General features: G+C 36.8%; 1 pseudogene; it reads left to right on the top strand.

Annotated features, from left to right (window-relative positions):
- Window positions 1-18,920: 18,920 nt before the first annotated feature.
- LOC133049981 (eukaryotic translation initiation factor 3 subunit E-like) lies at window positions 18,921-53,984 on the top strand (annotated as a pseudogene).
- Window positions 53,985-72,089: the final 18,105 nt, after the last annotated feature.

Genomic DNA, 72,089 nt, shown 5'->3' with positions numbered 1-72,089 from the left:
CAGAAAAATATGTTCGTTTATCCTATTGTGGTGCCGTATTGTATTCATTTCTTCCCAGTTTCTTAGCATCCTGAAAGCAGAGACAGTCATCTTTACATACCTAGTACCTGGCCAGTGACTGCATATAGGAAATGCTCCATAAACAATCACTGAAGGAAGGAAAACAAACAAACAAAAATAATAAAAACTTATTGTGTAGTCAATGTGTGACAAATTGTTCTAAAATATCCTAGGTATTAAGTCACTCAGTTCCCCAATAGCCCTATAATTAGCTACTCCTATTATCACCCTATTGCACAGGTAAAAAACTAAGAGATGAAAAAATTACAGTAACTTTGTCATAACCAGGACTGGAACCAAGCTTATTTGGCTCCAGATTCTGTGTTTAACCTTAATGGTACATTGCTTTTCCTGAGATAGCAGAAAGACAGAGTACAGAACTGGAAGTTCTCTAAGGTCTTTCCTGTTTCATATTCTATAATCCTGGCATTTTTCTTAAAGTTCTGACTAATATATGCAGAAATAATATATAAAATACTATTTCTTCAGGAGTTTTATAAAAGGTTCTAACTATTCATATTTATTCACTGGGCATTTCTAGTCTGATAAAATGACTATGTCTCCTATCAGTTAACCACAGCATGCCTACTCATACTCTCACCTACTTATCATTTGATTCAACCTCATTTTTATTTTTTTTTGAGATAAGTGGTTCTGTTTTAAATGGCATCAATTAGACTCACCTTGAATCTGGAATTTTATAATTCCTGAAGTTTAAACTCTGTCTTCATCTTAAATAAAAGTTTTACCCAAATTCGACTATGCTAGATTCATACATTTAAAAATAAATTAGATTGAGTGCTGCTGGGAAGATAATGAGATATTGCAAGGCAAGCATTTTTTGTAGGGTTTTAATCAGCTTCCCTGAGCAGAAAGAACCTAGGGACACCATATCTGTTTATATAACTCTTGTAAAGGAATGACAGTAAAAAGACTGTATTATAGAGTAAGCTGAATAAGGCATGGAAGGACTAGATGAGTAGATTAACACTGAAGGCAACTGGGGTTCAGTCCTGCTAGGGGCCCTTAGAATTGTTTCTCTGCAGGAGAGAAAGCTGGGTCCTTCTCCATCAGGTCTGTCCATCATTGCTGAGGCTTGTGCCCTGTGGGAATTAGTTATCTCACACTACCAAGCTGCCCTATGTGCAGGGTGAGCGAGCTTCCTATAACTTCCACAAAAACTATCCAGCAGAAGAGCAGAGCAGCAGGCATATGAATGGATATGCTGCCGGAGTGCATGTAGCAGAGTCCACAATTGAAGCTGGCTTTACAGGCTTGCTTAGGGAACCTTAACACTGAACCCCTTTCCTACCCCGAAATCGTCATCTTCTACCGCATTGTTTTTTGCTGCTCAGAAATTTCACTGCCTCACTTGAAGTTCAACTTTTTAATAACTTTTCAAAAGTGTATTCAGCTGGCACCTCTTGAGAAAAAAAGGATTAAAAACAGATTGAGTATAGCAGGTTCTAGTTCCTGCTATAGCTGTGGGGCCCAAGGTTATAACTGCTCTTCATGGTCTCCCTCCCTGACCGCTAGAGTCTCCTAACACCTGGCCAGCTCTCCACTTGGCATATAAGCTGCTTGTCTGAAAGCAGAACACGGACCTTCATCCCTTAGTCATCTGAGTCTTTGCTTACTTTGCCCCTTTGCAGGCAGTCATTGCTGACAATGCCTTTTTCTGATATTATTGAGCATGGCACCGTGATCCACCTCGGTGTCCCAAAGACTCCTCCTCCATGCCTCCGTGACGTTGCACCGACCACAGAAATTGTTGATAATCACAGTCACACTGCCACCTTACCAGCTCCTTCATTTAGCTGCTGGTCCACAGGTATAAGGAGCCCAGAACAGCTAGGCACAAGTTGAGACTTTTGGACCGGAGGAATTTTTAGTATTAATATATCCTTTAGAAGAACATTTCCCTGCCAGGGTTAAAGATCTCAAATCCTGCAGAATTTAAAGTTGCAGGAATGAGAGGCACACTCCCTTGTGGCTTATTGAGAGGTATGGTGACCATGGCTCATCCTTCTTTCAACATTTGATTCCCGCACCTGTGTATTCTAGTACTAGGACAGACATCATATAATACCTGTCGATTAAATATGAACACTGCATCAGAGAAGGCAGTGTCCTAACCACAGAAGGTGTCTTTCCCATGTTGGCATTTTAACTGAGCGTTTATGAAGCCATTCTTACATTCTGTCAGATTTTCTGTGATCCTGCGATCACATGCTTTTCCAACTTGAATGTAGAGTTACAACTGATTCACTACCATGGGTGGGAGGAGTAGGATAACCTCAAGTTTGCTCTTGATATTTTACCCTTATTATCTTATTACCTCTGATTCTCTAATCAGAGATCTAATGTAAGGTTTTCAACAGCTTCTAAACATTTATGACCAGAATAAAAACTCAGGGTTTTAGAAAATAATACAGGGTAAGTCTGCAAAACAGCTGGATCCATTGCAGGACAGGTTTAGGCCAGAAATCTATTTGCTGCATCGCAATAATATATTAGGGATTAGGATCACTTTAATTTTAGTACTAAGTAAGGCTCAGTTTGCAATACCTCATGACAGAGCTTGGGTATTCTTCCTTCTCACTATGCAGTAATTTTAAGGCTATAGGTTTTTTCAAGGAGATATTGGTTAGATGTTTGTTATAGATGCTTCTGGTGATATGACAGAGTGTTTCCTCAGAGAATTTGTCTCTCTTTGGGTTATCAGGTCCTAGGTGTGAGGTTTGCTCAGATCTGGAAACTGGGCAAGAAATAGTGATGTTTCATTGCAGAGGGTAGTGGAAATCTTGGCCTACTATCTCCTGAGGGTTGTTTTTTTTTTTTTTTTTCATATAAAAGATAACCCTTTTGGCTTTTCATTTATTTCACTCCAAGATGTATCACTGTGTCTTACAATCATCACGGGACCCTGTAAATTAAGAACCCCTTATGTATCATACTGAGCTTCCCTGGTGGCTCAGCTGGTAGAGAATCCAGCTGCAATGCTGGAGACCTGGGTTTGATCCCTGGGTTGGGAAGATCCCCTGGAGAAGGAAAGGCTACCCACTCTAGTATTCTGGCCTGGAGAATTCCATGGACTGTATAGTCCATGGGGTCGCAAAGAGTCGGACATGACTGAGCAACTTTCACTTTCACTATGTATATATTAGTATTGCTGTGCTTTATAGTAGTTAAAGTGACTTTGCTCCTGACGGCTACGGACCACCATCTGGTCTTGGCTATTCTGGAACACGTCATCTTCATTGATATCAGGAGTCTTTCTCTCATGACATCATCTCTTCCTACTAATTCTGTCCTACAGAGGCCAGGCACACTGCCCTAGTGTTCTTCACTAGGGCATGTCTTCTTAAGTACTCCAAGTATCACCATTGCACACCTCAGACTCCTTCCTACTTATTCTATATCTTCTCCATAATTTTATCACAGAAGACCTACTAAGGCTGAACATTAAGTCTCTTTTGCACTTTCTCTACATTAACTATTAAATTCCAGTGTGTGACTTTCACCAAAGTTTCCCCCTGGATGTGGCAAATGAAAGTTTGGAAAAATTTTCATGAAGGCATTTGGCTTTCCCATCATCCCCTGAATTAATAAGTGGATATCTTCATAACTGTCATTCTCTTTCTTCTTGGTTTCCAATATGAATGAATAAATAAGCAAACATTAAAAAGTTGGCTAATTCCATGGTTTTAAAAATTTACCATTGTCCCTATTCAGTTCAATATCACAGTTACTCCATAAACCAGTTTTCTCTCTCTTGCTTCTCATTCCATTCTAAAACACGTGAAACTATGAGTGATCAATGAAACTAAGCCATGCCATGTCGGGCCACCCAAGACGGTCGGGTCATGGTGGAGAGTTCTGACAAAATGTGGTCCACTGGAGAAGGGAATGGCAAACCACTTCAGTATTCTTGCGTTGAGAACCCCATGAACAGTATGAAAAGACAAAAAGATAGGACACTGAAAGATGAACTCCCCGGGTCGGTAGGGGCCCAATATGCTACTGGAGATCAGTGGAGAAATAACTCCAGAAAGAATGAAGGGATGGAGCCAAAGCAAAAACAACATCCAGTTGTGGATGGGACTGGTGATAGAAGCAAGGTTTGATGCTGTAAAGAGCTATATTGCATAGGAACCTGGAATGTTAGGTCCATGAATCAAGGCAAATTGGAAGTGGTCAAACAGGAGATGACAAGAGTGAACATTGACATTCTAGGAATCAGTGACTAAAACGGACTGGAATAGGTGAATTTAACTCAGATGACCATTATATCTACTACTGTGGGCAGGAATCCCTTAGAAGAGATGAAGCCATCATAGTCACCAGAAGAGTCCGAAATGCAGTACTTGGATGCAGTCTCAAAAACGACAGAATGATCTCTGTTCATTTCCAAAGCAAACCATTCAACATCACGGTAATCCAAGTCTATGTCTCGAACAGTAATGCTGAAGCTGAAGTTGAATGGTTCTATGAATACCTACAAGAACTCCTAGAACTAACACCCCAAAAAGATGTCCTTTTCATTATAGGAGACTGGAATGCAAAAGTAGGAAGTCAAGAAACACCTGGAGTAACAGGCAAATTTGACCTTGGAGTACAGACTGAAGCAGGGCAAAGGCTAATAGAGTTCTGCCAAGAGAATGCACTGGTCATAGTAAACACCCTCTTTGAACAACACAAGAGAAGACTCTGCACATGGACATCACCAGATGGTTGACAATGAAATCAGATTGATTATATTCTTTGTAGCCAAAGATGGAGAAGCTCTATACAGTCAGCAAAAACAAGACCGGGAGCTAACTGTGGCTCAGATAATGAACTCCTTATTGCCAAATTCAGACTGGAATTGAAGAAAATGGAGAAAACCACTAGACCACTCAGATATGACCTTAAAAAATCCCTTATGACTATACAGTGGAAGTGAGAAATAGATTTAAGGGACTAGATTTAATAGACAGAGTGCCTGATGAACTATGGATGGAGGTTCATGACATTGTACAGGAGACAGTAATCAAGACCATCTCCAAGAAAAAGAAATGCAAAAAAGCACCATGGCTGTCTGAGGAGGCCTTACAAATAGCTGTGAAAAGAAGAGAAGTGAAAAGCACAGGGGAAAAGGAAAGATATACCCATTTGAAGGCAGAGTTCCAAAGAATAGCAAGGAGATATAAGAAAGACTTCTTCAGTGATCAATGCAAAGAAATAGAGGGAAACAATAGAATGGGAAAGACTAGAGATCTCTTCAAGAAAATTAGAGATACCGAGGGAACATTTCATGCAAAGATGGGCTCAATAAAGGACAGAAATGGTAGGGACCTAACAGAAGCAGAAGATATTAAGAAGAGGTGGCAAGAATACACAGAACTATACAAAAAAGATCTTCATGACCCAGATAATCACGATGGTGTGATCACTCACCTAGAGCCAGACATCCTGGAATGTAAAGTCAAGTGGGCCTTAGGAAGCATCACTATGAACAAAGCTAGTGGAGGTGATGGAATTCCAGTTGAGCTATTTCAAATCCTGAAAGATGATGCTGTCAAAGTGCTGCACTCAATGCGTCAGCAAATTTGGAAAACTCAGCAGTGGCCACAGGAATGGAAAAGGTCAGTTTTTGTTCCAATCCCAAAGAAAGGCAATGCCAAAGAGTGCTCAAACTACCGCACAATTGCACTCATCTCACAGGCTAGTAAAGTAATGCTCAAAATTCTTCAAGCCAGACTTCAGCAATACAAGAACCGTGAACTTCCAGATGTTCAAGTTAGAAAAGGAAGAAAAACCAGAGATCAAATTGTCAACATCTACTGGATCAACAAAAAAGCAAGAGAGTTCCAGAAAAAACATCTATTTCTGCTTTATTGACTATGCCAAAGCCTTTGACTATGTGGATCACAGTAAACTGTGGAAAATTCTGAAAGAGATGGGAATGCCAGACCACCTGACCTGCCTCTTGAGAAACCTGTATGCAGGTCAGGAAGCAACAGTTAGAACTGGACAGGGAACAACAGACTGGTTCCAAATAGGAAAAGAAGTACCTCAAGTCTTTATATCATCACCCTACTTACTTAACTTATATGCAGAGTACATTATGAGAAATGCTGGGCTGGAGAAAGCACAAGCTGAAATCAAGATTGCCAGGAGAGATAACAATAAGCTCAGCTATGCAGATGACACCACTCTTATGGCAGAAAGTGAAGAACTAAAGAGCCTCTTAATGAAACTGAAAGAGGAGAGTGAAAAAGTTGGCTTAAAACTCAACATTGAGAAAACTAAGATCATGGCATCTGGTCCCATCTCTTCATGGCAAGTAGATGAGGAAACAGTGGAAACAGTGGCTGGCTTTATTTTTCTTGGCTGCAAAATCACTGCAGATGGTGACTGCAGCCATGAAATTAAAAGATGCTTACTCCTTGGAAGGAAAGTTATGACCAACCTAGACAGCATATTAAAAAAAGCAGAGACATTATTTTGTCAGCAAAGTTCCCTCTCGTGAAGGCTATGGTTTTTCCAGTGGTCATGTATGGTTGTGAGAGTTGGACTATAAAGAAAGCTGAGCACCAAAGAATTGATGGTTTTGAACTGTGGTGTTGGAGAAGACTCTTGAGAGTCCCTTGGACTGCCAGGAGATCCAACCGGTACATCCTAAAGGAGATCAGTCCTGGGTGTTCATTGGAAGGACTGATGTGAAAACTGAAACTCCAAGACTTTGGCCACCTGATGCGAAGAGCTGGCTCATTTGAAAAGACCCTGATGCTGGGAAAGATTGAGGGCAGGAGGAGAAGGGGATGGCAGAGGATGAGATGGTTGGATGGTATAACTAACTCGATGGACATGGGTTTGTGTGGACTCCAGGAGTTGGTGATGGACAGGAAGGCCTGGCATACTGCGGTTCATGGGGTCGCAAAGAGTCGGACATGACTGAGTGACTGAACTGAACTGAACTGAATGAGTGATCATGGTGCCCAAAGCAAAACTTAAGATAAGGACTTATTAAAATGAAGCTTGTTTGGAGGGTGACACCTAGAAGCAGAAATGAAGAGATGAGTATCAGTGACACATGAAAGGAAACTCTTTGTTCTCACTGACAGCAATTGGCAATTGATCCCTCTATGGGCTTCAGTCTCTCTGAAAATCTGTATTGAATGCACTTGTTGAATGAAAAACCAGAGGCTGAGACCTTGTCATTACCCCCTAGCTCCACTGATTGATGGATTCACTGACTCTGCATTTCTGGACTGCTTTGAGGATAGTGCCTGAATTGCTATAACAGAAAAGCAGAGAAATATGGCTGGTGTTTCATATTGGATGTGTTAAGTGTGATGAGCTCTATGAAAAATGCAACTTAGTTTACAGTGGTCTGAGGGGATGTGTCATGGGACACAAGAAGAAGCATTTCACTTAGATTCATGATCACATTTTTACTCAATATATCCATTTTATAGATGAGAACATTTAGGTTCCTATCCCGAAATAATGTACATAAGATCACACAAAAAAATGACAGAATATGACTAAAGCTCATAAGAAATGAAGAATCTCTAGTCCCACCCCACCTACTGAATCAGAATCTGCATTTAACAGGATCTCTATTTGCTATATATGCATATGTAAGTTTGCTAGGCCTGGTTTAATTTTTTTCTCCCCCTTAAATGATTATAGCCATAAATCAAAGGAGAAAGTCATATATAGTATCAAGTGATCCAAAAGGGATATTGTTCTTTTAATTAAACCAAACAGATTTTCCTAAGCATTTTATTTTACAAACCTTAACTAATTAAAATATTTTGCTGTGAGGGACCCAGCGCAATTTTGTTTTGAAGTTTCTGTGGGTTACAGTTTGTTTGGGAATTTATATAAAAGGTGTGTTATTATCATAAGTAAGCAGTGTGCCAATCAGAGGTGGGAGCAATGGCACACATGAGTATAACTTATGGGCAACCTATTTGAGAGTGTATTCATTTTCTGTTGCTTCTATAACAAATTACAAAAACTTAGCTTAAAACCAGGCAACTCTATTATCTTACAGTCCTGTTGCTTGGCTAGTTTCTCTGCTCTGAAATAAAGATGTTGTTCAACTAGGCTCTTATTAAGAGGCCCTTGAAGAAACTGCTTCCAAACTCATTCACATTTTTGGAAGAATCTAGTTCCTTGTAGTTGTAGGACTGAGGCTCTATATTTCATTGCTAGCTGTCTGCTGGTGTCTGTCATTAGCTCCTAGTGTCTCCTAGGTCCTTCCCTATGGGTTCCTGCATCTCAGAATCAGCAAGGGCGCATCAGATTGGCTCACGTTTGGAATCTCTTTGATTTTCCATTCTGTCACATATATCTTGTTTTCCCTTCTTCCACATTTTTTTCTGCCTCCATTCAGAAAATATTCTCTGCTTGCAAGTGCTCATGTGATTATATTGAGCACACCTGGATAATCCATATTACGCTCCCTATTGTAAAGTCTGTAACCTTAATTTAAATCTACACAATTTATTTTGTTGTGTAGCATAACATATGCATATTTTCAAATGATCAAGGGATGGATATCTTTGGAGAGCCATTCTGCCTATCACAGAGGTTGGGTGCTGCAAAAACTAGTAGAGGTAGTTTGGAGATAGATTTTTGACAGCTAAAAATGAAAGGAATACTTGAATTCTTTCAACGAATATGCATTGACTAAATGTTTTCTAGTATTCTGGATTAAGATTTTAACTTTCAAGCAACAGGATCTTTTCAAAGATTATTAAGTAGAAAGGCAGTAGAATCAACAGTATCATCAAAGCAGCCCAGAAATGTAGAGGTAGTGCCCATCCCGTGTGTTGCAGCCAGCAGGCTATGGGTTCATACTTGAAGTGGAAGAGATACGGATGATTTCTTTCTTTTGGTAACTGCGGGTTAGTGATAGAGAGATAAGGGCCTCCTTTGGGAAGCTGGCAATGGAAAGAAAAAAGAAAGGGTGAGTTTGAGGAAAGGTGCAAATAAATAACTGACAAAACTCTGTGTTTGGCATAAAAGAGATAAAATTGATGAAAGCAATACATGATGCTTGGGAGAATTTGAAGAATGGCAAAATGTTCATTATAAAACCAATAATGCAAGAAAAAAGTAATGACCCCAAATCGCTGAAATGCCATGAATGCTTGAATAGAAACACCAGGTAAGAGAGCAGCAACAACAAAAATGAAAACATCATTTTTTTCATTGTTTTTGTTTAATTGTTCTTTACGCTTGTTGCAGGCCATGAAGATGGTCATTGCCTGTCATAACGCATGTTCTATAATCTTGACTTAAGTGTAAGTAAGTAAGTCGCTCAGTCGTGCCTGACTCTTTGCGACCCCATGGACTGCAGCCCAGCTGGCTCCTCTGTCCATAAGATTTTCCAGGCAAGGATACTGGAGTGGGTTGCCATTTCCTTCTCCAGGGGATCTTCCCAACCCAGGGATCGAACCCAGGTCTCCTGCACTGCAGGCAGATTCTTTACCGACTGAGCTACAAGGGAAATTATCCACCAGTAAATCTCAAAATAACCTAGCTCTTCAAGTTTCATAACAGCTCTGCCTATTTACAGGAACAAAGTGTCATCTTAGGAAGTGTCTTTCCAACAAATGTACAGGCAGTGATTGGAATAAATCATGGGCCACATTATTAAAAAATGACTCAAATTGAGAATACATTTGAGTTGTTTGAAGAGTACAAGAAAGATTCAGTTAACCCTACCACTAGGGGAAGATTGATGATTTTAAAAAACACATATTCTGATGTTGTCTCCTCTAATAATTGACCCAGAAACATCATGAAGAAATAATGGAATAAACACAGAGTATGACACATATGGTGGGCATTTGCTTGAACATCTCTGGATGGGAGATTATTAAAAGAAAACTCAGTAAAATCTTTAAGAAATTATTCATTCCTATTCATACCTTGGTGTATATTTTATGGCTTCATTTCTCCTACTGAAAAACAGTGTTTATTTTTAGGCTAATAAACAAACACAACAGTGTTGAAGGTCATACTACAATCTAAAACTATTTCAAGTGTTTTTGGTTTGGCTTTATGAAAAATGCATTTTGCCAAACAGTTTTTCTCCTTAATTTTTAAACCCTTGTGTATTTTTAAAGAAAATGTAATCCACATGTTTCTTATGCATTTACACTGAACTCATCAAATTCCTTTTGTGTAGGAGTGACTTGGAGACCAAAAGACTTTGGAAATTATTTTTTTTGCCTCTGAAGCTTTTTATTTTTATTTGGAAAGTAGCAGCATATTCTTTAGTATAGTTCATGTTAGATACCCAGGCATTCAGCTTTTCATGTATGTAGATAACATAATTTAGAATATCTGTATTTGTCCTTATATCTTATCTTCCCTAATGTACCATTATATTAATTACCATTAGTATAAGGTAATATTCATCTTCATCATTATCATCTGTTGTAGTACTATTACTTTATTAATTACTATTATTAATATTCTTATAAATTTCATAACATTAATGGTATTACAGAATATCTATATGTTCACAACATCTTCATTTACAAAATGCCTTTATCTCACCTTTTCTTAAAGACATGTGTGGAAAGAAACTCCCAAGCTTTGTAGTATACTCACCCATTTCACCTCCTGATAAAATATCAGGCAGAGAGAATTTGCCAATTGCTTTACATCCTCCAAAAATCTTCTCAGTTTATCTGTCTTATTTTTACTTTCTTGACTGAGTGTGCTGTTCATCTCTCATAGCTATTTTTAACCTCTTCAAATCCTTGCACAATTGTCTGGCTCTATAGTCTGAATTAAAAGTCATATCTGACATATCTTATTGCTGAGCTGAAAGATTCTGTCCTACTTATTCCATTTATGTATTCTTTACATCTATGGACACTGCATTGTTCTAATTTGCTTGCTCTCTGATCAAGCATTACAGATCTTTAAGTATGCTTCAATAATCTTGTGGATGTATGCTCTGAAACTCAAGAGCATCCTAAGTTACTTTAAAAGTAAGGCCGATGTCATTTTCTTTCTTTCATATCTTCTTCCCATGCCCAGTTCTGATTGCTTCAACTTTTAATCTTAGTAAATATGACTGGTGGGTTGTTAATTTTTAAAGTATTATGGCATGTACTACTTGTTTTCTCCATGAAAATAACATAGTAACTTACCAAATAAAAGTAGATTCTGACTCAGTCTCTTTTTAAAATTAGATTGCATGCTTATAATCTATTGTAAGAATTGATCCTTAAAATATATTTTTTTATTTAACTAGAATCTTGAAAACATAGTATATATGGAAAGAACAAGTAGTGAATAAGATCTTCATCAAAATTGCCAGTTCATTTGAAAAACAGATACTGATGGACCACAAGTGGTAGAGCCTTGCTTAGGCTTTGTGCTAGAGTCTGACAATGAAGAAAGACAACCTCTTCTCTCAGACAACTATTTTGGGAATCACGAATGCATATAATTTTAATACTGTGTGCAGAGAGATAGGACGGAGATCAAAGAGTAGAGGCAGGCATCTCTGTGTACTTTCAGAAAAACACTTCTGACGTAAACTCAAAGTTAAATAGGCATTGCAAGCTAAACATTGTAACAGGCAATATGAAGGCCTCAATTTAATAGACATTTTACACAAGACTTGCGTGGATTACTGGTCCAAGCGTCTTACAATTATGAACTCGTTCAATCCTCGTCACTATCCCATGGGTAAGCAATGTTACTAGACTACTTTTACAAGTGAGAAACTTGAAATATATAACAGTTAAGTGAATTGCCCAAGGTCAACAGCAGGCACAGACGGGACTTAAATATAGCTAGAGTGTGTCTCCAGAATCCTTACAAGAGGCTTTTAATAGGAAATTTACAAACTCATGGAGAGCAATACACAGTCAGGGAAGAAAAAGTGGGTTGGCATTTCCTGAGGGCAAGTTATACCTGGGACAATGTCCAGAGATGGAGGAAGCTAAAGCAGTGAAAGTGAACAGTGTTACAGTGAAAAATGAGGGTTTTATCTTAAATGGATCATTGTAATCTTTGGAATAACAGGGCTTTGTCTCAATGTTAGAATGTTCTCTAGGATCATGGAGACTGGGATACAAGATGACTGGGGTGGAGGTGAAAAAACCTGTCAAAGGGAGTACCTGCAATAACACAAGTGAGAGATGCAGTAGAAATGTGGTTGGAGGGAAGCTGAACCTCATGTGAGTTATTCTAGGGGAGGGCATGTGAGGGATTGGTGATCTGTTGATGTTGGACAAAAGAGAGAAACTTGTATCTGGACTGGTTCCTCTGAATTTTTGATTAAGGCAACAGTGTGTACAGAAGTGACTATTGAGATAGGGAAGAAAAGAAGAGAATTGAACATTGGAAAATGCTTCTGATACAATGAAAAAGAAAGTAGAGCTCAAACTTGTATATTATCTATTGTCCTTTAAAAATATGTGTAATATGCACAGAAAAGCTCTGATGAAAACAAGAACAAATATTATTGTGAATGGTAAAATTGTTCAGTAGAACTTTTGATTTTCCCCTGTATTTTCTACCTTTTCTTCAACGAACATGAACTAAGTATATTCCGTTAAACTAAAAATAAGTATTACTGGAAAGGCTTTATATGGTTATCTTATTTAAAGTTAACTTCTACGATCTTCCTGAAAAGCAAATTAAAGCACTTAGTAAAAGTAGAAGATTTATTAACTTTGGATCAAGAATTCCCTTCTTGGGAAGCTACTTTAAAGTAATACATAAATTCTCACTGTTTATTTATAAATATATTGTTATATGGAAAAATTAGCATCAACAATGGAGTTGTTGAAAACAATTATAACGCAGACATGTGAATGAATGCTACACATTCACTAGAACAGTTACTTATAAAAACACTTAACTTCAGGGAAAACACTACTGATATATGGAAATAGCAGGGTATGAGTTCTTTGATCCTACTTACATAGGATATCTCTGAGCAAAAGATTATACTTAACTTTTTTGATTTGCATTTTTAAGATCTGTAAAATATACATTTTACATATTTACTTATAAAATGTGATAATAAAACGTAGAAATAAGGACATTTAGTTCATAGTATGAGCTGTATCACTGCTGTTTAATCATTTCAAATGGGCTTACGTTGCATTGTAAGTACCCAGGCAAAGAGGAGTGGAAAAGTCACCTGTATTATGAGGCTGTCTGTGTCAGGGGAAGCAGCTAGTCAAAACCATGATTGTAGACAAGAATAAGTATGAAAGGCCAATGATTACATTGGAAGTATGTTTTTCAGGAGTATTTGAATAAGATTGGAGGGAGAATATGAGAGGAGGGATAAAATTTTAGAATTTCAGATACTAAGAAGATAAAGATATTTGAAGAGATGTTATCATATTCTTGGGATTTCTAAAAAACAATGTCCAAGGTCTGTACATAGATAGTGGATTGATTTGTGACTGCTTGCGCTATTATATGTTTGGATACACTGGCCAACTTTCAGGTATGGTAGTGCTAGGGAAATGCAGATCTTAAGGTAGCCATGTTTTTCCTTTGTCCCATGAAAAGGAATAGAATCTGGAAAATTTAATAATCTTTAATAAACTTTATCAACTTTTGAAGAAAACATAAATATTTTAGGTTAATTTGACATAGCTAATAATTCAAGGGTGTTAAAATAATTGAAATGATGGTATCCACATGTAAATATCTTTAACTGCATGTTAATAGAATGTTTGTGATATTTTTATACTAAGTATTTATTGATATTTATTAAATGACTACTATAAGCAAGTGCTTTAAATTCATGATCTCGTTTAATGCTCAGAAGAGATAAACTTATAGATAGATCAGATACTGACTGAGATTAGTTGAACTGATTTTGTTATGTGGTCACCAAGCAACAGATTCATTAAAAAGTATAATATACATTTGGTAGATGTATATTCAGTTCAGTTCAATTTAGTTCAGTTCAGTCACTCAGTCCTGTCTGACTCTTTGTAACCCTATGAACCACAGCACGCCAGGCCTCCCTGTCCATCACCAACTCCCAGAGTCCACCCAAACCCACGTCCATCGAGTCAGTGATTCCATCCAACCATCTCATCCTCTGTTGTCCCCTTCTCCTCCTGTCCTCAATCTTTCCCAGCATGAGGGTCTTTTCCAACAAGTCAGTTCTTCACATCAGGTGGCCAAAGTATTTTAGTTTCAGCTTCAGCATCAGTCTTTCCAATGAACACCCAGGACTGATCTCCTTTAGGATGGACTGGTTGGATCTCCTTGCAGTCCAAGGGACTCTCAAGAGTCTTCTCCAACAGCACAGTTCAAAAGCATCAATTCTTCGGCACTCAGCTTTTTTTTTTTTTTTTTTTAATTTTTATTATTATTATTTTTTTTTCCAGTGGGTTTTGTCATACATTGATATGAATCAGCCATGGATTTACATGTATTCCCAATCCCAATCCCCCCTCCCACCTCCCTCTCCACCCGATTCCTCTGGGTCTTCCCAGTGCACCAGGCCCGAGCACTTGTCTCATGCATCCCACCTGGGCTGGTGATCTGTTTCACCATAGATAGTATACATGCTGTTCTTTTGAAATATCCCACCCTCACATTCTCCCACAAAGTTCAAAAGTCTGTTCTGTATTTCTGTGTCTCTTTTTCTGTTCTGCATATAGGGTTATCGTTATCACCTTTCTAAATTCCATATACATGTGTCAGTATGCTGTAATGTTCTTTATCTTTCTGGCTTACTTCACTCTGTATAATGGGCTCCAGCTTCATCCATCTCATTAGGACTGGTTCAAATGAATTCTTTTTAATGGCTGAGTAATATTCCATGGTGTATATGTACCACAGCTTCCTTATCCATTCATCTGCTGATGGGCATCTAGGTTGCTTCCATGTCCTGGCTATTATAAACAGTGCTGCGATGAACATTGGGGTGCACGTGTCTCTTTCAGATCTGGTTTCCTCAGTGTGTATGCCCAGAAGTGGGATTGCTGGGTCATATGGCAGTTCTATGTCCAGTTTTTTAAGAAATCTCCACACTGTTTTCCATAGTGGCTGTACTAGTTTGCATTCCCACCAACAGTGTAAGAGGGTTCCCTTTTCTCCACACCCTCTCCAGCATTTATTGCTTGTAGACTTTTGGATAGCAGCCATCCTGACTGGCGTGTAATGGTACCTCATTGTGGTTTTGATTTGCATTTCTCTAATAATGAGTGATGTTGAGCATCTTTTCATGTGTTTGTTAGCCATCTGTATGTCTTCTAAAGCAGTGTGGACATAGCAGCTCAAACTAAATCTTATTTGAATCTTGATTCCAACATTGTGCTGCAAGAACATGACATTGGACCACAGCCTTGATATGATATAGTGTAATATACATCTTGCCAGGAGAAAAATAAATAACCTCAGATATGCAGATGACACCACCCTTATGGCAGAAAGTGAAGAGGAACTAAAGAGCCTCTTGATGAAAGTGAAAGATGAGAGTGAAAAAGTTGGCTTAAACCTCAACATTCAGAAAACTAAGATCATGGCATCCAGTCCCATCACTTCATGGCAAATAGACAGGAAAACAGTGGAAACAGTGGCTGACTTTATTTTGGGGGGCTCCAAAATCACTGAAGATGGTGATTGCAGCCATGAAATTAAAAGACACTTACTCCTTGGAAGGAAAGTTATGACCCACCTAGACAGCATATTAAAAAGCAGAGACATTACTTTGTCCACAAAGATCCATCTAGTCAAGGCTATGGTTTTTCCAGGAGTCATCTATGGATGTTAGAATTGGACTATAAAAAAAGCTGATGTTGAGCATCTTTTCATGTGTTTGTTAGCCATCTGTATGTCTTCTTTGGAGAAATGTCTGTTTAGTTCTTTGCCCCATTTTTTGATTGGGTCATTTATTTTTCTGGAATTGAGCTTCAGGAGTTGCTTGTATATTTTTGAGATTAATCCTTTGTCTGTTTCTTCATTTGCTATTATTTTCTCCCAATCTGAGGGCTGTCTTTTCACCTTACTTATAGTTTCCTTTGTAGTGCAAAAGCTTTTAAGTTTCATTAGGTCCCATTTGTTTAGTTTTGCTTTTATTTCCAATATTCTGGGAGGTGGGTCATAGAGGATCTTTTGGTGATTTATGTTGGAGAGTGTTTTGCCTATGTTCTCCTCTAGGAGTTTTATAGTTTCTGGTCTTACATTTAGATCTTTAATCCATTTTGAGTTTATTTTTGTGTATGGTGTTAGAAAGTGTTCTAGTTTCATTCTTTTACAAGTGGTTGACCAGTTTTCCCAGCACCACTTGTTAAAGAGGTTGTCTTTTTTCCATTGTATATCCTTGCCTCCTTTGTCAAAGATAAGGTGTCCATAGGTTCGTGGATTTATCTCTGGGCTTTCTATTCTGTTCCATTGATCTCTATTTCTGTCTTTGTGCCAGTACCATACTGTCTTGATGACTGTGGCTTTGTAGTAGAGTCTGAAGTCAGGCAGGTTGATTCCTCCAGTTCCATTCTTCTTTCTCAAGATTACTTTGGCTATTCGAGGTTTTTTGTATTTCCATACAAATTGTGAAATTCTTTGGTCTAGTTCTGTGAAAAATACCGTTGGTAGCTTGATAGGGATTGCATTGAATCTATAGACTGCTTTGGGTAGAATAGCCATTTTGACAATATTAATTCTTCCAATCCATGAACACGGTATGTTTCTCCATCTGTTTGTGTCCTCTTTGATTTCTTTCATCAGTGTTTTATAGTTTTCTATGTATAGGTCCTTTGTTTCTTTAGGTAGATATACTCCTAAGTATTTTATTCTTTTTGTTGCAATGGTGAATGGTATTGTTTCCTTAATTTCTCTGTCTGTTTTTTCATTGTTAGTATATAGGAATGCAAGGGATTTCTGTGTGTTAATTTTATATCCTGCAACTTTACTATATTCATTGATTAGCACTAGTAATTTTCTGGTAGAATCTTTAGGGTTTTCTATGTAGAGGATCATGTCATCTGCAAACAGTGAGAGTTTTAGTTCTTCTTTTCCTATCTGGATTCCTTTTACTTCTTTTTCTGCTCTGATTGCTGTGGCCAGGACTTCCAACACTATGTTGAATAGTAGTGGTGAGAGTGGGCACCCTTGTCTTGAATGAAAATGAAAACACAACAATAGAAATTTCTAGAAAATAATATACCACTTATCATCCTTTAGAGACACTCTTGAGAATCTATGATCTTACTGACTGTTTTTTCTTTTCTATATACCTGTTAAATACCTCTCATAGTGCTTCCATAGTTTTTTTGAAGACATTTCTTGAGGTCATACTTTTCATATAAGTTGAATGATTTATTTTATAAATATATAATCATTTTATATTTATTTTATAAATATAAAATGATTTATTTTATAAACATAAAACTGTTGATGATTTATTTTATAAATATATAACTGACATACAACATGATCTTAGTTTCAGGTATACAACATAATGATTTGATGTTTGTATATATTGAGAAATAATCACTGCAGTAATTCTGGGAAACATTTGTTACAGCTTCAGAAATTTTTCTTATGATGAGAACTTTTAAGATCTACTTTCTTAGCAACTTTCAAATATGCAATACAGTATTATTAACTATAGTCACCATGCTGTACGTTACATCCCCATCACTTCTTTCATAATGGAAGTTTGTACCTTTTTACTCCTTTCATCCATTTGCAACCACCCCTCTGTTCTCTGTATCTGCAAGCTTTTCTCTTTACTTTTTATTTTAGATTCCATGTGTAAGTGAGACCATACAGTATTTGTCTTGTTTTTGGTCTGACTTACTTCACTTAGCATAATGCACTTAAGGTGCACCTATGTTGTCACAAATGGAAGGGTTTTATTCTTTTTTGGCTAAATATTCCAGTGTATACAAATGTACACCACATCTTTATCTGTTCATTCACTGATGGACAATTAGATTTTAAATGTATCTTGGATGTTGTACATAATGCTGCAGTGAATATAGGTGTGCATATATCTTTTTAAGTTAGTATTTCTGCTTTCTTTGGGTAAATACTCAGAAGTGGAATTGCTAGACCATTTGGTAGTTATATGTATGCATGCTCAGTTGCATCTGACTCTTGGAAACCCCATGGACTGTAGCCCACCAGGCTCCTCAGTCCATGGAATTCTTCAGGTAAGAATATTGAAGTGGGTTGCCATTTCCCGCTCCAGGAGATCTTCCTGACTCAGGGACCAAACTCATGTGTCTCTTGCACTGGCAGGCAGATTCTTTACCACTATGCCACTTGGGAAGCCCCTATGGTAGTTCTAGTTTTACTTTTTTTGAGAAGCTTACATGGTCTAGAGTGGCTACACCAATTTATATTCCCACCAACAATGCACAAGCGTTCTTTTTTCTCCATATTCTCACTAGCATTTTTTACCTTATCTTTCTGATAATAGTATTCTAACACGTATGAGGTGATATTGTGGCTGAAAATCAGAGAGGTTAAATGATTCATCCAAGCAAGGTAGTATTCTGAATGTGGATTTTAGCCCAGAACTGCCTGGTGTCAATACTAATGATCTTTTTCTACTCATATACTTGCTTCCTTTATTTTAAACATAGGATTGTTAGACTTCAGAGATGAAAGAGCAATTGAGATTACTTATTTCAATTAGTTCAATTCATGTTTTAGGGAACTATTGTCTAGAAGAGTTGGACTACTTCCTTAATGTCATGTAATGAACTATTAATTCTAGAATACCACCATGAATTGTTGTTGCTTTCTTTCCATATTTCAGGAACTAACAAGTAAGCCTAAATTCTTTGGCTTACTGGGTTTAAATTTTAAAAATCGACTCCTACAATTTCCTTTTCCTCAGCAAGATGGCGGAGTATGACTTGATTACTTACATCACACACTTTTTGGATCGGCTTCTAGTTCTTTCATTGCTTGAGTTTCTCTCTGTTAAGAAAAATATATAATGAAAAAAAATTGTAATGGAAATTGGATCTTCTTAGTGATACCAACATGGTAGACTTTGCTATTGATGTATTTCCTTTATTCTGATGATATCCTCATGCTTTGAGAGAAAAAAGAACCAGCATTGTTTCACAACTAAAACAACTTCAGGCATCAGCAGAAGCAATTGTGAAGATGTTTGAAGATCCAGACACTACAAGGCAAATGCAATAAACCAGGGATGATTGGATATAGTTTTACTACATGGCATATAAGCCTGGTTTTAGGTAGGAATATTTAGATACATGCTAGGTATGCAAAATTCCAATATGAATGTGGAAATTACTCTGGAGCAACAGAATATCTTTACTTCTTTAGAGAGTTGGTTCCAGCAATGGATAGAAATGCTTTGAGTTCACGCTGGGGACAACTGACCTCAGAAATTTTAATACAGTTTTGGAATGCAGTCATGGAAGGCTGCATGGCTAAAAGATAAACAATAATTCTGTGAATTCTCCACTTTAATCTCTTCAGCAGTGAATATGGTTCATTCATTGGTCTCTGTTTTCTTCTATCACCCCAAAGCATAGTAACATTATGGACCAATTCTTTCACCAGCCACAGTATCTTAGTGCAGGTCCAATGATGTGCCCACATGTTCTCTACTATTTAACCACAGCAGTCATAACAAACAAAGATGTTCAAAAACACCAGCATGTGCTAAAAGATCTGGTCAAAGTTATTCAATAGGAGCCTTGCACATATTTATATAAAGATCCAGTTGTAGAATTTGTTGAATGCTTACATATTAACTTCCATGGGGCTCAGATAAAGCTGAAGGAATGTGGATCAATGCAAGTGAATGATTTCTTCTTGGTGGTTTATCTTGAGGATTTCATCGAAAATGCCTGTCTCCATATTTGAGACTTGTATCACATCCATCAATGTATCAGCATTAACGTGCTGGCAGTTAAACTAAGCATGACTCCAGAATAAGTTGAAAAGTAGATTATAAATTTGATTACAAATGCAAGACTGGATGTCAAGATTGATTCTAAATTAGGTCATGAGGTTATGAGTAACAATACCATCTCACAAGTGATAAAATCACACAAGTGATTGAAGAGACCAAGAGACTTTTATTTAAGAAGCCAAATGCTGACCATGAATACGGAGAAGAAATTTAATCAGAATAGTAAGTAGAGGCTCCTAACTGTAACTCGGGACTTTGCCTCCTATTGAAGAACTATATAGAAAAAAAAAATGAAAAAAAGAAAAAAAAAACTATAAAAGAAAGTGAAATATTAAAACTATCACATAAAGGTAAAACATTTTAGAACAATTAGCATAATAACTATACATTTTGGAGAATTTGAATAAAATTGATGGTTTCATTAAAAAGTAAAGTAAGAAGTAGATCCCTGAAGTGATCTCCCCTTGAAGTGGGGAGATGAATTAGAAAAAGATGTACCACTTGGACAAATGATTTTGTGCAAGTAAAACTGCACCCCTGCATCATTGTTAGGTTATCAGGGTTCAAGAATCCTAAGTGGACTTTTAAATCCCCTTATCCACTTCAGCTGGACACCCTTGAGCTATGTATCAGTTCAGGACTCTTGGTAGTCACTCTTCAAATAGAGACTTCAAAAACCTTTCTTTTGTCTCACAAAGCATCTCCCTTAACTTTTGTCACATGATGTTGCTTTGCTGCTCATCTCCATTTGGGGTGTACTGTTGATATGTTACTACAATCATGACACTGATTGTTTCTTTAATTATTGCTCTTAGGAGTGTCTTGGTCTTATGCCAATATCAACAGTGCTTTCATCTTTAGGGCTCTAAGCAAGCACTGTATTCTACAGTCATATGAACTGCAGACTCCACTGTAATAAATCTGTTCTCAATAGACACTTTAAGCTTATATTCAATTACTTTTTCACTCATAGGATTTTAACATTAGGCTGAAATTGAACATCTTGTTCTACTAATTATGAACAATAAAAGGTTTTACATTCTCTGAATTACTATAACTCAGAAATAAAATTAGCAACTCATATGCTTTTAAACTAGTAGTTCTAAAAGTATGCTTAAGTGATTCAGATGTATTAGCATCACCTGGTCACTTATTAGAAATAAAAATTCTTGGGTCCACTCAAGAATCACTACTGAGTGCTTATGACGTGCATTGATGTTTGAAGAGCAACAGATTTAAACCATGATGTTTTACTTGCTTTACTCCTCAAATATTGTATGTTACAACCAAACATGATGATCCATTAATTTCCAGGTATAGTACTAAGTTTGCCTGTGTTCCTCTTTCCCAAATGGCACGTGTAAGTTAGGGAAACTTGAAATCACACTGAAAAAAATAATAGTATGATGGCGATCACACCAAATGCCCCCATTGACTTCACAATAAACACTATTTGCCTTTTTTTTGTTTGTTTGTTATAGATGAAAATACTACAACACACCTTTTTGTATATTTCTTATATATTTCTTAAGCTATTTCATTATTCCTAATATCAGGGAAAAAACTATATACTAGTTGGCCAAAAAAATGTTCATTCAGTTTTTCTATAAGATGTTACATAAAAACCACAATTAATATTTTTGCTACTCCAATATATCAAAGATTTTAGAATATTTGTTCAGTATTCAGTTATCATTTTTTCATTGCATTGTAGTTTATTTTAAAATTAGACACTGTAAATGAAAAGCTTCTTGGGTTAAATGTGCTGATTGAAGAAAGGGTTATTAATTTACTTTTAACTACAACTCTCCAAAAGAAAGTAGCTACGCATATTTGAAACTGAACAGATTGATACTAAAAACAAATTTACATTAGTTTACAAAAAATATATGTATATATTTTGTTCTAAAAAGTTTTAGACTAAGTTGTTTTCATTTTCCAGTCTCTAATTATGCTAGTTTTGGGTATCTTGACCTCTGAGCTGTCTAACACAAATTTGTACCATTCCAACAATACTAGATAACTGATTATAATATAATTGTATTGGCTAAAGCCCAGCACAACTTAAACATTGTCATTCTTTTGTTTCTTAATAAAAAGAGTACCTATGTGGTAATCATAAATTAGTTTTCTGCCATTTGTATTGCTGAGTTTTATTTTTATATTTCAAAAGTGAATCTACTTTCGAAACAAAAGAAATAGTAGTTAGCTACTTGAGAAGCGAAGTTATTTCTTGAACATGTATTTTCTTTCTTTTTAGAAATAATAACATTCATCTAATGATATTTGCATTTTTGGTGGAGTGTTGTTACTCTAACATCAAAATAGGTTTATGGTGTGTCTGAAACTGAGATATCATATAGAGACAAAGTCAAAGTGTGTGAAATTCCCCTACACTTTCTGGGGTAATTCTCGAATTCCACAGAGTATTTTGTAATGTAACAATAGATGTGTGCTGTCCATTAGGCACTGCTGTACCTTTTTGTCTAATTGAGCTTAATATTGTAGCTATCAGATATACTTCATCTTATTGTCATCTGATACCATCTACAAGAAGTATTATTCATAATTTCTACATGATAACATAAAATGATTGTCTTTTTAATACTGGCTGTTTGTACAAACTAGTTGTTTCCTCTATATAATGTTTTCCAACTCTTCCGTCTGTGGAAAACATAAATCTATTTTCTCTGCATGAGAGGTTTCCTCTAAAACATAGAGTATTGACTTAGAATAGTTCCAACATTTGGCGAATAATTCAGAAGTTGAAATTTTTTATATTTGAAAGGATAACATATATTTATTATAAAGAAAAAATTAACACATGCACACACAAGCTCATGTACATAATGCACATGTACAGAAGACTACTGATGCTGGTTTGAGTACATGAGACCTAAGGCAATCTGAAATGATGGCTTTAGTGCAGTTATCTGATTTAATAGCAGGTGCTTACTTACTTCCGAGAAGGCAATGCAACCCACTCCAGTATTCTTGCCTGGGAAATACCATGGACGGAGGAGCCTGGTAGACTGCAGTCCATGGGGTCATGAAAAGTCAGACACAACTGGGCAACTTCACTTTCACTTTTCACTTTCATGCACTGGAGAAAGAAATGGCAACCCACTCCAGTGTTCTTGCCTGGAGAATTCCAGGGACGGGAGCCTGGTGGACTGCTGTCTATGGGGTCGTAGAGAGTTGGACACGACTGAAGTGACTTAGCAGCAGCAGCAGCAGCTTACTTACCTTGTTCATCTCTATGATCTGTAAACTTATGAAGGAAAATTTCTATTTGCTATTCTTGGGATAGACATGGAAAATTCTGAAGGTTTAAAAAGGAACAGGCTACTGGGAGTTAGGATTTACCTAAATGAGGCAAATTCCAGATAATTTTTCATTTTTATGTTAAGAGAAAAATTGTCATTAAGGCTCTTTATAGTTTTTATAATGATTTTATTTTTGTGTAGTATCTTGGTATCTTTTGATAGTCACTCCTAAAATTATGAGTCAAAGAAAGTTGTGGTAGTCTCCATGAGGAAATTGGGATATAAATGGCAACAGGTCATACAACATTGCACAGTGAAACCAACCAGCATTCAGGCCACTGATTCCTAAATCAATAGTGTTTAAATTGTTCCAACAAACATCAATAATTAAAATAAGGAAAATGTTTTCTCTGTTAGCACCTATGATATTTGAATAGGCATACATGGTCTTATCAACCACGATGATCTCATTGTCTCATTGATTTGACTTTTCTCGCATGGCACTGAAGGTGGGCTTAATCATTAATTTATTCTCTAACTTACTTCATAGATATGTAGATGAACTGAGATAGGGATTGATTATCTGAATACACAATCAGGGAAATTCTTCCATATAAATTTATTAACTTTACTGACTTATAAATGTGACATATTGATTAAAGAAGTCAATTCATTAGTACATCTAGACAATCTAAAGCAAAAATATGGATACTAAGAGTATTATAATAGAATTAGAGTTTTAGATTAAGCCTCTAAATTAGTTGTTACAATTCTACAATTAAAAAAATAGCTTTTGATTTGTACAGTTATTTCTGTTGCTTTGAATATAATAATCACCCTGATGAATGTTCAACTTTGAAAATAGAAACAACTATAAAAAATAATTAAAATGCAAACATGACAGTACTTTGTCTCCCTATTTATGGAGAATACATTATAGTGCTTCTGCTTTTGACAAGAAACAGTCTGTTCTATGGTCATGATTTGTCATGATGTGGCTCTCGGATATACAAGCAGCTAAGAGCATCCAAATGACATAATAGGAATAAAATTATGGCTCTTAAAGAGTCTGCTCCATCACAGTCATATCTGAATTGTTCCAGTTGAAGAAGTAATAAGAGCACTATTTTTGGTAATTTAAATACATGTGTTTTCTACTCATTTCTAGACCATAATGGTTTTGATTTGTTCCTTAAGTCAGTATCTCTTGTAGAATTCTTAGTTGTATGTTGACTTACATCAGTGAAAGAACAGTATGAAAGAAAAAAAAAGAGAGACCTTCCTTTGCCTGAAAAACACTAGAATATCATAAATAACTAGACCTGTATCCAGGCATGACTATATAAGCACTTTGGGGAAGCCGGGAAACAAATCAAATCAAAGCATTAACATATGAAAAATCTGTTGCTTAAAAATGAAGACTTTTAATTCTTCAAGCTTTTATATCTCTGACCATATACCCTTCATATATGGAAAAGGAAAAGAAAATACTATAGATTTTCAAATATTAAAAGCAAATTATATTATTTGCATAAAATACTTTGAAAAATGTATCATTTCCAGCCTTGTACTTTTGATTCTAATTGTTGTCATCTAGTCACTAAATCGTATCTGCCTGTTTTGCAACCCTGCAGACTGTAGCCTTCAAGGTGCCTCTGTCCATGGAATTCGCCAGGCAAGAATATTGGAGTGGGTAGCCATTTTGTTTTATAGAAGAACTTCCCAACCCAGGGATTGAGCCCACATCTCCTGAACTACAGGTGGATTCTTAACCACTGAGTCACCTGGGAAGCCTGAGACTTCATGGAATGAATTTGCTAAAGCAAGGACTCTAAATTGATGACACACAATTTAGTAAAAAATTATTTAAAAAAATATTAAAGTAATGAATGTGGTACAGACACATGCTACAATGCCAGCAAAAATAGCCTTTTCAAAGACCATAACATAGTATACCAGCAATAGTTTTGAATCTGATAAGTCTGGCCCTATTAATAGTGGTATAAACTCAAGCAGATTCTTTAACTTCTCTGGGCCTAGGTTAACAAGGATGTATTTATATTACCTACATCTTAGAGTTGTGAAATTTATGTAAAATAAAATAATGGTTAAATGGTACTTAATAGGCAGAATTGTTTTAAGAAAATAATCCTTATGACTATCAGACTGAGCACATACCCACATATCAGGCATCATGCATACAAACTGTTAATGATATTTTAAAAATGGAAATTTCAACATGTAAAATTAACATTTTCACAAAGGGAACAACTTCAAGAACAAACTTAATTTCTTTGAGATTTAACCAAAGAAATCCACGGTACTTGTATTAAATAGAGAACAGTGACTAAAGTTTTTGGCAAGCTGGGGAACTAACATAAATCCTTGGAGATTTGTGAAAGGAAAATATTGTTGGCTGTTTGCAATGAGTATATTCTTCACTTTAACAGTTTTAAAAATAACCCCTACATGCTAAGCTAGAGCAGTTTAGTACTTTCAGACATTCAGTCATTATTCCATTCAACAAGTATTTTAACTGCCTACTATGTGTCAGAGAATGTGCTAGACTCAGGATGAAAAACATATGGTTCCAGTCTCAGGGACTTTCTGATGTTCTCACAAAACACTGGCAAGATGTCTTAAAATGCCTGCTCTTTTATATCTATACTTAGCAGATGGTGACTGCAACCATGAAATTAAAAGATGCTTACTCCTTGTAAGAAAATTTATGACCAACCTGGACAGCATATTAAAAAGCAGAGACACTGCTTTGTCAACAAAGTTCCCTCTAGTCAAGGCTATGGTTTTTCCAGTAGTCATGCATGGAGGCGAGTTTTGGACTATAAAGAAAGCTGAGCACAGATGAATTGATGCTTTTGAACTGTGGTGTTGGAGAAGACTCTTGAGAGTCCTTTGGACTGCAAGGAGATCCAACCAGTCCTTCCTAAAGGAGATCAGTCTGGAGTTTTCATTGGAAGGACTGATACTGAAGCTGAAACTCCAATACTTTGGCCACCTGATGCAAAGAGCTGACTCATTTGAAAAGACCCTGATGTCAGGAAAGATTGAAGGTGGGAGGAGAAAGGGAGGACAGGGGATGAGATGGTTGAATGGCATCACCGACTTGATGGACATGGGTTTGGGTAAACTCCGGGAGTTGGTGATGGACAGGGAGGCCTGGAATGCTGCAGTCCATGCAGTTGCAAAGAGTCGGACACAACTGAGCGACTGAACTGAACTGAGCATTAAATCTTTTATGATATCTAGAGAAGCTATAATTTCTATATTTATCAATTCAGTAACCATATGCTAAAGCTAAAAATATCTGGGGGAAAAGAAACACTGTTCACTTCAGAAGAGATCATAAGGATGACCTATTTGAAGACATAGGTCCAAATCAAAATTTCTTGAATTTATATTTTAATAAGCCCAAACCTTACCCATCAGAGCAGAAAAATCACACCATGTAATAACATTTTAAGTTATCTTAAATCAAAATTTCCAAATCAAAATTTCTTGAATTTGTATTTTAATAAGTCAAACCTTACCCATCAGAGCAGAAAAATCACACCATGTAATAACATTTTAAGTTAAATGTGCTAGTCATTTCACTCATGCTAGAAATTATCTAGTATTTTTGTTCATGTTCTAATTTTTTTTTAATTCCACAAGAAAGGTTCCATTACAAAGAGTTATAAGAAACAACCAGTATGAAAAATGTTGTCTTGCTATTTATGTCATGATATTTAAGAAATATCTTCATAGTCTATAAGTATTAATTTTTAAGCAATTTTTTAATATCATCTTAGAAGTTTTCTAAAGTAAATTTTGTCATATAGCTAATGCTATATATCTATAAGATCAAAATTTATTTAAGTCCTATGATCAGTTGTAAATATAAGAAAAGCAATTACTGCTTTGACATCAGATTTTTTACTTTTTCTTAGAAATACTTCAGTCATTTAAACAGTCCACATTGTTGAACACCAAAAACATGAAATACTTCTAACTTTTAAAGATTTCCCCTCCCCACCCCCCCCATGCCCCAGCCTTTCTGGAATATCTTCATGAAGTCACCGAGAGTAGAACATTAATTTAGGAAAAAGAAATTCTCAGATGTAATTTGACTCATCTTTTTCTTTTCTTTCTAGGAACCCCTCAGAACACGGAAAATTAAAAGGAAAATTATGTTGTAAAATATAGCAACAAAATAGTATTCCCTATTATGTACAACACATGTATGCACACACACACACACACACACACACACACATACACACACGTACTTCTGTCCAAATGGTTATCATATATTGCACATGGGAAATTATGAATAGGAGTGTCATTTGCCAAAAAAAGGTTATGGTTAGATATTCCCACAGGCTCTAAAGTGTTGAGTTTAGTATAAACAAAGTTCATAGACCTGAAACCTTGAATACTACGTAGTGCAATTTTGGATATGTTGGTTGTATTATGACTGATCTTAAGGCCACTGAAACTTTACATATAGTTTCTTCCTAATTCAGGACTTCCCTGGTGACTCAGATGATAAAGAATCACTGGTTCAGTCCCTTGTCAGGGAGATCCCCAGGAGAAAGGAATGGCTTCTCACTCCGGTATTCTTGCCTGGAGAATTCTACCGACAGAAGAGCCTGGCAGACTTCAGTTCATGGGGTTGCAAAGAGTCAGACATGACTGAGTGACTGACACTTTCACTTTTTTTACTTTTTCTTCTAAATCTAATATAGAGAGGAAGAAAGTGTTGCAGATAAGGACCAGACAAGCTGAATAACCGGACTTCAAACCCTGATTCTACCATTTGTTGGCTTTGTGACCTTTCCTGGATCAGAATCCTCGTCTGTATTTGGGAATGACTCTTTTATTCACCTTCAAAATGGGTTTTCCTTATAGGGGTATCATGAAGGTTAAATGAGTTAATATACAAATAAGCATTTAGAGTAACACCTCAGTAAGAGTTAACTCTTATTTTTTAATGCTCATAGATCCATGACTATAAAAATTACCTTTGGCTTCTAGACAATAAAATTGGTAAATCTAAATGAACACTCAGTGCTATGAATTTGTCTTATGAATTGATCAAGGCTCTGACTGCTTCCTATAAAAATCATTTGTTATCAAATCATCTCTCAATAGACTTATCTAATGCTAAAGCCCAGAAAAAAAAGAACAAATTTGAAAAAAAACAGAAAGTTTACTTAGGCTTTCAAATATTCCCAAATATCTAGACCCAGATATTCCTGTAACTGTGAAACTAAGCCAGGCAGATATTATTTTCATCTCCAGGTGATTATATGACATTAAATGCTACAAATGTAAAGGCTTGGATATGATTTTTTTAATCATGCTTTTCAAGAAAGTAATTTAAGTAGTTATTAATTAGTTGGGGGACTAATTTAAGTCTGGGAATGTCAGAAGAGAAGTTGGCCAGCAGACTTACCCAATTCACAGAGAACAGACTGTGATTATGTTCTCACAACTTCCTAGTCAAGGTCAAATTAAGAGACGTCTTTTAAAGAGTAAATGAGAATGTTCCATGAGACTAGAACAAGGAGAAAAGAAAGCTGTTCCCTCTTTAATTTGTTTCAGCTGGCACGTGTTTTGGGTCAGTTTCTGAATAATTTTTGTATGTTTAATGAACAAAAATGCAAGTGGAATTATTGTTTTCCAACTCATGAAGGCATGTGTCTTCCAGGTTATTTACCTTAAAAATTAGCTATGAGAAGTTAGATCTCAAAAGATCCAATGAAATTAATATAGGTTTTTGTCACACCTAGTGTCATAGGGATTTCAAATGCAAAAAATAAAAATAAAAGGAAAGGTCTTAGTGTTTTGCTTCTGGAATAGTGCACTTAGCTATCTTCAAAATTTCCTGAATATAAAGAAATAGGAATCCTCATTCAATCTCACGTGATTTCATGAAAACTATAGATCTTTCTATCCAAACAGGCTGGACTTTAGACAACAAAGAGCACTGTTATAGTGGAGCCAATAATGTTCAAGAATTTTCGGTTCAGTTCAGTCGCTCAGTCGTGTCTGACTCTTTGCGAACCCATGAACCGCGCAGGCCAGGCCTCCCTGTCCATCAACCAACTCATGGAGTTTACCCAGACTTGTGTCCATTGAGTCGGTGATGTCATCCAACCATCTCATCCTCTATCGTCCGCTTCTCCTCCTGCCCTCAATCTTTCCCAGCATTAGGGTCTTTTCAGATGAGTCAGCTCTTCGCATCAGGTGGCCTAAGTATTGGAGTTTCAGCTTCAACATCAGTCCTTCCAATGAACACTCAGGACTGATCTCCCTTAGGATGTACTGGTTGGATCTCCTTGCAGTCCAAGGGACTCTCAAGAGTCTTCTCCAACACCACAGTTCAAAAGCGTCAATTCTTTGGCACTCAGCTTTCTTTATAGTCCAACTCTCACAACCATACATGACTACTGGAAAAACCATAACCTTGACGAGAGGGAACTTTGCTGACAAAGCAGTGTCTCTGCTTTTCAATATGCTGGTTAGGTTGGTTGTAACTTTCCTTCCAAGGAGTAAGCATCTTTTAATTTCATGGCTGCAGTCACCATCTGCAGTGATTTTGGAGCCCAGAAAAATATAGTCAGACACTGTTTTCACAGTTTCCCCATCTATTTGCCATGAAGTGAGGGGACTGGATGCCATGATCTTAGTTTCCTCAATATTGAGTTTTAAGCCAACTTTTTCACTCTCCTCTTTCACTTTCATCAAGAGCCTCTTTAGTTCTTCACTTTTTGCCATGAGGGTCGTGTCATCTGCATATCTGAGGTTATTGATATTTCTCCTGGCAATCTTGATTCCAGCTTGTGCTTCATGCAATCCAGTGTATCACATGATGTACTCTGCGTATAAGTTAAATAAGCAGGGTGACAATATACAGCCTTGACATACTGCTTTTCCTATTTGAAACCAGTCTGTTGTTCCATGTCCAGGTCTAACTGTTGCTTCCTGATCTGCATATAGGTTTCTCAAGGATCAGGTCAAGTGGTCTGATATTCCCATCATGTTCAGAATTTTCCACAGTTTATTGTGATCCACACAGTCAAAGGCTTTGGCATAGTCAATAAAGCAGAAATAGATGTTTTTCTGGAACTCTCTTGCTTTTTCTATGACCCAGTGGATGTTTCCCATTTGATCTCTGGTTTCTCTGCCTTTTCTAAAACCAGCTTGAACATCTGGAAGTTTGTTGTTCATGTATTGCTGAAGCCTGGCTTGGAGCATTTTGAGCATTACTTTACTAGCGTGTGAGATGAGTGCAATTGTGCGGTAGTTTGAGCATTCTTTGGCATTGCCTTTATTTGGGACTGGAATGAAAACTGACCTTTTCCATTCCTGTGGCCACTGCTGAATTTTCCAAATTTGCTGGCATATTGAGTGCAGCACTTTGACAGCATCATCTTTTAGGATTTGAAATAGCTCAACTGGAATTTCATCACCTCCACTAGTTTTCTTTGTAGTGATGCTTCCTAAGGCCCACTTGACTTCACATTCCAGGATGTCTGGCTCTAGGTGAGTGATCACACCATCGTGATTATCTGGGTTGTGAAGATCTTTTTTGTACAGAATTACATGTTGTTATTTAAGATATCTGTTGATAGCTTAACTAAGGTATTCCATGGTATTGTTTCCTCTTCATTTATTTTGTTTGGTTAAGTGGCCTGTGGTGGGGTGAGGGGAAATTAAAGTGAAAGTCTCTCAGTTGGTGTCTGACTCTGTGACTCCATGCTCTATACAGTCCATGGAAGTCTCTAGGCCAGAATACTGGAGTGGGTAGGCTTTCCCTTCTCCAGGGGATCTTTCTGATCCAGGAATCGAACCAGGGTCACCTGCATTGCAGGCAGAATCTTTACCAGCTGAGCTATCAGGGAAGCCTGCATATATGTACATATATATAAATTTTCTCTATAGATTATTATATGATAATGAGTACAGTTCCCTGTGCTATGTGGTAGGTCACTGTTTATCTATTCCTATATATAGTAGTATTTATAGGATAATCACAATCTCCCTATTTACTCTTGTTCCTACTCCCTACTTTCCATTTTGTGTTTGTATGCTAGTCACTCAATCACATCTGACTCTTGGTGACCCCATGCACTATAGCTTGCCAGGCTCCTCTGTCCATGGGTTTTTCTAGGCAAGAATACTGGAGTGGATTGCCATTCCCTTCTCCAGGGGATCTTTCTGACGCAGAGATCGAACCCAGGTTTCCTACATTGCCAGCAGATTCTTTACCATCTGAGCCACAAGGAAACCCTTTCTTTCCCCATTAGTAACCATAAGTTCGTTTTCTATGCCTGTTGGTCTATTTATGTTTTGCATATAAATTCATTTGTATTTTTTTTTTTTTAGATTTCACATATAAATGATATTTTGCAATATTTGTTTTTCTCTGATTTACTTCACTTTATATGATAATCTTTAGGTTGATCCATGTTATTGGCATTATGGCACTAGTGGTAAAGAATTCACCTCCAATGCAGGAGACATAAGAGATAATGGATTTGATTCCAAGGTTGGGAAAATTCCCTGGAGGTGGGCATGGCAACCCATTCCAATATTCTAGCCTGGAGAATCCCGTGGACAGATGAGCCTGGCAGGCTAGAGTTGGATGTGACTGAAGTGAGTTAGTATGCATGCCATAGTCCAGTGTATATATGTACCACATCTTCCTTATTCATTCTGCTGTCAATGGACATTTAGGTTGCTTCCTTGTCTTGGCTATTGTACATAGTGTTGCAATATCAGATGATCCTGCAATCCCACTCCTGAACATATATCTGAAGAAATCCATGTAACTTCTTGAGAGTGTAATATATTTCCCCCAAGATCTATGAGTAATAACCTTCTCTAGTTCAATTTTCTTGAGGTCTGCAGTTGAACCTAACTCAGTACTTTTTGCTCCACTTACTAAATGTTAATTTAACAAAGTTATAACAATATCTTAGTGAAAGTTTGGTGATTTAAATATCATAGATAAAGCACTTTTACATAGAAAAATTATTAAAAATATTAACTCGCAGCTACATTAGATCCCAATTATTAAAAGTCCTTAACAGATCCCCAAATTAAGGATTTCCATTGCTATAGCACATATTCTCTGCCTGAATTCTCAATCCACAACATCATAAGATGTAATAAATTAAAAATTGGTTCTAAATATCCCCCACTGCTCCATTTGTAAACATATTTTCTGTATAGGTGAAGTTAATAAAAGCATTCTGTGAAACTCAGCTACACATATATCTAAGGGATCTGACTTGGTTTCCTGTGATAAATAGAACAGAATTCCTCCATTTATATCTTATGATTTTGGGGGCAGCTTTGGCTTCTCCTCCATTTCAGAATAATAAAAATATTAAATAATTCTCTAAGAAAAACCCCACCAGAATCAAACATGGTATCCTGGTTAAATGTCAACTCTTCAGAGAGGTCTTCCCTGACCAACCTGTTTATATATGATTTATTGATCTCCTCACTCTACTTAATTTTTCTTGGTACATTTATCACTACTGACATTACAAAGGGCTTCCCTTGTAGCTCAGTTGGTAAAAAATCTGTTTGCAATGCAGAAATCCACTTGCAGTGCAGGAGACCTGGGTTCAATTCCTGGGTCTGGAAGATACCCTGGAGAAGGAAATGGCAACCCACTCCAGTATTCTTGCCTGGAAAATCCCATGGACAGAGGAGCCTGGCAGGCTATAGCCCATGGGGTCACAAGAGTTGGACATGACTTAGCATTACAAATTTCCACCTTCCCGTTGCATATCACCTCCATGAGTGTACTGTATTTGTTCTGTTGCATAGAACAGAGATTGGCACATAGTGCCTAGATAAATATTCCCTGAAGAATTAAAGCTTTTTATTGAGATATTTATAGAAACTTTGTTTTTACAAATAAAACTATGAATCACCCCATACTTTAAAAGAGAAATGTATTCTGAATTTCAATAAATAATTAATAATATGCATTTATTAATGTTTTGATTTTAGGGATAGTTATTGCAAGTGTTTACTTGATATTTGTTTGCATAATCAAAAGCCAATTAAAAGTCAACTTACTTTCAAATGTTGTATTAAGTCTGAGCTCTCTCTGGAGTTAATAATCAGCTAAATTTTGCTTTGTCTTCCTTTGATTTATGTTTAATTTACATGACAGTAAATTATATATGAAATACTAGTCCCCTTATTTCATGTAGTCATGTGTATAATTCATGATCTGGAGGGTGTCAAGTCATTTATTTTAGCACATGTGAGTTTATAATGCATTGAAAGCCTTTGATGATAAAATTAATTGTCCTGTTTGACAAAGGGTGGAAAAAATGTAGAAAGCCTTTAAGTAAAAATGAAATTGACTTAAAAATGGCCAAACATACAGCGGCTCCCCGTTTGGTTTAAATGAACATGCCATTATCAATCTATTCAGAAAATCTCAGTGTGGTACCATTTCCCTATTAAAGCTTTATGCAGAGGGAGTGGAGCTATTTTGTATGCTTATTCTTTGTTCTTCTACCACTTTCTCTTTCCCATGTTTACATGACAAGAGGGAAGTTAAGAAAATAAAAGAAGAAGCCAACTGAGCAAGGCCACATAGAAGATTTGAAGCTTCAGAAGTGGGAGCAAGGAGCACAAATCCTTCAGGCATGTTGCTTGCATGGCTAACAATACATTTCTCTTTAGAATTCAGTTAAACTGCATGAGGAGCTACATCATTATTTTCCTGAATTAATTTCTCTTTCCCATGCAACAATGACTGTTCTTCTTATCAACCACTCTCATAATGGGGAGTAAACAGCTAACCACCTCAGCAACATATATTATTAAGATTCTTCCTTTTTCAGGCCAGCTGTCCCTACAATTACATTTTACAAATACAATTCTACACAGCTCGTCTCAGTTGAACACAATAATGTAATTTTACTGAATGACTCTGCAGAAGGCCTAATTATTTCTTGAAGCAGGGCTCCTGATGTTATTTTGCATTTAATTCGTGACCACATGCTGAAGGTTATTATCTGTGTAGCAGCCAATTCAAATGTTTCCTGAAGTATTTCATATACTTTTTAACCAGTGACTTTAAAAACAATTGTGTTACAGGAAATGATGGCTCCTTCCAGAGCCCCAGAGTGGATTCTTGTCTAACACTCAGAAATGAATTGTTCTAAGAGACACACGTGCTGACAAGGCCAGAGACTTTGTTGGGAAGGCATACTAAGGGCAGAAAGCAGCAGGGTAAAGTAACCCGGGAGAACTGCTATGCCACATGGTTCACAGTTTGGGGCTTTATGGTAACTGGATTAGTTTCAGAGTTGTCTCTGGCCAATCATTCTGACTCAGGGTCCTTCCTGTTGGTGCCTACATTGCTCAGCCAAGATGGATTCCAACAAGAAGGATTCTGGGAGGCTGGTAGGATATATGGACTGGAGTCTCCTCTCTCCTTTTGATCTTTCTCAAATTCTTCCAGTTGGTGGTAGCTTACTGGCTCTGCATTCTGTACCAGGATGTCCTGTTTAAGATAACTCAGGCAAGTGGTTACTATGGTGCCTGGCCAAGGTGGGTGGTTTCAGTTAGTGGTTTCTATAACAATTGTACTTTGTACTTTATATTTGAGTCCTAGTGGACTCAAATATAACAGTTAAATTATAAAGCTTATATGTGCATGCATTCCAAGTCCCTTTAATTGTGTCCAACTCTGCCACCCTATGGACACTAGCCTGCCAAGATCTTCTGTCCGTGGATTCTCCAGGTACGAATCTAGAGTGGGTTGCCATGCCCTCCTCAGGGGATCTTCTCAACCCAGGGATCAAACCTGATTCTCTTATGTCTCCTGCATTGACAGGTGGATTGTTTATTCCTGAGTCACCTGGGAAGCCCAAGAAGCTTATATACATTGAATTAAATTCATTCATTATTTAGAAATATGTACTAATCCTACTGTTATTGCAAATACTCCTTTGTCATCCAATTATTCATGTATTTTATTTTAATATAAAAAAATAAGCTCATAAATCTGTTTCAGTGACTGGGAAGGATGTTATTCATTCATAGAATCTTTTCAGAAAGCATCGATTAAAAATGATCTCTTCTTGAAATACCTAGGGCCTGCTTAGATTTCCTTATGACATTCATCATTTATACTGTCTTAAATTGTGGTATTCTTTCCCCAAAGACATGTATTTATATGCATATCCTCACCTTCCATTTAAAAGTATATTGATATTAACAAGTACCACAATAAAAAGTGATAGTTAATATGAAGCAAGTGCTTACATTGTACTAGTACATTACCTTTTTGTGTGTTATCTCCCTAAATCTTCACAATGGTCCTGGGTAAAAATCCTATTGAGCAGATAAGAATTTCAAAATTTGGAAAGATTTAGTAGCTTGCAAAGAATTCAGTTCAGTCGCTCAGTCGTGTCCGACTCTTTGCAACCCCATGAACCGCAGCACACCAGGCCTCCCTGTCCATCACCAATCCTGGAGTTTACTCAAACCCGTGTCCATCGAGTCAGTGATGCCATCCAACCATCTCATCCTCTGTCGTCCCCTTCTCCTCCTGCCCCCAACCCCTCCCAGCATCAGGGTCTTTTCCAGTGAGTCAACTCTTCGCATGAAGTGGCCAGAGTACTGGAGTTTCAGCTTCAGCATCAGTCCTTCCAGTGAACACCCAGGACTGATCTCCTTTAGGATGGACTGGTTGGATTTGCCTGTAGTAAATGGAGAACACAGGATTCTAGTCAAGAGATCTGCTATCACAAATCTAGCTTATAACATTCTGACATATATTTAGATTAACTTTTCATTACAGAGACATTAAAAGTGTGTGTGTGTGTTTGTCTAATTATCAAGATGAGTAGATTTCTTTGGAAGGAATATAAGGTTAACATTAAAATTTCCCATATGTATATAAGTGAGTGAAGTCGCTCAGTCGTGTCTCTTTGCGACCCCATGGACTATAGGCTACCATGCTCCTCCATCCATGGGATTTTCCAGGCAAGAGTACTGGAGTGGGTTGCCATTTCCTTCTCCAGAGGATCTTCCTGACACAGGGATCGAACCCGGATCTCTCACATTGTGGGCAGACACTTTACCGTCTGAGCCACCAGGGAAGCCAAAAGCAACAAGCCAGACAGCAGATGAAAACTATGGCAATGCCATTAACAAAGTACTAATATTCTAAATTCTAAAGTAGAGGATATAATAAAATGTGTCTTTGCTATGAGTCTTTACCTGGGGAAATTAAATGTAGTGCTTTATTTCCCACAGATGACAATAAAATTGATTCATTCTCTGATAAAGTACATAGTTATGTTTGAGAGGGAAAAGTACCCTGCTGAAGACTGAAGATGAAAATAATATTTAGAACTAGAATAAAAGAAAAAAATGAACTTAAAAATAATAATGCAGTAGTAAGCTTAAAATATAGAAAAAAATTTATTTCTGCTTTGTAGAAAGAAAAACAAAAACAGTCTGTTCCACTTTTCCAATAGTTCTGGAAGCCCAGCAAAGCATCCCCACCATTTAGACTTATTTTAGGTTACAGAGGTAACATTTATTGAAGTGACATTAAAGTATATCTGCAAATCTCACAAGTTCTACTATGGAAGCTTGTCTATAAGAATAATTAGCTATTAGTGAACCCTGCCTGCAAGAATATATTTATATTACCTAGGAAGCTTTTAATTCACACTGAAATTGCATTGTGACAAAGCATAATTCCAAACCAAGAAGACAGAAAAATATCTATGTTAATGAAGTTCACAGAGAAAGTGTTCTTCTGTTCCATAGAAATATCACGAGTCATTTTCTTAGTTTACAAATGATGACAGTCCAATAGTTGTGACTTTGATAATAATTCATATAGATAAGTCATTAATTTTTAAAAAATATAAATAAGAAAATTAGGAAACATTATTATTTAATTAGTAGTTGCTGTGCTAGAATATTAATTGAACTAAGTAAGTAATACTCTTGTAATGAAAATTGTAATAACATTATAAAAATAAATCTTAAGGTCTATTCTACAAAATGAGAGTCAGAAAGACAGGATATGGGATTTCAATAAACATGCTAAGACTGCAAATGCTATTCATGATATGATTAATATAGTTATTTTTATGCTTTATATCCAGGTGGATGAAATGATTTGTACAATTGATGAAGTCATAAAAACATAAATATTTAAGATGTGTTTTATCAAAAGGATATTATTCCATTAAACATTAGATGCTGCATGTATAGGAAGAGGCTTTCTATGAATAAAATGAAAACTGTCCCTTAGTACATTCAAAGTCTCAGTACATTCAAAGAATATTCCTTAAGTATTTTTAATTATTAGTGGGAGACAAATCAAATTCACATATAAAATGTTTTAGCAACCAGAAGCAATATATAATTTTGAATTAAGGCACAGAGTGATTTGAGATGTAAGAGACTGATGATATCTTGTCTATTCTACAGTAATAAAGAAATCATAAAATGATCTTTTGTTTGTATGGATTTACAGTGAATGGATTTTTTCAGATTATATTTTGCCAGATATTAATTGAGCATTAATTTGAATTAAAATATTGCATTTTGCAAAAGAAATGTTGCTTTATATCAGTTCTCAACCATGAGTCTGCTGTAACAATTGTGTTATATATTAAAAACTTGAGTCAATCAAGTAATTGGTATAATACACTTAGAATAAAAGAACATATTTTAGTAACTAGTAGTTACTATGTTAAATTAAAGGGGAAATATTGATGATAGCTCAGTAGGTAAAGAATCCAGCTACAATCCAGAAGACCATGGTTCAATTCCTGGATTGGGAAGATCCCCTGGAGAAGGGATAGGCTACCCACTCCAGTATTCTTGGGCTTCCTTTGTGGCTCAGCTGGTAAAGAATCCGCCTGCAATGGGTGAGACCTGGGTTCCGTCCCTGGATTGGGAAGATCCCCTGGAGAAGGGAAAGGCTACCTACTCCAGTATTTTGACCTGGAGAATTCCATGGGCTGTATAGTCCATGGGGCTATAAAGAGGTGGACACTACTGAATGACTTTCACTTCACTTCACTTCATTCAGCCTAGCAACTGAACACTGAGAATATAACTTTATATAAATAGCTCATGAAAAATTCTTCAAAAAAGTGCATTTTGATCACATCATAAATGAAACCTCAATGCATTTCTCAAAGAAGAAACTGTATAGTTCCCATTGTTTAATTTAAGTCATCAAAATTAGATGTTAAAAGAACACCTCAATAAGTTGAAAATAAATACAGAAAAGGAACAAGGCTGGATATCTCTGTAGAGTACTGTATAAAATAGGAAGCAAATTATGATGACTGATTATTTAGCAGCTAACATCCTTGTAAAATGTATATGTCCAAAACTTTAGATACATGCACCTCAATGTTTGTTGCAGCCCTGTTTACAATAGTCATGACATGGAAGCAATCTAAAAGTCCATCAGCAAAGGAATGGATTAAGAAGATGTAAACAATGGAAACTTACTCAACCATGAAAAGGAACAAAATTTTGCCATTTGCTGAGACACGGATGGACCTAGAGACTGTCATACAGAGTGAAGTAAGTCAGAGAAAGAAAAGCAAATATCATGTGTGTGTGTGTTAAGTTGCTTCAGTTGCGTCTGACTCTGCAACCCTGTGGATTGTTGCCTGCCTGGCTCCTCCGTCTGTGGGATTCTCCAGGCAAGAATACTGGAGTGAGTTGCCATTTCCTCCTCCAGGGGATCCTCCCGACCCAGGGATCAAACCCACGTCTCTTATGTCTCCTGCATTGGCAGGCAAGTTCTTTACCACTAGTGCCACCTGGGAAGCCAAATATCATATAACATTACTTACATGTAGAATCTAGAAAAGTGGTATAGATGAATTTATCTGCAAAGCAGGAATTGAGATACAGATGTAGAGAACAAAGGTATGGACACCAAGGTGGCGGGTGGGAAGGAAGGTGTGGGATGGATTGGGAGATTGGGATTGGCATATATGCAAGACTATATATAAAATAGATAATAAATGAGAACTGACTGTATAACACAGGAAAATCTACTCAATACTTCGAAGTGACTGGAATGGGAAATAATCCAAAGAAGAGGGGATACATGTATACTTTGGCTAATTCACTTTGCTATACAGCAGAAACTAACAACATTGTAAAGCAACTATACTGCAAAAAAAAAAAAAAAGAAAAGAAAACTCAAGCATGATTTTGAATATTTTTAATATTTAAAAATAGAGAATAAAAAGTTAAATAACATTCACATAAATAAGCTACACATTCATGTGTGTGGGCTCAGTCATTTCAGTCATGTCTGACTCTTTGCAACTCTATGATCTATAGCCCACCAGGCTCTTCAATCCATGGCATTCTCCAGGCAAGAATACTGGAGTGGGTTGTCATGATCTCCTTCAGGGAATCTTCCTGACCTGGGGTTTGAACCCGAGTCTCCTACTTTATAGGTGGATTCTTTACCATTGAACCACTGGGGAAGCCCCAATAAGCCATACAAGGAACAGCAAAATATACCAAAAAGAGATAGGAGAGAGATTCAACACAACTGAGGGAAAAAAATTATCCAAAAAGAGTAGAATTAATACGTTTTTAAAATTTTTTTTTTACAGACATGGAATATATAAAAACTCCCAATCTAATATGAATTTATATTAATTATAAAATATTGATTTATAGGATATAATCTTTCAAATATTCTCAGCTCTGCTCCTAGCCAACAGCCAGCAACAACAGCCAAGTAGATGTTGCCACTTTGGAAATGATTTTTCCAGTTAACTTTCTTCATACGATGCTTATTGAAACAGAGAAAACTGTTCCCAGCAAGCACTACCTAAATTGTAGAAGTGTGAGTAAAAAAATAGCTGCTGAATTGAAGCCACTGAATTTTGAGGAATCAATTATTTTACAGCAACAGATCTTCACTAAAATAATTTATTCCTCTGGTTGTCGTTGATCAGTTGCTCAGTTGCATCTGACTCTGTGCAACCCCACAGACTGCACCACACCAGATTTCTCTGTCCTTCACCATCTCCTGGAGCTTGCTCAAACTCATGTCCATTGAGTCGGTGATGCCACCCAACCATCTCATCCTCTGTCATCACTTACTCCTGCTGCCTTCAATCTTTCCCAGCATCAGGGTCTTTCCAAGGAGTCAGCTCTTCACATCAGGTGGCCAAAGTATTGGACTTTCAGTTTCAGCATCAGTCCTTCCAATGAATATTCAGGGTTGATTTCCTTTAGGATGGACTGGTTTGATCTCCTTGCAGTCTCTCAAGAATCTCCTCCAACATCACAGTTCAAAAGCATCAATTCTTCGGCGCTCAACTTTCTTTATGGTCTAACTCTTACATTCATACATGACCACTGGAAAAATCATAGCTTTGACTAGGTGGACCTTTGTCAACAAAGAAATGTTTCCGCTTTTTAAAATGCTGTCTAGGTTTGTCATAGCTTTTCTTCCAAGGAGAAAGCATCCCTTTACAATTTACTTTTTGCTTTTAGATACCTTTTTTCTTTCAACTGGTTCTCAACTTTTATACAATCATCGAAATGCTATACATAATATATGAAGATATTTTTAAAATTCCAGCAATAGGGGCATATTTAAAATTATTGTTCATATATTTGTTTATGGATGGTGCGGTCATTCAAGATGGCTGTTGTCTTGCTCTCTGTACATTCTCTGCTCAACCAGTCCGTACTTCACCTACACCCTACTCACATGACTATCCAATCCACTTAGTCATTGGATTTAATCAGTAACTGCCTATGTGTTGCCCCCTGCCATTGCTGTTGATTTCCCTGGTAAGTGATGAGCCAACCTAACATCAACCCCCTCTATAATGGTGGCCTCCTTCTCCTTTGAGTAGAGGAGTGGGGAGATTGCCATTAAGTGGTGTTCTGCCTACTAGCCATCTGCCATACATGGTGGGGTGTTGCTCTAGGACCTTTTGCTTCAGGCAGATGGGATTCCCTATCCAATAAACCATTCATGTCTCTCTTGCTATCTCCTATCTCAAGATTGGGCAGTTAAGAAGACTTACAGGTCTGTGTGGGTGTGGCCCAACAATTCACAAATATCAGCATGCTTAAAAAGATATTTCATAACACGGAAAATAGGCATATGACTTAATGTCTGTCATTGGTCAACTCACTTGCCAGATAGACCTTTCAGAGTAATTTTTTTTTTCATAGTGTCTTTAATTTTTGTTTGCTTTTAAGTCATCTTCATTGGCGAAGCTGTTTTATCAGTTTGTAAATAGATGTAACCTTGTAGAATTACATTTTTGTTTTTTGGGAGTGATTGCCTTTATAATTTTTAATTTATCAATGGTTATCAAAATGAGAATCAATTAAGCTTTCTTACAACTTTTGCCATTTCTTCACTAAACCCACTGGAGCCAGAATTGGGCCATTTTTGCCTATGTGGCCAATTTGGATGATGGAAAAATGAGATTAAAATTGTCAGAAATTCCTGGGAAATGAGAATAACTCATGCAGGTTTACTGAAGACAGGGCTGACAAGGCAGAGTTTGGGGCTCCTTTGCCCTGTCTTAATCATGGCTGTCTTCTATTTGTCCACATCCCTAAAATAGACTAATAAATTCAATTAATAGTTTGATTTTTAAAAACAGGGGATAAAAACAGGACTTTTTTTTTTTTTGAGGGTGTGTGTGTGGGATCTTATTTCCCTGACCAGGAATTGAACCTATGCACCCTGCATTGCCAGCATGAAGACTTAATTACTAGTCTACCAGGGAAGTCTCTGAAAGGGAAAGTCGCTCAGTCATGTCCAACTCTTTGCTACTCCATGGACTATACAGTCCATGGAATTCTCCAGGCCACAATACTGGAGTTGTCGGCAGCCTTTCCCTTCTCCGTGGGCTCTTCCCAACCCAGGGATCAAACTCAGGTCTCCCGCGTTGCAGGCAGATTCTTTACAAGCTGAGCCACAAGGGAAGCCCAGGGAAGTCCCTAGACCATTTTTTTTTCCTCCTTACTGGACTATAAAAGTTCCACTGATTTTCAAAACCACATTCATTTCAATAAATAAATGTTGTCATCTCAATTGACTCATTTGGTTGGAAGTGGTTTTGCATGCCAATCTGGCCTGATCTAAATGAATGCTCATAAAAGTACAGATTTTGAAATTTTCTTTTCATGCCATTAAGCCTTCTTCTTCCCCTTTGATATCATGCACTGAGTTCAGTGAAAAACATGACTTTTCATAATAAAAGCATTTTTGAAAAAGGAGGTGCAAATGCTTTTTTACTTCCTTAGTATATTTTTTTAATTTTTAGTTTTTTGCTAATATTTCCTCTTCAGAGACCCTTTTAAACGAAGAAATTTCTGTTATATCACTTTACCAGCAAGTTGCTTCAAATTTCCAAAACCTATGGCAATTTGTGATTTTGATAATATATGACTTTACATTTTGCAACCATGACATAAAAATTACCTAAACATTGAGAAAGTGTCCCTCTGACTACTTAGGATAAATATTTTAGTAAATAGTATTTTCATTTAAATTTTATCATCTATGACTTGTTTAGTTATTATTAACATTAATTTATTATTATTGATATTAGTTACTATTATTTTGATTGATGTGAGAAGGTAATGTTGTCCATTGTGATCCCTGTGTGGATCCATTGCTTTCTAAACGAATCGTTTATCAGAGAAAAATAAACATAAACCTCTTCTATATTTATATTCAAAAATAATTTTTAGGGGAAGGGTGTAGTATAGTTTATATTTATGAATTTGATATTTTTAAATTATAACTGAATCCAAATATTATTTGAAGAAATAAACACACCATTTTCTTAATTTTAAATAGTTTATATTTTTATATTCAATTTGAATCATGAGAAATTTTACATATCAAAATGAGAAATATGTTAATCCTTAATACAATTAAAATATTAAAATGTGACTCTAAAAATTATGGTTGAATTTCATTTCTTAGGTTCAACACTGAATTTGAGGTTGTTTAAAATTAGATTCTTCAAAGCCAAATTTTCTATGAGAAGGTATTTTTGGAAAAGTACAAAGGAATTTTAATAACAGTGACATGAATTAATATTTTTTTGTAGAATATACATTTCAATATTTGTAATAACATTGATTATTGAAATTAAAGTATCAAAGCATTTCCTAATATTCTATTCTTTCTATCAACCATCACTGTTAAAATATTTTAAAGACAATCTTTCTTTCATTCTTTAGAGTATTCTTCAGAAACAAAACAAATAGGTCAATTTTTGAAAATGTATTGGAAATGTATGTATAGTGAATCTAGCTTTGCATTTTACATTTTGTTGCATTATGTAGTTTTTAATTAGGTGTATTTTATAAAATAATAATACTTCTTGATTGTAATGATGAAATATGATCATCCAAGCAAATGCAATAACATTTGAAATTTATCAATTTGAGTTCTCAAAGTAAACTAGTAAAAAGCCTTCCAAGTAAAAAATTATCTAAAGAACATACAGGACCTCAATTCTCTTAATTTTCCCTCAATTGAATGTAAAGAGTGGTCAATTGAAATGCTGATTATAAATGATTTTCAGGGTACACAAGTAGATTCAGTCAGCTATTTAAAGTCCATAAGTACTTTTCCAATATGAAGCTGCCATGGGTACAAATTGTCCCCTGAAACCAAGGCAATTAATTTCCACTTTGATAGATTAATATGTTTGAGGGGGGCACCTTACTAGTACTAAATGATTCCTATTTCTAGAAATTCACTCTAAATTTATACCTAATATCGAAAGTTTATCACACATGCCCTCATCATCATCTTCTCCTATTTATACTTATTGAGCAGTATGTATAGAATATTATATTATAGACCTTTGTTATCTGTGGCATTAATGTTTCTTAGATTAAAGCCAATTTCACGAGTATGAATTAATACTTGAATTTTGTATGCTTATTATAAAAGTTACCTTGCAGTCAAAAGACACAGAAAGCTTCCAGGTAGATATTTGAACTGTTATGTATTTAGAGAAAAAAAAACAAAAGAGACTTTCTAACAGTATATGAAAATGCTTTCTAGTTCTACTGTACACAATTTTTTGGGGGACTAAAATTCTATTTAGTGAGTTTAATTAAAATGAAATTGGGAAAGTAATTTATGTGGGTTGCAGCTCAAGGCACATTGATTCATATGGTTTAAATGACTGTCTTTAAAACTGTAAAAAAATTGTAAGGCTTCTCAGACTTTGCACATAATATAAATTTGTGTTAACTATGTAGAAATTGGGTTTCCTTGGTGCCTTAGCTGACAAGGAATCCACTTGCAATGCCGAAGACCTGGGTTTGATCCCTGGGTTGGGATGATCCACTGGAGAAGGGAACTACTACCCACTCCAGTATTCTGGCCTGGAGAATTCCGTGGACTTTATAGTCCATGGGATTGCCAAGAGTCAGACATGACTGAGCGAATTTCACTCACTTCACTCGCATGTAGAAATTAAAAAATATATATATATTTTTGACGCAAAATTCAAACTTCTAAAAAAAATAACTTGGTACTTCCATATGTCCTTTGTAAATCTGAAAATTTTACCAAATCACATAGATAGTGAGCCAGATGCTAAGCAAAAGTAATATAGCTATAACTTAAAAGAAGAGCGTGAGGAATGTACCCCTTGCTCTTATTAGAAGGCATATGTACTCAAAGGCAGGAAAATTATGAACAGCTGTTAGCCACCATGCCTAAATTGGTTGTGAATATCTGAAATAGTTGTCCACAGTAAAAGGAAATTCATGGTTATTTTACACCTTTAGAAAAGCTTTAGTTCCAGCCTATCAAAGCTCATTCTTTCCTGGAGGAAGCTCAGAATTACACAGTTTCCACATCTGTGGAGCATGTTGCTACTTCTCAATCACTAACTGCCCTAAGAAGGGCACAACAGGATCACTGTGTCTGGGCATTTTCTCAAAGCCATGTTTGTTTTCAGCAGAACAGGAGCAAGGAGGCCAGGAGAAACAACAGCAGATGCCCGGGCACAGGATGAGGCACTTTCCAGCCTACGTAAAACTGTTAGTGGAAACAGGAACAGGAAACTCTTTTTGTTTTCACTTTTTAAACTAGCTTGACCGATTGGAAAAGAAAGTTCTCTGCATTTACCCTATCATAAGGAACTGAGTGTTTTTTTATAATTATAGTTTCTTAGATATTTATTAGAGGGGAATACTATTCAGTGAGTAGCATGAAACACTGTTTTTATCATAAAATACCAACATCAGTCAAGCTTTACCAGAAAGAACCTTGTCTAGGTGACATTTTTACAAGCCTATTTATCTTTTCCTCTTTTGAATGTTTTTGATCTCAAAATGTTAGGCAATAATAAATGATACTTAGATGTTACAATATTCCTGAGAATATCTGTCTGTGTATAAAATGTGAAAGTTATTATATAAGAAAAATGACTACAAGGCACTTTATTATTTTTTATTGAAGCATTAGCAAAGTATTTGTACAGCAATGTAATTCAGTTATACATATATATATACATCCTTTTTCACATTATTTTCCATTACTGTATATCACAGGATATTGAATATAGTTCCCTGTGCTATATAGTAGGACCTTGTTTATCCATTCTATAAGTAATAGTTTGTATCTGCTAATCCCCAAATCCCAATCCATACCCTACCCCTTGGCAGCCACAGTCTGTTTAAAAGGCATTTTTAAATTAACTAAAAAAATTGTCATATATTCTAAGTTTGGTGTGCGTGCCTGCTAAGTCGCTTCAGTCATGTCTGACTCTGTGCAACCCTATGGACTGTAGCCCATCAGGCTCCTCTGTCCATGGGATTCTTCAGGCAAGAATACTGGAGTGGGTTGCTATGCCCACCTCCAGGGGCATCTTCCTGACCCAGGGGGTTGAACCTGTGTCTCGTAAGTCTCCTGCACTGGCAGGCAGGTTCTTCAACACTAGCAGGTTCTTTACCACCTGGGAAGCCCTCTAAGCTTGGGGATTTAAAAAAAAAAATTACAACAAGTTTTCATCCATTTATGAAAAGAAAAATCTAATGAAAAGGACAGTTGTAAAATCCATCTTAAGGTACAGACAAACATCAACTATTATCCAAAACAAACTTTTCAGAAGCAATCATCTTTTACTTCAGTAGTCACTGAAACTTTCTCTAGAAGACCAAATTCTTCCTTGATTAGTTGGATTTCATGAAGTGGAATGAGCAGGAAGAAAGTAATGGTATATTTGCTATTTTTGACATAACTATCACCAGTTCCACACACTACTGGATCCGGATATGTTGCCATTTGGATGGACATGACTAACTCAAACTTTATAAGACTAATTGAATTTTGGTGGAAGAAAATGATCTTTGTAAACTAACCACACAGTTGACCAAAAAGGTTTCCTAGCTATCAAAAACTATTCTCCAAATATGTTTTATGAGATATGCCCAGCATCAACTCATTTGTCTTTCATGAGTTTTTGAGGGCATTGGATAAATCAAACTTAGGAATATTACAGAGAGGAAAATATAAAGAAATTTACAATGAAGCAAAAAGATAACAATGACCTAAATTTATGGTTTAAGGCAAGAGATCACAATTCTTATTTAATAAATCACTGGCAAATCGCCATTTATCTAATAGGAGTAATTCATCTTTTTTTAGGATCCTCTCTATAGGATAGTCCCACCAGCAGAGGGGCAGGAATACCTTTTGATGGTGATTTGATGACATTAAAGAAAACCTAAAAATAGTTTTATCAAAATTAGAATCTGCCCATGTTGAGATCACCAGTTCCACTGTTATTATTTCTCTGAGAACTTGGGGGCAAAAAACTGATGGATGGCAAAAAGATTAACTTCGAAAACAGGATGTAAAGATCAGTTGTTTTTTGCTTTGGTGGGCTTCCTTTTGTACTAATTCAGTTAAGTTATACTTAGGAGTCTGTACCCTCTTGACTTCAGATATTGATCTCCAATCCATATACAATTTTATCCCTTCTCTGACCTCTTCATGTCATTGCTTCTGTTATTTCACTGATTAGTGATTAGGGTTGACCCTTAACATTTTTATATGGCCCAATTTTGATCACTTAGTCTGTAGACCAAACTAGAAAATATGTTTTCTGAAGATAGGAGTGATAGATTTTCTCTAAAATTTATCATTTTAAACTAGTCCAGGATTGAGAATAAAAGTGTGTGTGGCTCATTATTCTCATCTGAATGAGTTTTGACTGTAGTTTGGCCAATAGCTCTGACTTTTGTGTTTCTCACAATTTCTTCCCTGACACCCTGCCCCCTGCCAGTACACACTCTGTTTGTTTTTGTCGTCTCAGATTTGAATCTTCATGTTTTCAGAGTTAGATTTATCAACTCAGCTCTTATGAGTATTCTGTTGATTGGCTTTGTGGAGTGGATCCCTCAGTTCTTGGGGTCTGTGCCTGCCTTTCTTTCTTAGCCCTCTGCCCAATTTCCTGTCTTACAGATGCTTTTCCATTTACTTCCAGCTTATTAACAAAGTATTTGTTAAGATAATCATGGGAATAAGCATTATGAGAAATTCAATAGCCTGTAAATTAAAAAACAAACAAACAAGCAAACAAACAGAATTTGCTCTCCACAGCCTACTTATCATCTGGGGATGGAGAGACAGAAAGCTGTTTTGATTTGAAAGCAGATCTTGTCCTGAAAACAGTTCTGTTGCTGTAATAAAAGTGAAAAGTCACTGAAATTTTGGAGAAAATGTTTAGTCTTTGCATCTTAAGTTATCAAAATCATTTATATGTTAATTATCCTGCTTTAGACATATATTACTTATGCACAGTTTAAACAATATCTGTATTAAATCTGTCATTTGATTAAAATGAAAAGTTTTAAGACATTCACTGAGAGAACTGGGGATGTGTTCCATGGTACCCACTTGTACCATGCATTTATAGGGGTAAGAGGTCAAGCTATTTGACTTCTGGTCACAAATCTAAATCCCCATCCAACATAGGACTGATGAAGTGACCTGTTACATAGACCTGCGATATGGTTCTAAGTTGTGCCTGTCATCCTTCCAAGAAGCAAGCATCTTCTAATTTCATGGCTGCAGTCACCATCCTCAGTGATTTTGGAGCCCAAGAAAATAAAATCTGTCACTGCTTCCACTTTTTCCTCTTCTATTTGCCATGAAGTGATAGAACTGGATGCCATGATCTTGGTTTTTTAATGCTGAGTTTTAAACCAACTTTTTCATTCTCCACTTTCACCCTCATCAAGAGGCCCTGTAGTTCCTTTTCACTTTTTGTCATTAGAGAGGCATCATCTGAGATTGTTTATATTTCTTCCAGCAATCTTGATTTCAGCTTGTGATTCATTCAGCTCAGCATTCCACATTATGTATTATGCATAGACATTCATATTCATTTCCCAAGCATATTCTCTTCAAGCCATCTGTATTAAAGCCAAATCATGGACAAATTGCTGCTGTAGTTCTAGAAGAAGGTCTTGCATAGGATCTTTATTGCTTGGCAAACACCATCCCAAGTAGGATATTAATTGGCTAAATATTCAATCATGTCCAAGGAACCATTAGGAATAAATTTAACCAAGTCACAAATTAAATGCCAGCTGCATTATTTTTAGCTGAAGCATAACTCTTCCTTGAAGATACCTCTGTCTTCATCTTTCACTTTTGAAATCACTTTCTTGCTGTAGGAAGTAGGATTGTGTTTCGTGGCTGTACCGCATGGCTTATGGGATCTTAGTTCCCTAAGTTTCCCAACCAGGGATTGAACCCAGGTTCTTGGCAGTGAGAAAATGGAGCCCTAACCACTGGATCCCCTGGAAATTTCCACCAGGAAAAGTATTTTCTAAAGTAAAATGTTCTCTTCTGCTAATATTCTCAGCATCATGGTCAGTTATCTTTTGCCTTTCCATTGACTTCTCTCTTCCTGATTCCTAGGTCAAGCCTACTCACACACTGAAAAATTTGGCAGGGAGTGAATCACATTTCTTTTCACTCAAATTTCTCACTATTCTGAACTAATATCAATATTTCTATTAACGTGGAATTTCCATAGCCCAGAGGCTATCCTGACTCCTTATTGTGACTGTATATATTTCTATAGCAATTCATTACAATTTAATGGTGAAGTTGAAATCTTTTAGGGAAATCTTTTCATGATCTTCAGGATCTTTGAGTCATTCCTCAGTCTCCTCTATGCCCTGACTGCAGATATTAGCTAAAGTGGTGGCAGAAAGTAAGTGCTGGGTTTTTGCGGGGAGGGGCATAGTAGAAGGGTTAGTGAAGGCTTAATCAGAGCTCAGTTTCAAAAGATCAGTAGTTCACCACAGTGGCCAGATACCTATCTGCTGCTGCTGCTGCTAAGTCGCTTCAGTCATGTCCAACTCTGTGCAACCCCATAGACGGCAGCCCGCCAGGCCCTGCCATCCCTGGGATTCTCTAGGCAAGAACACTGGAGTGGGTTGCCATTGCCTTCTCCAATGTGTGAAAGTGAAGTCGCTCAGTTGTGTCCGACTGTTCGCAATCCCATGGACTGCAGCCTACCAGGCTCCTCCATCCATGGGATTTTCCAGGCAAGAGTACTGGAGTGGGGTGCCATTGCCTTCTCCGAGATACCTTTCTAGGAGGAGCTAAATCCACAAAGACATAAAGGTATTAAATAGAGTGGTGAAGTATGAAACAGGATTGGGTATCAGCTCAGTTCAGTTCAGTTCAGTCACTCAGCCATGTCCGACTCTTTGCAGCCTCGTGGACTGCAGCACACCAGGTTTCCCTGTCCATTACCAACTCCTGGAGCTTGCTCAAACTCATGGCCATTGAGTCAGTGATGCCATCCAACCATCTAGCATCATCTTTTAGGACTTGAAATAGCTGAGCTGGAATTCCATCACCTCCACTAGCTTTGTTTGTACTGATGCTTCCTAAGGCCAACTTGACTTTGGACTCCAGGATGTCTGGCTCTAGGTGAGAGACCACACCATCTGGGTCATTAAGATCTTTTTTGTATGGTTCTTCTGTGTATTCTTGCACCTCTTAATATCTTCTGCTTCTGTTAGGTCCATACCATACCTGTCCTTTATTGTGCCCATCTTTGTATGAAATATTCCCTTGGGATCTCTAATTTTCTTGAAGAGATCTCTCTAGTCTTTCCCACTCTATTGTTTTCCTCTATTTCTTTGCATTGATCACTTAGGAAGGCTTTCTTATCTCTCCTTGCTATTTTTTGAAACTGCATTCAGATGGGTATATCTTTTCTTTTCTCCTTTGCCTTTAGCTTCTCTTCTTTTCTCAGCTGTTTGTAAGGCCTCCTCAGACAACCATTTTGCCTTTTTCATTTCTTTTTCTTGGGGATGGTTTTGATCACCGCCTCCTGTACAATGTCATGAACCTCTGTCCATTGTTCTTCAGGCACTCTGTCTATCAGATCTTATCCCTTGAATCTGTTTGTCACTTCCACTGTATAATTGTAAGGGATTTGATTTAGGTCAAACCTAAATGGTCTAGTGGTTTTCCCTACTTTTTCAATAAGACTGAAGTTTGCAATAAGGAGAGTATTTTTTCCTCGGAACCCAGTAGGATATACTGGTCTTCTATACCAAATAATGCATGTTTGCTTCTTCCCATCCCTGGCAGCAGGGCAGGGTGAAAGAGTGATGGGGCCTCCGTCAGCGCCCTGCTGTCCCGGTCGCCACCTCCACTATGGTGGCTGCTGTAGCTGCTCCCGCCAGGGCTGGACATAGAGAAAAAGATACTTCATCACTGTCTCAGATGTGACATTTATAAAGAATCAATTTATAACCTCCTTATACTTCTTCTGAGTCCCTGAACTTGATTTCATCCTGTCCCTTAAAATATCCATGTTTTTTCCCTGCCACTCAGTTAACACAATTGCCAGGCCTCAAGCAGATGTTGGGCAAGAATGAGGTTGTTGCCAGATAATGGGGAACCAACTACATGCAGATTTTTGCTTTATTTTTTAGCCATCAGGAAATCATTGAAGTTATTAGAAATCTATTTTTTTAAGGGGAACTGGGAGCTTGAGTGACTGGGTCGATGGTGCTAACAATAGCTTCAATAACAACATCAAGAACGCAGTTAACTTTAACCCCTAGTGATTCTTATGGTACATTAAACAATTCTCTAAGATAAAGCTATTCTGAAACAATAAACAATAATAAGGTTAAGGGAAAACTGCCTTAGTGAACTTTTACCATTCAAATAGCTGACAAGAGAAAATTTTTTTCAGTTGAAAAGATCTTCTGCAAGAAAATTGAGACTTCTTCAGCTGATGTTATAACATATATACCTATTTTTTAATGTACTTGAATAATTCCTATTAAGAAATCTGTACCCCCAAAATGAAACTTTCCCCCTAATTCCCGATCAGTTGCTGAAGGATTAGATCTCATCTTTAATATCTGACCTGTTTAACTATGAACCAGTAGGGGCTGACTTGTTCATTGTTTGACAGATGTAAAAATAATGATCCCTGTGTTACCTAAACAAGAAGGATTTATCTTTTTGCTACTATGAAATTTGGTGGAGGATGTTTGCTGGATCATGGATGGTCAGTCTATTATCCAGGCCTCTACAAGTAATCTTTTCTTTGACATATATAAGCGGTTCCCCTGGATTCTGTTCAACCTTAAAGGAACTAGAGACTTTGATTTACTGTTGAAAACATCAGTTGCCTTGTGGGCACCAACAGTTCCATTTTGTTTTTTTCTGGTATCAGTTTTGCAGTTTCTGTAAAACAGGGGCTACCACTGTAATTGGTCTTTGGCTCTCTGCTCACCTGAGAATGTTTTAACACTATCAACTGAAGTCCAGTCATTGGAACAATGAAATAGTGACGATTATATCTCATTAAAGAAAAATACAGAGAAAAGATTTGAATATGTTTCAAACCTTCAATATATTTGATGTATGGGAAACTTTTAATGGCTTGGACTTCATGATGTCTGTAACAAACTTTCAAATACCATGACATGAATAGTGCTTTAACAATCTTTATGAAAAAGACTAAAAAATAAATAAATAAATAAATAAAAAAGACTCATGTCAGTGAGCCAGACTCACTTAGGAAGAAAGAATTTAAATAGTCATATGATCCAGTTGTGCACAAACCTGTATATATATGCCTAAGTCCTGGGAGAATTTGGAAATATTGCAAAGAGCCTGAGAACACTTTTTGCACATGCTCCTCAGGCATTATTCACAGAGGAAATAAAATATCTCTAGTACTTAGGGTTTTCTTTTTTCTTTTTTTTTTACAAATCTATGAAGATGCTTATTTATTATTAATGCATTCACTTAAAAACATCCAGAAATAAATTCAGCAGCTTTCCTCCTATAAACACAATCAGAATTTTATGAAAAAGTTAAAGGAAAACCTAGGAATGTGTGTACATATTTCAACACAAAGCATGATAGAATAATATTAAAATATACAATTGAAATTCTGAAATCTACTGCAGGACAGAAGACTACTAGAGAGAAAATATAGGTTTTTGAATAGGAAAATACTAAAATGGGTCAATTCTCCCTAAATTAATCTATTGGTGCTATGCAATTAATCCTGGTCAAATTCTTACTTTTTTTCTTAATGAAAAAAAATGACTGTAAAGAACATCTGTAGAAATAAACCTAAGGAAACAGGAAAATAATAGAAAAAATAAAAGCACATTTTAATAATAGTATTTGTGCTATAAAGTTTCATAAATTATAAATTAATATGGACATAGATCAATAGTCCACTGATCTAAATGGACTAGATTAGACTCAAGTATGATGGCAATTTAGTATCTTACAAATGTCATTTAAAGTTAGTAAAGATAATTGGATCATTACATAAATGGTAATAAAAATAAATATGGACATTTCTTCACTATTTACACAAATTAAATAATAGATTTAAATGCACAGTCTGAAATCATGTAAGTACCTACAAAATCCTGGGTATATAATCTATAATCTTGGTGTGGAGAAGGCCTCTTAACCACAAATTAAACATGAAATAAGAATATATTTAACATCTACATGCCCCTAACACAAGGTAGAAAGTCTGTAAGCCTATATTTGGAACACATAGTAAAGAATAATATCAAATATATGTTAAACTATTATAAATCAATTTGAAAAATGTGTTGAAAATTCTCTCAATAGTAAGGAAAGGGTAGGATCATTTCCACTGTCCGTTTCTTGAACTATCCTGACATTCCCATGACATGTGATGTATGGCTAAGGGGAGTGTTGGGGTTGGAGCAGCGTCTTATATTAGACTCAAGTGGGCACGGGAGCTCAGCTTCTTTACATATTTTCCCCACTACAGTTAAGAAATAATGAAGTTCTTCAAATTTAATGCCATATTCTTATGATTTCCCCCCCTATTTCTGTGTGTTGAGACACCCTTAAAAGCCCTACTTGCTACGGACTCAAACCCACCTCTGCCGCAAACATGAGAGAATATATTTGTGTGGAAATGCCGAACTACCTCGCTGTCGGGGTTTTACTCTTCTGGGTCATTGTGACCCAGTCTTTTATGGTTCAAGAGCTGGAGAGCCAGTCAGCAATTAGAAACGGACAACATCTCTTGCTGATCAAGCAGAGGCTGAATGTAATTGAAGTACGGAAGCCGCATAAATCTCCTCAGTTAGTCAACTTGTGCTTGCCCACCGAAGTCTGAGGAGGTTGATATGTGCTCTCTGGTCTTTTGACCCAGAACAATAGATATGATTTTTCTGTAGGAGCTGCTTTAAAGAGTACATTTGACCTGAGAAACCTAGAAAAAAAAATTAATTTTTGAAACATCTCAAAATCCTGAGGGCAGCCTGATATAATTATTAGTATTAATATTTGGCCATGGCCTGATTTATTATCTACCTTGTATCATAAAAATGGCATGTATGTTCTTTAATAGAGATTGAATATTATAATTCAATATTATGTCAAAAACAACAAAAGAAAACCTTACCAAACGCTTCTGCCATGTCTCTCTCAGGGATATTTTCCATGCAGATGGGTCTATGTATCAGGATGTGCAGTGGATGAAAACCGAAGCGGGAAAACTGGTTAATAAGTTGTTTTGTCTCTATAATGCCAAGTATGTCACCAGCCTACTTCACCAAACTTGCTGAGTCTTTCCTTACCAGAGAGATTAAACTGCCTGCTCATCTGCTTGTGATTAGAGTGTCTTAGAAACACTGAAAGCTTACTTCATGAGAGTGAGCTGGCATTAGCCTGCTCAAACAAGCAAACCCAACCACCTAGAAAATCTCATGCCAACACTTTGAAGCTGATTGTTTTGACTTCCGTAAGTGTTTAAGTGAATGTGAAGAATTTAATTAGCTAAAATAGTGATGCTAATTTTGTTCTTCTCCAAAGACAATTCACAGCAGGGGAAAAGACTTCTGCTTAATGCTGTACAATTATTTTCTTTCTTTTTTTTTTAAATTTATTTAACAAATATGTGTAACACTTAATAACAGCCTACTATCCTTATAAGGACTTTACATTTAATTTTTTTAGTAACCAGTCTTAGTTTGTGCTGTCATAATAATATACTCTTAAATAACAAACATGCATTCCTCACAGTTCTAGGGGCCAGGAGTCCAAGGCCAGGGTGTCAGCATGATCAGGTTTTGGTGACAATCTCCTTCCTGGTTTCCTAAAGAAACTCAACCTAATATACCAAAGAGAAATATGTAAATAAATGCAACATTGATCTATCTATGGATTTCACACTTGAGTGAAAGATTTGAGTGATAGGTAGCAAAGATCAACAGAAGAATAGTGTTAAAGGTTCTAAATGGGAAGGAGAACACATGAAAATGACTTAAAACGATTCCAAAGACTTGGAGCTAAATCTGTATTATTAGGAAAAAAATAATTGTTTTCATAATTTTAAAAATTTGAAGCCAGCTGTATATGAAGAGAGATTCTTGATCAAGTGGAGAACTGAGATTGTGAGAGAAAGCAAAGTGTATTAAAACTTGGGACAGGAGATGCAGTTCACAGTGTAACTTAGGAAAATGCTCTTCCCTGAAGCTGTGGGAGGCAGTAAAGCATCTACAGAGTCCAGGCCATACTGGTTGAATCACAATCTGAAAATGGAGTGTGACCAAGCTCGGAGAGTGGAAAAGAAAAGTTAAAGCTGAGAAAATGCTGTAAAAGAGAAATTGGTAAAGTCTGATGATTTGAATGTGGGACGTACAGGATTAGGGATCAAAAAGAAATATTTAGTTTACGGGCCTGAAGAATGCAGAGTTTGGGTTTGACCTCCCCCAAAATTCAGCTGCATTTTGAAAGTCTTCCAGTTTCCTGGAAGAACTATAATTGATATTTTGGAATGAATGGAATGGTTTGCATGTACTTGAGGCAAACCATAGTCCATTTTGCAATAATAAGTAGGCTGTCAGATTTATTACTGTATATAAGTGAAAAAATATTACTAGGAATAAATGTTTAGATTTTCTGCCTTTTTTATGATGACATTTCAAGTTCTAAACCACAGTCAGCAAATATTACTTTTATATTTTCCCAGTCAGGTAACTAGTGCCCCTTCCTATAATTTTGTTACAACTGCTTTTTTAGGTTTGGCTGGTGGAAGTCTGCACTGCTGCATTAATTTGAGGATTTATTAGGTTTGATTTGAAAAGGGAAGCATAGAAAGATATACAGTCAAAAACTAATGGGGACAAATGTCAATAAATGTATGTGTGCTTGCATGCTCAGTCGTATCTGACTCTGTGACCCCATGGACTGTGGCCTGCCAGACTCGTCTGTCTATGGAATTTTCCAGACAAAAATACTGGAGTGGTTTTCCATGTCCTTCTCCAGAGGATCTTCCCAACCCAGTGATTGAACCTGCGTCTCATGCATTGGCAAGCAGATTCTTTGCCACTGGTGCCACCTGGGAAACAATTAATAAATGTTTAGTCCTTAAACTATGGATGGATTCATCAATTAAAATTAAATATATTTTTTACAAGTTATTACATGAGGAATATACTAAGGAAGAGATATATGTAGAATTTCTTCTAGAAGTTTATTCAAAAGAATACTATGGTAATACAGAGTATACTTATTTGTGTAGCTTTCTGGTAATTCTAGAATGTACTGAGAACTGATAGTATTAAAAAACCCTCTACCCTGGAATTTTAATATTAATAGAAGTAGTGAGCTGGTAGATACCCCTTGGCAATAATATTTGAATTAGATAGCAGATCTAATTGACACTGGGATTGTCAATTCTCATGTCTTCTGTGGCATTTTCCAAGATCCAAGACAACTATCTCTAATGGGTTTCTTCTTTTAAAATAATAATACAGATTTAGCTCCAAGCTGCCTTCTTGATCCAGACAGCATCAAACAGCAATGATGTAAGAGCATACCCCAGACCCAAACTGCCTGTACAGTATTTATATCATGGCCTGCTCTTTGATGTATTAACTTGTATTGGTTACTCATAATCCTATTATGCTTTGGTTTTCTTAGTTGTGCAATAGGCAAAATCATAGTAACTACTTCACAGGATTTTTAGAAAATAAATTAATATCTTAGTCTTGGCCTTGTAGCATGTGGAGCATGAGGGAAGGTTTAAGAGGCTATCCTTTCCTGTGTTTCCAGCCTAGGGTGATAAAAGCCAGAGGAAATGGCAACAGTTGTTAACAAAGTAGGTAAAATAATGCCATATCATGTTTACCAATCTGGGTTCTACATCTCAGCAAGCAACATGGAAATAAAGCAGATCTCTTGAGAGGCATGTTTATTGGGAATTACCTGTAAGGGTTATAATAGGGAATAGCCACAGAAAAGAGAAAGAAGGGAGAAATTATATTCATGGATCCTCATCTGTAATTCCATCAGTCAAAGTTTATCTCAGTGCAGAGCTGGTTCTCATGCAATGCAATTTGAGGTTGTCATCCAGTCCGTGGTGTTTTCTCGAGGAATCCTGCAGGCAAGGTTCATCTGAGTCTGCCAGTGGCAGAGACCTAGCTCAAGGAAGACTTGATGAGAGGGAGGCCGTCAGAGAAATCTGAGATGTCCAGGGTGTCTGGCACAATGAATGAGTATTTGTGAAGCACTTAGAAGAGTACCCAAGGGTGGTAAATATGTGTTAACTATGACTACTCTGAGAATAGTTACAGCTACAGAGAATGTAAAGTAAGAAAGAGGCTTGTAAATAAAGGGCTTTAGTGAAATTCTAATTGTCCCAAGATCGTCTCTGATGTCTTGTATTTGGCTGTTCTAGGTCTTTGTTGCTACACATGCTTTTTCTCTAGTTCCAGGGCACGGTCTTCAGTAGTTGCAGCGGGTGGGTTCGGTAGTGCTTCCCAGGCTATAGGGCACAGGCTCAACAGTTGTGGCTCACGGGCTTAGCTGCTCCACAGCATGCGGGATATCCCAGGATCAGGGATCAAACCTGTGTCTCCTGCATTGGAAGGTGGATTCTTTACCACTGAGCCACCAGGGACGTGCTGTCTCTGGTGTCTTGGGTTAAACTGAGACATAATTACAACTCCCTTTAAAGATGAAAAATCCAGAGGGAGCTAGAAATGGTCAATTCTTTCAATTTTTTTTGTTTTTTTTCTCCTTGCAACTAAGACATAGATAGCAATTTCAGAACAGGCTCAGCTCTAGTTTGGATGATGGCCAATGTACTCAGGGATGCTGACCACAGAGGGGAGTACACTTGTTCCTCCATGGTTTAGGAGTAGATGCTAGAAAAATAAATAGGGAATGGTATTTGACTTTCTCTCTGGAAGTCTCTGTTTACTACCAAATCTTTGACTCCAGGGCTTCCCTGGTGGCTCAGATAGTGAAGAATCTGCCTTCAATATAGAAGACCCAGGTTTAATCCCTGAGTCAGGAAGAGCCTCTGGAGAAGGGAGTGGTGACCCATTCTAGTGTTTTTGCCTGGAGAAGTCCATGGACACAGGAGCCTGGTGGGCTACAGTCTATGGGGTCCCAAAGAGACGGATATGACTGAGTGACTTTCACTTCCACTTCACTTTGACTTCAAGGCTTGTGAGTTGGGAGGAGGAATTGTCTAAACAAAACTGGAGTCATGGAATGTGTCATGAAGGACAAACAGGTACAACTTTGGGGAGCAAAGCTTAGAAGGTTTCTAGTAAATATGGTTCTGCCCAGAATCCTACGGATGGACCAGACCAGTGCCCCAGTGTGGGGATTATCTGGTGAAAGCTATGGAGTGCTTCAAGAAGAAAGTAAATAAAAGCACAAACATTAAAGCGTAAAAATTATCTATGTCCACCCAATGGCACCCCTTATTTATTTTATCCCCATCCTCATTCAAGTTATCAAAGTTTTTACCAAACTATTGCAGTATAATGTTTTCAAACTTCGTGTGTCAGATAGTGACAGTCTGTAAACATGCAATGTAATTTCAAACTTCCTGTGTTAATCTGAGCCATCTAGATGCTGGCATTACAAAATTTCTTTTCTGGAATTTCAGCTGCTTTTCAAAAAAAAAAAAAGATTAACAAAGAATACCGTTATGTTTCATTCTAATTAATATCACTAAAATGGAAAGAAACTAAGTGTATCAGGCTTGACTGTTTGCATGTTAAGTGGTATTCCCTCTTTAAAGAAATTTTTGCATCATCAAGGGATTAAACTGGCAGCTCTCGCTGTTCCCATGCAGACCACAGAATTTGCCCCTCCTTCTTGGTGTCTGATGGAGATTTATGCCAGATGCCTAGAATAAAGGACAGGATTTCAAAATCTTACAGTCAGCATTAGGGGGAGAGTGGATTGCAGGAGAAAAAATTGGATTGTTTCAGTATTCTGAAATACTTGAAAGCTTGGGAATGTGTGGTGTTAGCATATACATTATCTAACACACAAGACATAGCTACCATCAAATAAAAATTCAGAAAACTTATTTGGTCAGAGTGGGTTTTCCCCTTGTCACATTGTTTTCTTGACTTCAGGAAAATGTGGATGGATTTTGAGAAGTTTGCCACAAAAATTCCAAATTTTCTTTTATGAGTGCTTCACTGAAATAAACATAGATGAGATTACCAAGAAATGATCACTACTCAAAGTTTAGGATCTATATACTCTGAATGTATAATTCCTATGGATAATGTAAAGGCAAATTGCTGTTGAAGATTTTTTCTTTACATGATGTCTTTTAAGATCTAAATATTGATACACATAAGATTTGTGTGTGTTGACATTTTACTGTCTCATAGCTATGATTTAGTTATTCATACCCAGATTAATTAAAATAAATTTTACCCTAAAAGATCTCATGATATTTTTACTTTATTCATAATCCTTGGAATATTTTATTAATTTTACCCGGTCTACATCTATTTTTGCTAAATTATAAAACTTTTTCTCCACACTACCAGACCCTAGGGCTGAGGGGTGAACACATAGATTTTTAAATTATGAAGCTTATTCTTGAAATAATTACACCTGAGATTAGATTCCAGGAATAAGGGTTTGGCATGCAGGACTATTCGAACCAGCCCTTTGATTCTGTCAATTATCTAAAATTTTACATGATTCTCTGTTTCCCTGCTAAAGATTATATTCCTTCAAATATCACTTTATCCATTCTATTAATGTTGTAAGCTCTAACTAAACAATATATGGTAGATGAACTTCATCACAGCAGAAGTTTAAATATATATATATATATATATATATATACACACACACACCTGTATGAGTGCTCAGTTGCTCAGCTGTGTCCAACTCTTTGCCACTCATGGACTGTAGCCTGCCAGGCTCCTCTGTCCATGGGATTTCCCAGGCAAGAATACTGGTGTGGGTTGCCATTTCCTAGGGCAACAGAGGATGAGATGGTTAGGTAGCATGACTGACCCAATGGACATGAATCTGAGTAAACTCCAGGAGATAGTGAAGGACAAGGGAGCCTGGTGTGTTGCAGTCCATGCAGCAGCGGAGTCAGACAGGATTAAGTGAATGAACAACAGCGACAACTCCGGGGCATCTTTCAGACCAGGGATCAAGCAGATGCTTCAACTGCGCCTCCTGCATTGGCAGGCAGATTCTTTACCACTGCACCACCTTGGGAAGCCCAAATATATATAAACACACACACACACACACACACACACATATACACATAGATGTCCAAATAACAAATTTTAAAATTTTGCAGAAATTCATTATTAAATTTTCAGAGAATGTTGATAATATTTATGCTGCTAGAGCTATAAGTTGCTAATTATATGAAAGGAGAGAGTTGTATGAATGCAACTTTCAGAGTGAATCTCTTCAAATATATATATTCATACTCACTCTTGATTTAAGGTGAAAAAAATGGCTGCAAAGGTTTTTTATAAATGTCACCGTTGAAATATATTAGCATGATTAACTCATGCTACTCTTTCCTCATTTCTTTTACAGTCATGTTTTGTTTCTGGCTTTGCTTTTTATCTTCACAGAAAAAGAAGACACATAATTTAAAAATTTCCTGTTAGAAAATAATACTAAAGCAAGTGTGATTTCTGTATGCAGGACACTGGATTTAGCTCTTTAGACCATCTCTCACCGAAAGTAATCTATTTTACTTGTGTGTGTATGTGTGTGTGTACACACAAACAATATTTTCCTATGTGAAAATGGGAATAGGAATTCCTATTTGAAAACAAACTGCAGTGGAGATTAAGTTTTTAACTAAAGATCTTAGGTTCTCCTTCTTCAGCACACATAGGAAGGTTGCCCCCTTAAATTAAGCATGACTACATGAATTGCTTCAGCCTTTGCAAAATGAGCAGAAACATTTCAGAGCTGGGGTGCAGTTTACTTTGTCTGTGTTCCACACTGTGCAAGCTGGGTCTCTGAATGAAAATGATGTGGAAAGAGTCCTGTCACAGTTTGTTACAGACATTTGATATTAACCACACCCCACAAATAAATTAATAAACCTTTCTTGTTCAATCCACTAAGTTTTGTTACCATATCAGTAACCATATTGTTATCATATCAGTAACATATTTGTAACCATATCAGTTACCATATCAGTAACTATATTCGTTACCATATCAGTCAACATATTGTCACCGACATCAGGCTTTCCTGATTCTTTCTGTTTATCTCTTCCTCATTTCTTCCTACTCAAATACTCATAGAACATAAAACATTATAGTCAATCTTCTTTTCTAAATTAATAGTGTAACATGGAACAAAAAGACAATGGTTAGTTGAAATCTAGTTAGACAACAGAGGACTTTTTTCTCTATATATTTATCTCTTATTCAAAAAAATTCCAATACTAACCCTGTAATTCCATCCTCTCTCCAATACAATCAGTATTTCATAAGTACCCACTTCCCAGTGTTTTTCACCTGAGCTACTTAAATAGCTGTATTTAGTCATGTCCGATTCTTTTGCCATCCTATGGACTGTAGACTGCAGATTCCTCTGTCCATGGGATTTCCAGGCAAGAATACTGAAATGGGCTGCCATTCCTTCTTCAGGGGATCTTCCCAACCCAGGCATCAAACCCTTGTCTCCTGCATTGGTAGGTGGATTCTTTACCACTGAGCCACCAAGGAATGTATTTAAATAGATGCTCAGTGTAAAAAGCAGCCAAGGAGAGGCACAGAGAGCGTAACAGAGAAAATTTGCTATAGAAAAGGACTATGAAAATGACTTTAAATGGAGTGTAGTCTGTAATCAAGGATATGGTTTTCCCAGTGGTCATGTATGGTTGTGAAACCTGGAAAGTGAAGGCAGAAGGACAAAGAATTGATGCCTTCAAACTGTGGTGCTGGAGAAGACTCCTGAAAGTCCCTTGGACAGCAAGGAGATCAAATCAGTCAATCTTAAGGGAGATCAACTCTGAATATTCACTGCAAGGAGTGATGCTGAAGCTGAAGCTCCAGTATTTTGGTCATCTGATGCGAACAAGACTCATTGGAAAATTCCCTGGTGCTGGGAAAGATCAAGGGCAGAAGGATAGAGGGCATCACCAGTGCAATGAACACGAACTCGGGCAAACTCCAGGAGATGGTGAGGGACAAGGAGGCCTGGCGTGCCACAGTCCATGGGGTCGCAAACAGTCGGACATGGCTGGTGACTGAACAACAACAGCACCAATCTATTAAAATATGAGTCCCTATGTCGTATAACTGAAGCAAGTATAACATGGTAAATCAGCCATGCTTCAATAAAAAAGAAAAGAAATATGGGATAGTTATAGAAATAGTTCAAATGCTTATTGGTTTGACTCAATAATCTAAGAATTGAAATTCATAGAAATTAGGAATATACAAGACATTAGATGATAGCCTTAAGGGCAGCTACTACTGATGCCATAGAGTGTCCTTTGGCAATAAAATTGGTTTGACTCACAAAAAGAAAAAAAAGGTGGAAATACTCTAAAGTATGAAATAGTATTAGTATTGTTTGTTTGATATCAGTTTTGTTACTAAATAATAAGATGAATCAATGAATTACTTCTAATTTGCCATCATCTGTCAAAATCCATGATCCAGTCTATATTTTCAGATTGGAGTTTCTAGATTTGCATTTCAAGTGTATAATTATCTCAGGCCACACCTAAAATCATTTGAATGAGAATCCCTCAGAGGTAGAGAGACCACTTTTGGGTAGGGTGCTTTTCAAATTGGCACCCCAGGTACTGAAAACATATTTTGATATGACTCCCATTATAGCATTAGAAATGAGTGGCAAACATGGACTTCAAATGCAAACATATTTCAAGGATTATATTATGTCATAATCCTTCCCCTAAGAGCTGCTTTGGTTGTAGTTGTTATTTTTAATTCCAGGGGGCTCTAGAAACACTTAGGTGCCCCAGGATGAACTTAAGGGTCAAGATGGATGATACAATACAAAGGGTCAATGGATTTTACTAGATGAACGTCTTTGTTTAGTCATATAATGGTAACTGGAAAGAGCTCTAGAATGGAAGAGAAAATACAGTTTTAGTTTTTTGTTTTGAGGAGAGATCTTCTTTCCACCTTATCTCTACTCTTGTCTTGTGTTTCTTTTTTGTTTATTCGTCTTCATTTCTAAACACACCAACTGACATAAGCAATTTTAATTACTTGGTTCTGAAAAATGTCTTCTGAAGAGAACTTTGTATTATCTTCTGTGTTGTAGCAAATTGCAGTTATTTAGGAACAGCTGCTGCCTGCTTCAGGCCTGCTGAGTGTCAAGGTATTCTACCCATTTGGATCTGAAGGTCATGAACTATAGATCATTGAGTTCCTGCCATCAGGGATTCACTTGTTTTTCTTTTGTTCAGTTCACATTTTTTCTTTGCTCCTTCTCCATTTTCCACCTTGATAGAGTGGAGATACCTTGTAGTTCCAATTTCCATTGGCAAAAGAGAGACGTCATCTTGATTGCAAAATTTAACTTTTAGTTGTAGGCTTCTCTCTCCCCATTTTATTTATTTCCAGAGTTTATTTTCAGGAATTATTACCCTCATAGGTAAAATTTGTTTTTATGTGTGTGTGCATTTAAGCATATTTGACAATTGATTTTTATAGGGTATCTTATGTATCTTCACTTTAATTAAACTTGGATGATATGAAGGCTGAAGAATTGATTGTACCTAAGGGGGATTTGATTTCTAAAAGCATGTGTAACATTTAAATATAGTTTATTAACTTATTTTAAACATGAAAGCATAAAATTATTAGGACATTGCTTATTGGTTCTCCAGAAGACAGACTCAGAGTGGGTGTGGAGTGTGCAGGCTGTTTATGATGGAGCAACCCCAAGTCAACACCTGTGGACAGAAGGGGCTGTGAGCAGAATTGGTAGAGGAGGAAGCCAAGCCGCAGGGCAGACCCACCATATCTACACCTGTGGAGAAAGGGAGTGCCTCTTTCAGGACTAGGCTGATGAGAAAGCCAAGCTGCTGTTCAGACTTAACACATCTCAGCTGACCCTTCAGGTTAGTTTTAAGCTTGAAAGCCTGTCAGAACTGCCCTGAGCTCGGTCAGGATGGCCAGAGCTTTATTCTACATCCCCAGTCACAGCGTCCTGTGGGACACTCATGAGTAGGAGTGTGACCTTAGGGGAAGATGACCTTGGGCAGCAGTGCTGTGCATCTGAGGTGGTCCCTGAAGAGTGTTGTGAAGACTCTCTGTTGACATAGCTCCAGTGGCCAAGGTATCAAGCCCTACATTGAAGGACTATCTGGATGTTACATCACTGGGTAAGTTTGTGCGTGGTTCATATACTATGAATATATAAATATATGTTTATTTTTGTTGAGTAGATGTGAATAAGCATGTCCTAGTGCCATTAAGAAGGTTTCCAAAACTTACCTAAAATGTGATTGTTCCCTTAATATCCTCTTAATATAACCTCTTTAATTTTCTATATCTGTAGGTTACTCAATTTGCCATTTTATCTTTCTGTACAGTTTCAAGTGTACCAACCATCATTTGTGAAATGGAAAATATCATAATGAAAAAAAAAAGCCTTTAGAAAAATATTTTACATGAGAAAAGGAAATTAAACCCAAAGTAGAATTAACTACAAATAACTTCACTGAACTTTAACTTCACTTCATTGAGTTAAAGATGGCTTTCTCTAATGGCTAGCCCCCACAAGGGGCTTCCCTTGTGGCTCAGCTGGTAAAGAATCTGCCTGCAATGTGAGAGACGGATTCCACCCCTGGGTTGGGAAGATCCCCTGGAGAAGGGAAAGGCTACCCATTCTAGTATTCGGGCCTGGAGAATTCCATGGACTGTATAGTCCATGGGGTTGCAAAGAGTCAGACATGACTGATCGACTTTCACTTAGCATCACTTAATGGCTAGCAGTCATTGAGCATTAAAAAGAAACAGAGGTATATTAAAAACTGAGAAAATAATACAAATTCTGATCCATTGGCAAATATATTTGTTATGGCTATATATCTAATATTTTTGGTGGGAAAATGTAAAAGAATATGAGATGAAAAGTATCTAAAATTGAATTTTGTGCTTGTGTAAACATTGGCTCCTAAAGAATATTTAGAAGAAATAGGTTACACAGAAGAGTCAAGTAATGGTAGGTGAAAAGAGGAACAGAACAGCAAGGAGTTGTTGTTGTTTTTTTTTTCAAGGTGTGTTTTAAAATGTTTCCATCTGATTTATACTGCTCCAACTCTCTAAGCTCTGTGGGGCTTCTTCTCCCTCTAGGCGAGAGGAAAGGTCAACAGAACTAATAGCCTAGAGAAAAGTACTGGGAAAGAAAGGGAAAAAAGTAGATAAGTGAATAAGAGTGTAGAAAAAACAGAAATATGAAAAGAGAAAAGAAAAAGAGAATCACTCATTGACAAAATTTTCAAAAATGAAAAAGAGAAAAGAAGAAAATTGGAAAAGAGAATGAGCATATAGCTTTTCAACACCTTCAAGGCAAGCCTATGCTAGCTCAGTTGAGTTTGACTCTGTTACCCTGTGGACTGTGCCCCACCAGGCTCCTCTGTTCAAAGGATTTTCCAGGCAAGAATATTGGAGTGTCTGCCATGCCATCCTCCAGGGGGTCTTTCTGGAGGGATCGAACCCACATCTCCTGCACTAGTGGACAGGCTGTTTACTACTAAGCCACCAAGGCGACCCTAAGCAGGTGCAAACCCTTCCACCAAAGAGCAGTTTGGCAAGTCTCCCAACTCCTTTATTTTTCCTATGTGTTATTTTTATTGATAGCTTTGCCATTGGGGAAAAAGTAAAATGTCAAAGGGTAGGGCATGGTTAAAAAACTGTCAAAACAGGTGTCACTAGGTCTTTTAAAAAATATTTCTGTTTATTTATTTGGCTGCACTGTGTCTCGGTTGCAGGACCTTTTTGGTTACAGAATCTTTTTGGTTGCAACCTGCAAACTTAGTTGTGGCATGTGGGATCTAGTTCCCAAGACGAGTTTTGAACCCAGGTCCCCTGCACTGGGAGCACAGAGTCAGCCAGTGGACCAGCAGGGAAGTCCCTAGATCTTAATATTAAGTTTTTCTGATCTTTGAGCACAACAAATATCTCTGCCTCTAAATTCATCTCAGAAATAAACTACAGGTGCAATAGTGAAAATGTCTATAGCATAAAAGTTGTCAAATAATAGCTGTTAACTGTAAGTCTAAGTAAAAAAGAATCTGAGAAACTCATATGTCATGCTTAGCATCTTCCTTAAAAGTAAGTAAGTTGCACAGTTGCTGGAGATGATATTTGGGAGGGGGTCCAGTTTCTTGACTTACTGGCTGTACAAATCGTGATCCAGATATTTAACTTAATTACTTAACCCTTAGTTTCCTCATCTTTTTAATTGGAATAGCAAACTTCATTCATACAGTGGTTTTTAGATTAAATCTCATAATGTTTTAATGGATTTAGCATAAAGCCTGACACATGATACTTTATCAAACCACTTTATCAGTTAAAACTAGTACATGTAAATCCATGGCTGATTCATATTAATGTATGACAAAACCCACTGGGGAAAAAAAATAATAATAATAAAAATAAATAAAAACAAAAAAACAAAAAAAACACAAAAAACTAGTACAATAGATATTTTTAAATAGATTTAAAAATCAAGCATGAAGCATTTGAGGAGCTGATGAAGTCTAGCTACTGTCAATATCATTATTCATTCTCAGTGCTGTTTAGTAAAATGCTGCCCTCAAGATATAAGCCAAGGTGTAGTTATGCTAAGAATTCTGAAGGTGTTTTAAATATCTGACATTTGGAAATATTGTCTGTAAAAGTAGATTTTGCTGCTTTACAAAAAAAAAAGAGAGAGAGAGAGAGAGAAGCTATGGATAATTATATCCTAGTGGTTCTGGTTTTGTAAGGGAAGGCCCTCTGGAAAAATATGTAGAAAGCTCCATGTAGTGTCCATTGTAAATTTAAGTTAAGTGACAGTACAGATGTGCTCAGACAGTAAAGAATCTGCCCCTAATGCCGGAGCCCTTGGTTTGATCGCTGAGTTGGGAAGATCCTCTGGAGAAAGGCATGGTAACCCACTCCAGTATTCTTGCTTGGAGAATCCAAGGGACTGGGGAGCCTGGCAGGCTATAGCCCATAGGGTTGCAAAGAGTTGGACATGACTGAAGCGACTTAGCACTCAGGCATGCACCTAAGTCTAGAGGCCAGATATAGTTAAAAAAAAAGTCCCTGGAATACGACTTGTTGAATTTTTTAAAAAAATTATAGTTCATGTTTGCACATAAAACATAGTAACAAGAGAATGTAAGAATTTCAGATTTCTTTATCATGGTAAAAACTACTTACTTGAATTGACATGGTTTAAGGTAACACTTAAGCTAAATATTTGTAAGTACATTTTCTCTTAAGAATTTTCAAGGTCAATTTTTTAAAGAACTTTTAATCTTTGCCAATTTAACTTTAAAAGGGAAATGCGTATATCTATTAAAGTTCTGCACTTCCCAAAGTGTGAATCCACCGATATACATTACAGTGATTAAAAGTTATAACCAAATGAAATAGTTGTGATAGTAACATTGAATTCTGTTTCTTTATGAAATCATACCTTTTCTCTTTTGTTTAATTAAATCTTTATTTATCACTTCCTGATATTTCCATCCTGAAATGCCTTATACATTTCAGATGCCATTGTGGGCACTAAGAGGTATTAAATAACAAAATGAATTAAAAGGTTTCTTTTCAAGGAACCTACAGTCCTACATATGCATGAATTTACTTTGACATTAGGCACCTATTTTATTGTGGTAAAGTACACAGAACATAAAATTTAGTATTTTAACCATTTTTAAGTGTTTGCTTCTGTGGCATTAATTATACTGTTGTAAGACACCCGCCATTAGCCATCTCCAGAAAATTTTCATCTTCCTGAACTCAAATGTAGTACCCCTTAAACACTAATTCATCATTGTCCCCTCCCCTCACTCAGCAACCGCTATTCCACTTGCTATGTCTGTGAATTTGACTACTCTTGGAACATCCTTTTGTGACTGGCTTGCTTCACTTAGCATAATATCTATGTTACAACCTCTGTCAAAATCTTCTGTTTTAAGACTAAATATCAATAATATTACACTGCATGCGTGATGTTAGGTGACTTTTACACTGTCTTAATTGCCATTGATTTCCTTTTAAAGAATTATATTTTAAGATCTTTGCTATAAGCCTTTTGTTTAGGAATAGTTTTAGATTTACAAAAACTTTTAGAGAGTATGGAGAGTTTCTATATGCCTCATAATTCTTCCTATTGTTAAACAGTCCTGTTCAGCTCTTTGTGACTCCATGGATTATACAGTCTATGGAATTCTCCAGGCCAGAGTACTGGAGTGGGTAGCCTTTCCCTTCTCCAGGGGATCTTCCCAACCCAGGGATCAAACCCAGGTCTTCCCCATTAGGGGCGGATTCTTTACCAGCTGAGCCACAAGGGAAGTCCAAGACTACTTGAGTGGGTAGCCTATCCCTTCTCTATCAGATCTTCCCAACCCAGGAATCGAACCGGGGTCTCCTGCATTGCAGGCAGATTCTTGACCAACTGAGCTATCAGGGAAGCCCTCCTATTGCTAACACCTTATATTAATTAGTATGGTTTGTTTGTTACAACCAATGAACTGACATTAATACATTATTTTTGTCTAAAGCCTATATTTAGATTCTCTTCATTCAGTTCAGTTGCTCGGTCATATCCAGTTCTTTGCAACCCCATGGACTGCAGCATGCCAGGCTTCCCTGTCTATCACCAACTCCCAGAGCCTACTCAAACTCATGTCCATTGAGATGGTGATGCCATCCAACCATCTCGTCCTCTGTCATCCCCTTCTCCTCCTCCCTTCAATCTTGCCCAGCATCAGGGTCTTTTTCAATGAGTCAGTTCTTTGCATCTGGTGGCCAAAGTGTTGGAATTTCAGCTTCAGCAGCAGTCCTTACAATGAATATTCAGGATTGATTTCCTTTAGGATTGACTGGTTGGATCTCCTTGCAGTCCAAGAGACTCTCAAGAGTCTTCTCCAACACCACAGTTCAAAAGCATCGATCCTTTGATGCTCAGCTTTCTGTATAGTCCAACTCTCACATCCATACATGACTACTGGAAAAAACATAGCTTTGACTAGATGGACGTTTGTTGGCAAAGTAATGTCTCTGCTTTTTAATATGCTGTCTAGTTTGGTCAAAGCTTTTCTTCCAAGGAGCAAGCATATTTTAATTTCATGGCTGCAGTCACCATCTGCAGTGATTTTTGGAGCCCCCCCCCCCCCCCAAATAATGTCTCTCACTGTTTCTACTTAGATTTTCTTAGTGTTTACCTTAAATTTTCTTATTCTGTTCAGGATGCAATCTAGGATATCACATTACCTTTAGTTGCATTCCCGTAGGCTCTTCTAGATAGATAGATAGATATGCATTCCCATAGCTCTTCTCAGACTTTTCTTTTTTTTTTTTTTTAAAGATTTTGGCAGTTTTTAGGAGTTCAGGTATTTTGGATCCATCTGATGCTTCACTCATGATTAGACTGATGCTATGGATTTTAGGAGAAAAAAACACAAGTGCTATTTTCATCACATAATATCAAGGGTGCACACTATCAGCAAATATTATCATTAATGTTAATTCTAATCACCTGCTGGGAGGAGGTGGTTGCCAGTTTCTTCCTCTGTAAAGCCACTTTCCCTCTCCTTGTTGTCTTTGGAAGTAAGTCTTCATGTAGTACCAACATTTAGCAGGTAGAGAGTGATGCTCCCCTCCTTAAAGGAGAAATATCTATACACTTAACTTGGAATTCTTCTATGTAAGAGATTTATCTATTCTTCTACTTTTATAGATTTTTGCCTTCATTTTTAATATCAGTTTGGATGAAGTAAATTTTAGGAAAGGAAATAACATCATTTAGTGTTTGCTGTGCCACAGGATCTGTGTTAAGTGTGAAAGTGAAAGTGTTAGTTGCTCAGCTGTGTTTGACACTTTCCCATTCCATGGACTGTAGCCTGCCAGACTTCATGTAGTACCCATTAATTCTTTGTGTAATCCTAGCCATAAACAATTTGGGATAGATATATATTTTCCAACTGTTGATCAATAAATAAAATCTCAGCCTTAGTAACTTCAGTTCTATGAGAAATGTACATCTAACTATTTTGCTCATGTAACTGAGATTTGAAGTTACTTTGTGACTCCAAGAAATGGATTAGATTTTGAAATTAACTATTTTGTTTTCAGTAACTCCTTTGAGAAGAGCTTTAGATATGAGCTTTGTGTAATCCTTGTAGTTATGGACCTAAGTAGCTTTGCTAATCTGTACAACTAATAAGTGTCTGTTCTATGGTAAGTGTGTAGGTCTATTAAATCCCAACCACTGCCTTTTATAGTTAGTTTCCATAGCTCTCTGTCCTGCATAGATCTATATCATTTAAACACTGAGTTTATGAAGGAGAGGTTAAAACTGTAGGCTTGGGTTCCTTGGCTAGCTGAGAGCCTTGGGAAAATTGCATATCTATTCAAAACTTCTGATTCTGTATCTACAAATTGCAGAGAGGGAGCAGTGATGGTGCTAGTAACAGGTACTGCAAGGATTAAATACAGTGATTGATGATTAATTAGAGTTCTTTCGCATTGTGTCTGGTACAGAGTAGGTACTCACTTTGAGTTAGCTGTCATTATTAATATTGTTCTTGTCTTCTTATTCCATACTTCAGTATGTGAGATAGGTTAGGTTTCCTGGAGGACAAGTTGGAGGTAGTTCTAACTGCAAATGATTAAGACTTGAGGTAGGCAAGACAGGAAAGAGAAGGTGAGCCCAGGTATGATCAGGTGAAACCAAGTCTCGGCCTAGTCTGATGCCATGGCAATGGTTTCACCTGTTTATAGAACTGGACTTTTGTATATTCTATCAGGCAGTCATTGGCTATGGGCTGTGGAGGAGGGGAATGGTACTGGTGTCAAATTTTAGGCACAATCAGGAAGTTCATGGACCATCCTCAGAAAGAAGGTTCCCCAAGTGCAGGGGATCCTCAGGTAAGTAAGAAGCACTGGAGGAGATCAGGCAGGGCACAAAAAGGGCCCATGGTTTTTCCTCCCCTACTACATAGGAAACTTCCTTAGACAAGACTTTTAGTAGAATCACAGATACTTCTCAGACTCTGCAGATTTAGAGCAATGAGTTTGCAGATGGAAAATTGGGCATTAGATGCCTGCTTTGGAAGCTTTCAGCAAAATAACCTGGTTTGTTGTGGATTGTATTTTTCACAATTGTTTAGTTCGCATTGGCTGCTCTAGAGATGGCTTAGTTCTCTTCCTAGAAACTAAAATATTTATCAAGAACTATTCATAGAAACCTCCTGTGGATGGAACTAGTACTTCCAATGAAATATCACTAAGGTTATGTTGCTGTGGTTCTCTAGCTCATGGTGCATTAATCTTCACCCCTTCCTTTGTTTAGTAGCTCTCCTTTGGCCCCATCCCCAGTTACTCTGATTCACTGGGTATGGGGTGAGGCCTTGGTTTTAATTTGCTTTCAATGCTTCCCAGCCAAGATTGAGAATAACCAGATTGCAGTAAAAATTAGCCAGTTGGAAAGTTTTAAATTGTCTAACTGCTTCAAAATGCAAGCAAAGAGATCTGCATCTTGAAATTATTGCATTTAAAAATACCAAAAAGGTATATAATGACATTTTAAATGGTAATGTTGAGAAAAATATAGATTTCAGAGTGCAGCAAAGTGTTCATCCAAGATGATCCTGAAAATGCAGAAATTCTATCACCTTTCCTATGCCCTCCAAAACAGGAGACCTTGGCCTAAAAGAATTTTAAATCATTTTGAGTGAACATTAACTTGCACA

The sequence above is a fragment of the Dama dama genome, chromosome 31, assembly GCF_033118175.1.
Source record: "Dama dama isolate Ldn47 chromosome 31, ASM3311817v1, whole genome shotgun sequence".
NCBI lineage: Eukaryota > Metazoa > Chordata > Mammalia > Artiodactyla > Cervidae > Dama > Dama dama.
Note: the sequence above shows the minus strand (reverse complement) of the source record. Positions and strands in the feature narration are given on the sequence as shown.